This window comes from Ipomoea nil, unplaced genomic scaffold (genome assembly GCF_001879475.1).
Source record: "Ipomoea nil cultivar Tokyo-kokei standard unplaced genomic scaffold, Asagao_1.1 scaffold0177, whole genome shotgun sequence".
In the NCBI taxonomy this organism is placed as follows: domain Eukaryota; kingdom Viridiplantae; phylum Streptophyta; class Magnoliopsida; order Solanales; family Convolvulaceae; genus Ipomoea; species Ipomoea nil.
Window position 1 is genome coordinate 109,734 of NW_017616605.1, and position 72,089 is coordinate 181,822.

The 72,089-nt window shown below is 37.7% G+C and overlaps 3 protein-coding genes and 1 long non-coding RNA gene across 6 annotated transcripts; 2 read left to right on the forward strand and 2 right to left on the reverse strand.

Annotated features, from left to right (window-relative positions):
* Positions 1-12,647: 12,647 nt before the first annotated feature.
* Positions 12,648-32,271, reverse strand: LOC109178388. Its single transcript, XR_002053702.1, has 3 exons — positions 32,260-32,271; positions 26,529-26,531; positions 12,648-12,723 (listed from the first exon to the last, which is right to left on the reverse strand). It is a non-coding gene; the product is annotated as an uncharacterized LOC109178388 (long non-coding RNA).
* Positions 27,789-30,528, forward strand: LOC109178351 (vinorine synthase-like). 2 transcript variants are annotated; one of them, XM_019328003.1, is made up of 2 exons: positions 27,789-28,361; positions 29,633-30,528. In XM_019328003.1, exons 1-2 carry the CDS (start codon positions 27,831-27,833, stop codon positions 30,473-30,475), a joined length of 1,374 nt encoding a protein of 457 aa, XP_019183548.1. In that variant the 5' UTR covers positions 27,789-27,830; the 3' UTR covers positions 30,476-30,528. The 2 variants fall into 2 exon arrangements, with proteins under 2 accessions (XP_019183548.1, XP_019183557.1); XM_019328012.1 differs by having other exon boundaries at positions 29,639-30,528.
* Positions 32,272-32,903: 632 nt separating the features above from the next.
* Positions 32,904-37,374, forward strand: LOC109178343 (pollen receptor-like kinase 2). Of its 2 annotated transcripts, XR_002053699.1 has the most exons (4): positions 32,904-33,700; positions 34,716-35,390; positions 36,197-36,942; positions 37,085-37,374. XR_002053699.1 is itself a non-coding variant. In XM_019327986.1 (3 exons), the coding sequence occupies exons 1-3, from the start codon at positions 33,031-33,033 to the stop codon at positions 36,838-36,840; spliced, it is 1,989 nt and encodes a 662-aa protein (XP_019183531.1). In that variant the 5' UTR covers positions 32,904-33,030; the 3' UTR covers positions 36,841-37,374. The 2 variants fall into 2 exon arrangements, 1 of the variants encoding a protein (XP_019183531.1); XM_019327986.1 differs by having other exon boundaries at positions 36,197-37,374.
* Positions 37,375-39,486: 2,112 nt separating this feature from the next.
* Positions 39,487-41,301, reverse strand: LOC109178469 (nuclear transcription factor Y subunit B-10-like). Its single transcript, XM_019328104.1, has 2 exons — positions 41,058-41,301; positions 39,487-39,989 (listed from the first exon to the last, which is right to left on the reverse strand). The coding sequence occupies exons 1-2, from the start codon at positions 41,299-41,301 to the stop codon at positions 39,487-39,489; spliced, it is 747 nt and encodes a 248-aa protein (XP_019183649.1).
* Positions 41,302-72,089: the final 30,788 nt, after the last annotated feature.

Sequence of the window (72,089 nt, forward strand, 5' to 3'; positions counted from 1 at the left end):
CTCTCCTTAATCAATATTTCTCTCTCTCTTAGTGATTCTCTTTGGAATTTTACGGCGGTGTGTGCGTGGGTGTGGAATGGTGTGTGCGTTTTACTGTAACAGGGCTCGTACACCATGGCGTGCTGGTTTTTTTTTCATAAAATTATGCGTTTTGGTATGTGTGTTTCGTGATACAGGCATGTACATTTTGGTTTGTGTTGTGTGAAACGTATCCAAAAGAAAATAAAAATATACGAATCTAATTTGGGTATCAGCGTTTTGTATTTCGAGTAGATAATTAATGCGTAATAGATATAGTATTGGGCTTGTTGTGTTTGTTTGTTTGTTTTTTTTTTTTTAATTGTGGGAATTTTACGATGGTGTGTGCGCGTGTGTGGAATAGCGTGTGCGGTTTTCTGTAACAGGAGGTGTACACCATGGCAAACTATAAAACACACACACCATTCCACACCCACGCACACACCGCCGTAAAATTATCCATAATTTAAAATTTCAGATGTACAAAATATAATTAATTATTACCACTGATAGGGTCCCTAATAATTTAAAATATCAATTTCTATTCATAATCTCCCTAATATAATGCTTAAGATTCCAATTGAATTATATCCATAATTAAACATATATCTACAATTACTATTTAATCCTTTTGATTTAAATATATCTTTAATTACTTTCACAATCTCTTATAATCTCAACCATTTATGAAAAATGAATCAATGGATATAATGAGATCTCATGATCTCATCTAGTATAGGGGTTGCACTAGATTCGAAGCCTATATATATATATATATATATATATATATATATATATATATATATATATATATATATATATATGGTTCAGGTCGGGTGATGCTTCCCGTGCGATTGAACGCACCTTAAACATTAACATGGCGTACCTTTAATATACAAATTATCACGCACCTTAAGCACACAAATAAAGCACCTTAAAAACACAAATCACTCACACTACTCAGATTTAACAACTACTCAGATTAAGCACAAAACTCACGCACCTTAAGCACAAACTCACGCACATTAAGCACAAAATCCACGCACCTTAAGAACAAATCTCACGCACCTTAAGCACAAAACTTACGCACCTTAAATTTGATTTAGATGCAAAAATTACCAAATTGCCACCGCATTTTTTTTTTTAAATTTTGATAATCCTGGACCTTGATATAAGGAAGATCAATAGTTCAGATTAAACCCCACACCCACACCTGAAGCGCCCACCCACACAAGAACCGACTTATATATATATACATATATATATATATATATATATATATATATATATATATACTAACAAGGTACGCGCATTGTGCGTTTTCTGATGCCTAATAAAGATGGATAATTGGAGTTGCACTCTTGCATTGAATAGTTATTGTTATAGATCTTATACAATTATGCAACTGTTAGCGAAAACAACGCTTTGTTTAAAGATTTGACTAATTTAGGAATATAGGAAAAAAACATTTATGTATATACTCCATATTAAATAAGAAAAGTTAACATACAATTAATCACGAAGTTTGACTTATAGTCGATATGTATTTGCGGGAGACAAGCTGATAGACAACAAATATTGCACCTATGTAGTCTCATTTTTATTCAATCGAATAGATTAAATTTTTAGACGGACTTGGTTGAAGAAAATAAGCTATATATCAATAGGTTGTAGATTCTGGATTAAATTTTGGACAGTGTGATTTGGAAGCACGTGTGGTAAATTTTGTAAAAAAAAAAAAAAAAACGGATTTGTTTTGTGTACATTTGGTGATGTAGCGAAGTATTTCATCCGGGAATATATCACGTTGTCATGGGACGGGCATGAAAGGAAAATGCTACATGTCTGCATAAAAAGGTAGACATTTGTTTTTTAGCTGTTAAAATGTCAACTGATTACATGAGTTGCATGATAATCTCTTAGATTAGAACACAATTGAGAGAGGTGATAGCCTATTTTTGGGAGTGGAGCAGAGAAAAAATATTTGAATATTTTGATAAATATGAATGACAAAATATTGAGGACAAAATTGTGGTGACAAATGAATGAGCAAAGCATCGACAAAATTACGTTTCGATTACAAATGTTGCGATTATGGTATTTTTTTTTTAAATTTTATTTTCCATTGTGGATAACACATTTAACGAAAAAAGTACAGATTATAAGAAAAGTTAAAGAACAAATATTAAAGAGATTTTTTTTTTTAATAAAATACGAATACAAACAAACGTGACATTTAGAATACATGAGAGTGTCGAAGTATGGAGTGCATTTAATACACATATATCAATAGTCACATTGAACTGCAAAGAATTGACTGTTTCCCTTAAAAAGACCTTTTGATCATTTCATTGGTTATCCTAAATGCTCAGCTTTCGGGGAAAAAAAAAGACAGTTTATCTTCTTCGTTCAGTGAGTGCATAGTCTGTTTATCAAAGTAATGGCAAATCTAAAATTGAAGGTACTTCTTGGTAAGTTAGTGGACTTCATCGCATACGAGAATCAGGTAGAGAAACCGAAAATCATCAAGGAAGTGATCGAGTGTTTGCAGGCTTCAGGGCTTTACGTTTATCTTAGCAAATCATTAGACAGGTTTTCATAGTCACCGGTGAGATAGTTTTACGAAACAGCGTGCGGCTAGAGATAAGAATAGAGTGGTTGTGAATGGGACTATGGTGACTGTGACACCGGCAAACCTATGTCGGATCGGTTTGCCCTGCAAAGGATACACGGATTTGGATATTCATCCGGTTGATGGTAGTTGGCTGTGGTAAAAATAGCTCGACCAGGTTATCCATACGACCTACAAGCTAAGCAAAGAAAAAAATTTTGAAGTTAGACATGCAGGGTTTATTTGAGATAGCAAGAGCCATGGAAGTTATTCTGAGAAAAAAAAAAAGCAAATTGGGCTCGACATATTTTTAATAGGATGTTCGAACTATTCGGAATGTTCAAGGACGAAAGCGTGCAAAAGTATACAGTTTTGGGATTATGATTTCTTATATGCTAGAGTGTCAGAATATTGACATTGGTGATAAAGATTTCAAATTGAGCAAATCTTAATTCCTTTTTATGGCAGAAAAGCAAAGGACATCAGTTATTCAAAAGAGACGGCGTACTTGCAATGCTTTAAGACTATTGGAAAGGCTCAAGCAAAAGGATGTTGTCTGAAAGCGTTGAACGACACTGTGTTGATAACGAAAACCGGAAGATGCACACAGTATTAGATGTTGGTACCGTTGGTAGGAAAAAAAATAATAATCAAATAAAATTGACTATTATTTTCTGGAAAGAAGGGAAGAAAAGATGAAGAAAAGTGGCTAGTGTTTGGTGTTGGGTTTTGCAAGAGTCGAGTGAGCACTCTTTCCTTAAAACCTTATTTGCCACATCCCAAAGATGCTAGGAGCGTTGTGGCCTAGGCTTCCCAGGATAAAACTTGCTATGATTCAGTGTTTGAGCATTCAAACAAAGAATCCGGCGAGCAAGACGTGGTTATGAACACAGTAGGCAAGGAAAGGGAGTAGAAGCAGAATTTTGAGGCTGGAAAACAATGTTTCGTGTACAGTGATAGTGCTGTAGTGTCGTAAAAATCTGCTTCTCACTACCTCTCTTATATAGGGGTGAAGGAGCCAATAGCTTTTAATGAGGCACTTTAAGGCACCCCCCACTACACCTTGTAACAGCAACATTTACCATGGGTTTCAATTCAAAAATAAAGATTGGAATTAATTCAAGAATTAATTCCGTAACAGTAAGAATTGAACCCAACGATCACAAAAAGCAGTACAGGTTCGTGTAGGCCGAAACTTCCAGTTTCGACCATCAGGCCGAAACTGGAAGTTTCGGCCTTGGTGCCTTGTTTCGTCTCGGCCTCCTTTGGCCGAGACCACAGTTTCGGCCCATGGCTAAAACTTCAAGTTTCGGCCCATGCCGAAACTACAAGTTTCGGCCCATGGCCGAAACTCCAGTTTCGGCCAACCTAGTGGCATTGTGTTGGAAAATTGTTCCGGAGTTTGGCATAACTTAGTCCGCAAGGCCAGCCAATTTCCGGACGACATTCGTGCCCGCAGGTGCCGGCGCACACGAGCTCGGGCTTATGTCAAGCCTTTTTCAATCCCCAGGTGCCGGAGTTTGGACCCCACTGATAATTGTACCACAAAATAGCCACTTAACATGCCATTTTATGCCATTTTTAGCTATTTTTTCCAACAATCCCCCACATGAATGAAAAATTGATTTTCGGGGTATTTTGAAATCGGAAACAACTGTGTTCAAACGGTCGATCCCTGCATAGGATAGGTAGGGAGTTACTATACCCTTTGAACCTTCCCTCGTAAAGACATGTTTACTCTACTGGCTGTACGGTAGAACGCGATGTCTTTGAACCGACTGCCGTTTGTGTAGACGATGACATATCTCACACAGGAATCTCCCAACCATGCTCTTGCTCTCATGAGTGTGCCCGTTTTGGTCGTGGGTCACCGTTCCTGGTTCTGCGAGAGTTTCTAAAGAATTGTGCCCAACAATTCTCCTTTGAAGCCCTCACTTCTCTCTAACATAGGTGATTCTTTCTCAAGTATCCCGCATACTCAAGAATCATTAAGGCATTAACATGCTAGCCTCTTGCGGGAGTCACTGTTTTAACGAGGAGTGGTAGGGAGTCCGAGACCCCCACAGTGATGCGCTCCGTTCCATAATTTAGTTGTCCCATTGAACCTAGGTGCCAGCTAGGTTGGGTATCCACTATAGAACTTTTTTAGTCCAAGGGCAGTAGACCCATTCCTCGTGTCAACTTCTCCACAACTTCTCTTCCTAACCCTTTGGTCAGCGGATCCGCTATATTGTCTTTTGACTTTACGTAGTCAATCGAGACAACTCCAGTTGTGAGTAGTTGTCTAATGGTATTATGTCTACGACGCACATGTCTAGACTTACCATTATACATATGACTCTGTACTCTCCCGATTGTGGCTTGACTATCGCAATGCACACATATTGGAGGTACCGGTCTTTCCCAATTAGGAATATCCTCTATAAAATGGCGTAGCCATTCAGCCTCTTCACAACCTTTGTCCAAGGCTATCAGCTCAGATTCCATCGTGGATCTAGCTATCACAGTTTGCTTAGAGGATTTCCACGCAACGGCTGCACCGGCTAGTGTAAACACATAGCCACTCGTGGACTTAGAGTCCTTAATATCAGATATCCAATTTGCATCGCTATACCCTTCAAGTACAGCGGGATATCTCCCGTAGTGCAGTCCAAGATCACGAGTATACCTCAAGTATCTCATAACCTTTACTATTGCCTTCCAGTGCATAGCACCGGGGTTACTCGTATATCTACTGAGTTTACTAACCGCATAGGCAATATCCGGCCTAGTACAACTCATAAGATACATCAAACTACCAATAACCCGAGCATATTCCACTTGTGAAATACCTTCTCCGTGGTTCTTGGTTAGATGAATATTTGTATCAAATGGTGTCTTAGCCACTTGACTATCATCCTTGTTAAATTTCTCAAGGATTTTGTCAATATAATGTGATTGGCTCAACACGAGACCATCAGGTCTTCTAATGATTCTAATCCCGAGGATCAAATCAGCCAAACCCATATCCTTCATGTCAAATCTCGCATTTAACATGTTTTTGGTAGACTTGATCATCCGATCATTACTACCAACGATGAGAATATCATCGACATATAAACAAAGAATGACGTAGCCGTCTATCGTTTCCTTAACGTAGACACATTTGTCACTTTCGTTTATTTTAAACCCGTTAGTTAACATCGCATGGTCAAACTTCTCGTGCCACTGCTTAGGCGCTTGTTTTAAACCATAGAGCGATTTAACTAACTTACACACTTTCCTTTCTTGGCCCGGAACCACGAACCCTTCGGGTTGTTCCATATAGATCTCCTCATCTAATTCGCCATTTAGGAAAGCGGTTTTCACATCCATTTGATGAACTTCCAAGTTCCGCAACGCGGCAATGGCAAGTATCATTCTAATGGAGTTTATTCTCATCACGGGAGAATACGTGTCGAAGTAATCGAGGCCCTCGCGTTGCCTGTAACCCTTGATTACAAGCCTAGCCTTATACTTCTCGATGGAACTGTCCGGTTTCATCTTCCTTTTAAAGATCCACTTGGATCCTAAGGGTTTACTACCCGGAGGAAGATCAACCAGTTCCCAAGTGTGATTCTGTAGAATAGAATCCACTTCACTTTTTATAGCCTCTTTCCACATTGGTCCTTCCGTAGAAGTCACGGCTTCTACATACGTTCGAGGCTCGTTCTCTATCAAACAAGATAGAAAATCGGGTTCATTTTCTAATAAACAAGTTAGAGTACCCGAATCGTACTCTAACAAGTAAGTTAGAAAATCAGGACCGAATGATTTTCCAACTCTCGCCCGCTTACTGCATCTCGGCTCGAGCTCGGGTTCTCTCTCGGATTCCCCACTATCATTATCCATAGTTTCGTCAAACGTTCGTTTTGACGTACTTGGTCCCTCGTTGGACCTACAAGGAAATATATTTTCGAAAAAATATGCATTCCTTGATTCTATTATCGTGTTCTCGTGTACATCCGGATTATTGGACTCGTGTACTAAGAACCGATAAGCACTACTATTATGTGCATAGCCAATAAAGATACAGTCCACCGTCTTAGGACCTATCTTTACTTTCTTAGGTGTTGGTACCAAAACTTTGGCAAGACACCCCCACACTTTCAGGTACTGGTAGGAAGGTTTCCTACCGTTCCACAGCTCATAAGGAGTCTTATCGAGCTTCTTTCGGGGTACCTTATTCAAAAGGTAGTTACTTGTCAAAATCGCCTCACCCCAAGCATCTTGAGGTAGGCCCGAACTTATAAGCATCGCATTCATCATATCTTTCAATGTACGATTCTTTCGTTCTGCAACACCGTTCGATTGAGGTGAGTAAAGTGCAGTACGCTCGTGTATTATCCCTACACTCGCACAGAAGTCACCAATAGGTGCTTCGTACTCACCACCTCGATCGCTTCTGACCTTCTTAATTCTACGATTAAGTTGGTTTTCCACTTCATTCTTATAAAGAACGAATTTATCAACGGCTTCGTCTTTGCTCTTAAGCAAATACACATAGCAGTATCGTGTGCTATCGTCGATAAATGTGATAAAATACTTATTACCACCTCTCGTTTGTATCGATCTAAAATCGCACAAATCACTATGGATTAATTCTAGTGGTTCAGTTTCTCTTTCAACCGATTTGAAAGGTACTTTCGTTAGTTTTGCCTCAACACAAATTTCACACTTGTTATTTGTGTCAATTTGAAAGTTAGGAATATGGTCCATGCTAATTAATCTACGCATAGAATTAAAATTAACATGACCTAGTCTACCATGCCATAAATTGGAAGACTCAAGCAAGTAAACAGAATTAACTTTGCTTTTATTGATAACAGGAATTACACTGAGCTTAAACAGCCCATCAGTTACATATCATTTACCAACAAACATCCCTAACTTGGACAAAACTACTTTGTCTGACTCGAACACCATGCGAAAGCCATGCTTGTTCAACAGAGAGCAAGACACAAGATTCTTCCTCAGCTCAGGAACATACAGCACGTTGTTCAACGTCAGTTCCTTCCCGGAAGTCATCTTCAGAACCACCTTGCCCATGCCTTCCACAGCAGACTGAGCAGAGTTTCCCATCCACACCTTTCCACCATCAACGGTCTCAAAGGTGTTGAACATCTCTCGGTTGCAACACAAGTGTCTAGTTGCACCGGTATCAATGAACCACTCACGAGGGTTTGAACCCACGAGGTTCACTTCGGTCACCATAGCCGAAAAGCTAATCTCGACCTCCTTCTGACTGCTATCTCCAACAACATTGGCTTCAGAACTCTTGTTCTTCTTCCTTGGAGCCTTGCATTCAGATGCTCTGTGGCCATGCTTGCCACAATTGTAGCATTCACCAGGAAACTTGTTCTTGGTAACGCCACCTTTCGGACCTAGCTTTCGCTTGTCCTTCTTGTTCCTCTTGGAGCTCTTACCGTGCTCCACAACGTTGGCCTTAGCGCCAACAACGATAGGAGCCTTCATATCATTCGTCCTGTTCCCTTCCTCAATCCTGAGTCGCTGGATCAGGTCCTCCAGATTCATCTCCTTTCGCTTATGCTTAAGGTAGTTCTTGAAGTCCTTCCAACCTGGAGGCAACAAATGGATCACAGATCCCACTTGGAAGGCTTCACTTAGCACCATGCCCTCGTCACGGATCTCATCAAAGATTAATTGCAAATCTTCTACCTGACTTAGCACGGTCTTTGAATCAACCATTTTGAAGTCGAGGAATCGGCCAACTACAAATTTCTTTGAGCCGGCATCCTCACTTCGGTATTTATGATCCAAAGCTTCCCACAACGCTTTTGATGTGCTTATCTTTCGATATACATCATATAGCGTGTCACACAATCCATTCAGGATGTAGTTTCGGCAAAGGAAGTCCGAATCCTTCCAATAGCCAACCGCCATCACGGATTGTGCATCTTGTTCCTTCAACTCGGGAACACTCTCGGACAAGAACCTTGCCAGGCCGAGAGTTTCTAGGTAGAACAACATCTTCTGTTGCCACCTCTTGAAGTTCGAACCAACACCGGTGAACTTCTCCGGCTTTTCAGCCGAACCACTCGGTACCGAAGGTACCCGAGACATGGGAATATATCCCTCAGTGCTGCCACCATCTTGTGAACCAACGTTCACTGGTGTAGCTTGGGAATTAGCAACATTGTTGCCATTCCCTCCACTGTTATCCGCAACAACATTATTGTTGCCGTTTCTTCCATTGTTGTCCGCAACAACATTATCCTCCCCATCAATTGGCAGTACGGGATGCTCCATTTTCTTCAAGGAAATTCGGAGAAGACCACCAACGGGAAAACAAATAAAATAAGGTTTTAAGACTGTTGGTACCGTTGGTAGGAAAACAAATAATAATCAAATAAAATTGACTATTATTTTCTGGAAAGAAGGGAAGAAAAGATGAAGAAAAGTGGCTAGTGTTTGGTGTTGGGTTTTGCAAGAGTCGAGTGAGCACTCTTTCCTTAAAACCTTATTTGCCACATCCCAAAGATGCTAGGAGCGTTGTGGCCTAGGCTTCCCAGGATAAAACTTGCTATGATTCAGTGTTTGAGCATTCAAACAAAGAATCCGGCGAGCAAGACGTGGTTATGAACACAGTAGGCAAGGAAAGGGAGTAGAAGCAGAATTTTGAGGCTGGAAAACAATGTTTCGTGTACAGTGATAGTGCTGTAGTGTCGTAAAAATCTGCTTCTCACTACCTCTCTTATATAGGGGTGAAGGAGCCAATAGCTTTTAATGAGGCACTTTAAGGCACCCCCCCCCCCACTACACCTTGTAACAGCAACATTTACCATGGGTTTCAATTCAAAAATAAAGATTGGAATTAATTCAAGAATTAATTCCGTAACAGTAAGAATTGAACCCAACGGTCACAGAAAGCAGTACAGGTTCGTGTAGGCCGAAACTTCCAGTTTCGACCATCAGGCCGAAACTGGAAGTTTCGGCCTTGGTGCCTTGTTTCGTCTCGGCCTCCTTTGGCCGAGACCACAGTTTCGGCCCATGGCTGAAACTTCAAGTTTCGGCCCATGCCGAAACTACAAGTTTCAGCCATGGGCCGAAACTTGGATGGCAGTTTGGCCGAAACTGCTCCAGTTTCGGCCAACCTAGTGGCATTGTGTTGGAAAATTGTTCCGGAGTTTGGCAGAACTTAGTCCGCAAGGCCAGTCAATTTCCGGACGACATTCGTGCCCGCAGGTGCCGACGCACACGAGCTCGGGCTTGTGTCAAGCCTTTTTCAATCTCTGCTAGTTGAAATTTGATTTGCACATAATTACATATTCAAAAGTTTTTGCTTCTGCAGATCTGCTTCCTCACTTTCTTTGTCTTCTTGAGCTTTCTGGTCCTTGAGCATTTTCTGGATATCCAGGTCATTGTTGATTAAGCTTCTGAAGGTTCGGACGGGATTGGATCGAGCCAATTATGTATATTTTTCTATCAGGTTATAGCTTATGTAGTTGTTGTAGGCCTCGAGTATGTTTTGTCCAGGAACGATGTTGAAATTCCACCATGACACGAGCTCAATTGAGTTCATTCCTTCCACATAACTCTTGCATGATTATTCATGTATTTTGAACACGACATTGTACTTTGTGCCTAGATCAGCATCTTTTCGGGCTGTTGAGACATCCCTTATTCTTTCTTGTATCTCTTGAAAGTGGATGAGATCTTGTTCTTTATCTTTCTTGGCTTCTTCTTGTTCAAGACGAAGTTTTTCATTTGCTTGCTTAACTTCTGCATTTCTCTTTCTTTGATAATCTTGTCTTGTCTGATTATCTTTCTTCTTCAGCCAGAGATGCATATTGTATCCTTCGAATCTTTTTCCACTTCCTTCTTCGAATTCCTTGTATTTAAGGAAGTTTCCTACAACATCCAATGTCACTGATTTGTCACACATTAGTTTTTGTCGAAATTTTTTCTTTTCCCTCTGACTGAGTCCCTGAAATAGGTAATCAGATTTGGAGCCATAAGGTTGACGAGGTCTTAAGGAATGGTGGTGAGATTTCGAGGAAGGTGGATGATGTGGTTTAGAGGGCGAAGGCGCGGGAGGTGTATTCCCATGTGTTCTTTCATCATTTCAGTCTCCCATTTCGCCTTGTCTATTTTCAAAACCTTCTCTTATTCTTTTGTCCTCATCATTATCATCTTTCTTATTACTCTTTTCCCCCTTTTTGGCATCATCGGAGGCTGCGCCGGAGGACTTCAAGAGCTTGTTGACTGCAAGAGTTAGCTCCCTGGCATATTTTAAGATCTGGAGTTGATAATCATCCATTATGAATATGTTATCACTGGTGGTGTCAATTTTAGAACATGAGAGATCAACTCTCTCCTTGAGACTAAAGGTTGAGTGCTTGAGAGAATGCTGTTCTTTGACAATCTTTTCTAGCATATGATTTTGTTGACTTAAATCAAGACTCTTTTGACTTGTTTGCATAGAAGACAGTTTCTCCAAAACAAGAGACATATTTACATACAAGTCATTTAGCTTCTAAGAGTCATGTTTTCGTTTGACTTTTATCCTTTGGCATCGTAGCCTATGTTTTTCGTCCATCTGCTTTAGAAGTGCCAGGATGGTCTTTTCTTCAGATTGTTCGACCTTGATAGTGTTTGAAGTTTGAACACCTATCTCCTTTCGACTAGAGTCGTCATGTCTCGCACTGAGTGATGCTTCCACTTTGCCATCACTAGCTGATCTCGGACTCGAGCCGTTCTTTTCATTTGAGGAATTGTCCTGAGCATAGTGAGAAGTTTCGTGGTGATCATTGTGCGGCTCAGGATCTCTGTCAGATTCCGAGACAGTGGTTTGGGCAATAGCGGTGGCGCCATTTGGAGGATCATCTTTGTCATCATTGTCGTTATTACTATCTCATTTATTGTCATCTTTTTCATCACTGTCTCCTTCATCATTATTTTGTTCAGCATTATCCTCTTCTTTGTTTTCTGCAGCTTGTTCATGATCTCCTTCATTATCATTTGCCTTGTCATCATGCAAGATCTGCATCATCTTTTCTTTCTTCTTCATCAGTGAGTTCAACACTGATCCCATCGTTGGTCTTCTTCTTCTTGCTCGTGCTGTATTCGGGGTCCTTTAATGCAGCTTTTCGAGCTCAGTCTTGATCTTAGACAACCGCATCGCTTCTCTGAGTTCCTTCATTTCGGCTTCAAACGCCGAATCAAGTGGTGGCTTTCTGATGTCAAAAATAATCGGGGCTTTTCCTTTCGCAATACTACGGTTTGTCAATTTGTACGAGTAAACCTGATTAATGGTTTCAAGTCTAGTGGCATCATAGACGTTCTGCGTACCAAGCCACTCAAGAGAAAACTTCTCTTCACTCCTCATTGTATCAAACCTTTCGAGAAATGAGTCGAGAGATGATGTTCGCCATTGTTGCCATTGCAACACTCGTTGAAAGGCAGCCGTTATAGCCTGTTGAAGAATTTGATCTTGTGAAGGTGGAGGATTGTCATTCGGCTCATTGATCACTTCTCTCGTCTATGCTGGCAAGCCAGGTTCTTGTGGGAGACTTAAGTGATCATTGGAAGGTAGAGGCAATCTTTCGTCCTTCTTTACTTCAGCAGGTTCTTGTGTCAGAGTAGTTTCGACCTACTCTGCTTCAGTAGGTTCTTGTGTAAGGATCCCTTCGACCTTCTTTACCTCAGCAGATTGTTGTGTAGAAAATGTCTTGCGCTGTCTTACTAGGGCAAGTGCCTGTTTAAGAACCGAAGGTTGCTTGACTTCTGGTGGACAACTGATGGACAATTTTTAAATGTCCTCGCAAGTGCACGAGTCAATTATTAGTAATAGTGTGCTTTAGCAAGGGTCGATCCCACAGGGAATTAAAACAATGCAACTACAGATTGAAAACGATCAAATTAACAAATTAAAGTTCTAGAAACAAGAACCAAAAATTAAGACTAGCTTAAATTAAGTAAACGAATAAATTACCAAAAAACATATTATCAACTTAAACTTCAGATTAGAAAAAAAAAACCTGGGAACATGAATCAATTACTATTACTAATTCTGCATTTTAAGTCTAATGTTGCCAACCAATTACGAGTTCGTTCTTTTCTAAAATATGATAACTTCGTATGACGTCCAAAGTAATCATGTGTTTTAACCATTCATGTACTTAAGATACTTATTCAAATAGTTAAAACCCATTAAGTCCTAAAAGAACTACGGAATACCCGGGTTATGAACCAAATAAATAAGCCAACAAGACAACCAAATTATTTATCCTTTTATCCTACAGAGCTTAGAATTAACAGGTATGGTATGTACACAATTAATTCCATCAAACGACTAATTAACGTTAGAATTGGCCAGATTCAACACAATTAATCATCACATGAAAGCGTAAGATAAAACATAATTTAATTGAAAGCATTAAAACTCATATTAGTGCAGAATTTTCATAGTTATTGTTTCATGAACCCAGATTAAAGAATTAGCCACTCAACATTTTGATTGTATAACTAATATATGAATGCTACTGCAAAGATACAACAACCTCACGTATCCCAAAATTGCAATCTTGATTTTATATAAACTAATAGATACCATGCACTACTAAATTGCAAATTAATTCTAGAACCTGGAGTGTGCAAATTGCCAAAATCAATTGTCCCCACTGCCGAATTGAACCTAGAATTTACTGCTATAATTAATCTGCTGGGACTGAGATGCGAAGCGCCTTCACCGTCGTACGCCGCCGAAATCACTCTCCTTCTCTTTTCTTTTCGCAGCAAATACTTTGGGTGTGAGAATTGAAGGCTGAATTTGTGAGATTGGTCATGAAAAAAATCGATGAACACTGGCCTCTTTTTATAGTGCTTAGTTCAACCGCTTCACTGAGATCCCGCTGATCAACCGGAGATTCTATAGCTCAACGTCTCAATCGGATCTTCCAAAGGACTAGGCAGCGCTGGGAGAAAATCCTTTTGGATCGCGCTTGAATCGGCCAAACTGATGCGTCATATCCTTTTGTTTTGCTACGTCAATTCTTTGCACAATGATAAAGGACTTTATCAAATGGACTACAAATATTGGGCTCAACTAAATAATCATACTAATTGGGTTTAGAAAAACATAATACTAAAAGTAATAATAAAACAACTTATTATTTAATTATTTTAAGAAAAACTAAAAAACATAATGAAATATAAAAATATGTATAATAACTAATTAAAAATTACTTATTAATTAGAAACAATAAACTAAATTAACACTAAAAATATTGTTCATCTACAACTTGTGTTTCCTTCCCCCCTAAGCAGTATGCTCGGGAGAGTTCGTCCATGTCCCTGAAGGAGAAGTATCGATCTGAAGTGGAACTGGTACCGAGACTTCCGATGGAGTGGGTTTAATCCTTTTTGCCTTACTTTGTTTCGGCTTCTTTGTTTCAGTGTCAGGAGCCTTCCGTCTTTTTTATTTCCTTTCGGGTTGAGCAGTTGGAACGACTGCTAGAACTCCCATCTCTATAGCCTTCTGTTTATCATAGCCGGGAGGCTTTGATTTCATGTGACAAACTTTTGGTCCAAGAGGAGTCCCTTCACGGAGAACTACTTATGGTTTAGAAGATGAACAACAATGAACCCGAATCCAATCTTTCGTCGAATGTCTCTATCTTCTGATTTTCCAGAGGTCACATTTAATCGAAGGTAGTCGAAGAACACTTCTGACCAATCGACCTTGAAGCCATTAAGAAATGCATGAAGCATTTTCAGCTTATCCTTCGAGACATCATCAGTTCCTGATGTCTTATGCTCGACAATCTTGTTGAAGATATCAACTGTAAACTCATAATCCAGCTTGAATGACTTTTTCTTTAGAGGCCACGCTATCTCTTCCGAGGATTGGTTATTCTGTATGCTCTAATAGAATGCCTATTGATCAAATGTGTGTTGAGAGAAGTTTGAGTGGTATGATTCATCTCTTTCTGGGAATTTGAATGCCTCTTGAATGTCCTTGCTTGTCACAGAGATTTCTTTTCCATTTACCACAGAGGTAATGGTAACAGCATCTGGGGAAGCTTTTGCGTTGAGGTAGAATTCTGTGACATCGTATGCGAAGAAGGATTTGTAAACATGTGTAACAAAATTATAAAGGCCACTTTCTTTGAGAAAGTTTATGACATCTTCACCATACTCCTTGTCAAGAACATTTTGGCAGAACCCATGAGCATCCCACATGTAACTACAGAGCACAAGATGTTCACTTGATCGAATAAACCATTCATCTGAGATAGGGTAGGAAGGTATAACTTCCTTTCCACTGGTCTCCGGTTCTGGATTGGAAGATTTGGATCTTGTGTTCTTCGCCATTTGAGTGGAGACGGAGAGGTTTTAGGTTTCAGGAGGATGAAGATGATCATGGAGGTTTTCTTGGAGAAGATGAAAAGTGTATGATTTGCTGAGAAGCGTATGGAGGAAGGAAAGGTTAGTGGGTAAAGGGTCTTAGTTTAAATAGGGTATGGGTAAAGGTTCTGGGCCGGGTCTTCAAGACGGGTTACCCGGATTTTGAATTAAAATTCCTTTAGAATTTTGACCACTTTGTACTCCTTTAGGCAAAAACCCTGTGCAAATTATTATGATAAGTCCAATATCAAATCAAGATTCATCATATCTCATTTAATGAGGAAAGAGAATCCACTCAAGTATGAGACAAGGGCAATAAATGCCCATCCTTTCAACTATCAGCGCATGCACCATCATGGGTTAGTGGACCGCTTTCTTTGGCCACATGATCTTCTCCCTTTAACTGCATCGGACGGTTAGGGATAAAATATTAAATAAGGAGAATATCCTTGACCAAATTATCAGGATATAATGAATCATTTAAAGGTTCATGAAATCTCCACGAAACAAATAAAGTTTCGTGAAGTTGTGACACCATCGTGTATGTCAGGCATGAGAGATAGATAAAGTTTCGATAATAAATCAAATGAATCTCAAAACGAAACATTACGGATTATTTTATTGAACAGACAGACACATAGTCATGTTGAACAACACCCATTACAACACGAAAGTTCAGAAGGCCTTTCTTCATCCCATCATTCGACCACTTCATTCGTCCTCTACTTCTTGCCTTTTCCTTTCGGATCTTTGATGGACTCTCCTTTGCTCAATGATTTTCTGTAGAGTTTGAAAGCTATATGGTCAGATAGAGCCGAGGGCGTAGTTTCGCCTGAAGTAGTGGAAGTTTCGGAGCCATCTTTTTCAGAATCAGATTCAGCTTCACGAAGAAACATCATGTAGTCTCTATCATAGAGGGGGGGTTTTTCATGTCATCTTCAGATGGAAACATCCTCGATGATCCTTTCTTCTTGGTGACGGGTGGTGGTCCTTCGTGCTGATCTGCAACAGGTGTTGAGTTATCTGAGTCATCTGCTAAAAAGCCTTCTTTGTGATGATATAGCTCTTTGTCAGATAAGATCTCCGAGGGGGCTCTAAGACTGTTTCCAGGGTATAGCTCACTCTGTTCCTCTCTCATTTTCCTTGACATTTCTTGCTGACGTCTAGTTGCATCCCTCGTAAAGGATTTTCGTGGAGGCATGGAGCTCTTTCTATTGTCTATTTCCTTGGTGTGAGGAAGAGTGATCTTTTCTTTGGAGATAGCCTCCCCTTTTATAGCTTAAGAAGGATCACGGGTGGTCTTGTTTACAAGGATTGAATGACCATTCAATGCTGCATCAATTAACCAAGAATTTCGTATTGCATTGATTGCTATTGTTGACTGAATTCATAACAGACATTCCCAATGTCATATCAGTGCACACATGGCAGGAGTTCTTTCGTCCATGTGTGAGTCCCTTGTGAATTCATCAAACACTTCATGAAAGATTCTTTTTGAAATATTCTATGGCTTATCTATGATTTATGTCTGAATAACTGTTAGTGCAATAATGAGACTGTCTTCTCTCAGTAAAATGAATCAAATAAAGACTCATTTGTTAGACGAGTATTACGAGTGATGAATTGAATCATTATGAAACAAATAAAGTTTCGTGATGATGATTAAGAATAATGATAACATACTCATATTATTTCTTCACCAGAAGATGGACAATTATTACAAGAAGATTTCACATAAGAAATATATGTTCATTGGGATCACAGATTCAAGAGAGATTCACTTCTTCTCCTTCCCTTTCCCTGTGGGTTCATTGACCACTTCTGGTTCCACATCCTCAGTTATTTCATCCTTCATCCATCTGCTAGCTTCTTCTTTCTAGGTTCCAAATGACACCAGAGATTCTGCATCACTTCCACACCCATCTGTGTCTGAGATATACTCGTCTGGAAAGTTTTGGACAAACTCCATGAATTCTTCATCAACATTTGGATTGGCAAGGTCTTCTCTTGTTAATCGTGTGGTTGTCTTGCGGGTGTTGCCTTTGGAATTCTTGGCAGCCTTTTTTTTTAGAGCTATTTTCACCAATGACTCTTTTGGGAGAGGATGAACCTTTTCCCTTTTTGTTATCCATCTTTACTTGTGAGTGAGATATTCTTGAGATGTTCATTCCTCTTAAATAGATGAATAAAAAGATCACGTGCCATGGATTTTAGTGATCATAAATGACCAGTCAGTTATGATGACTTTTATGACCATGTGTTTCTTCACCACATTCAATTCTAGTGATGAATTAATGCACAATGGACCAAATCAATGCTTGATTAATATCCACATGTCATCTTACCATTTGACCAACCTCTTATCAAGATTATTTGAAAATCTTTTGTTAGTCAAAGATATAATTATGGCAGCATTGTGTGTGTACCCGTGAGTGTAAATAGAATACCAAAAGTAAAACCGATAGATATATCATTTAATTGAAGAGACCAGAAGATAAGGTAGTACAAGAAATACACTAGCCAAAATCATGAAGAGTGTAATGAAATCAGTCTATTTTCTTCTTGCTGCTGGCGATGGATTTCAAGTTGGCAGTCAGTCCGGAGGGTGTGCCAGGAGGTGAATAGTCGAAACTATCACAACTTTCATATGTGGATTTTCTACTTTCGTACTCATTCAATTCATTGATAGTTAGAGGAGGAACACGGGACTCATTTCCCAGGCTTGGCATCACATGAGTAAATTCCTCAGGCAGTGGAACATATCTGAAGATAGGGATTGTTGAAGGCCTCTCATTGGACTGGGATTCAGCTTTTTTGAAGTATTTCTCGTAAATTGGAATATAACAAAAGGTAGGCTCAGTTGAGAGTCTCCCATCGGATGGTGTGCTCACGAGTTCCACTTTGTTGGATTATTCTCTTATCTTCATGACTCTTTCGTTAGCTAATTTCCTTGCTTCTTTCAGATAGTATTCTTTTCGGGCTTGTCTCTCGACGAGTTCGTCCACATTTTCTTTTCCCTTACTTTTGTGATCTGTCATACCTGCAAACAAAACAACTAAAAGAACCTGTGAGTAAGAAGATTAGTGTGAGCTTGAACTCAAGAGAGCGCTGCTTCTTATACAAGTTAGCCAAATCTTTTGCCGTGTGAGATCTTCCAAAATATTTCTGCTTTTCTCTCAATCTTTGCTTTTTGGGAATCGTTCGGGAATCTGGCAGTTCACATGCATGCAGCAGGTGTGACTGATTCGGCCTTTCGGCTAGGTCATTTCAATTATCCCAAGTTCATGTCGGAGAGATGAGAATCTATTTTCACTCAATGATTTTGTGAGAATATCGGCCAGCTGATCATCAGTGTTGATATATTCAAGTGATATATCTTTCTTCTCAACATGATCTCGGATAAAATGATATTTGATGTCAATATGCTTAATCCAAGAGTGGAGCATTGGATTATGAGTAATAGCGATAGAACTTGTATTATCACAATCGATACACACTTCTCGTGCTATCACACCATAATCTTTAAGTTGTTGCATCATCCATAGTATTTGTGCACAACAACTGCCTGCAGCAATATATTCAGCCTTAGTTGTGCTAGTTGCAACTGAATTTTGTTTCTTGCTAAACCAAGATACAAGTCTCGCCCCTAGGAACTGGCAAGTTCCATAGGTGCTTTTTCGGTCAATTCGACATCCAGCAAAGTCAGCATCTGAGTAGCCAATTAGGTTGAAAGATCCTTCTTTCGGGTACCAAAGTCCAACACTTTGGGTTCCCTTGAGGTATCTTAAAATCTTTTTGGCTGCACTTAAATGACTCTCATTGGGTTTAGATTGAACATGTGCACATACCCCAACAGCGAAAGAAATGTCAGGTCTACTCTCTGTTAGGTATAAGAGAGATCCAATAATCCCTCGGTATTTCGTTTGATCTACATCCTTTCCCTCATTATCAATTTCCATTCTCAAGGATGTATTCATGGGAATTTTGACGGATGTTTTTCCATCAATTCCAAACTTTCGGATAAAATCTTTAGTATACTTCGCTTGGTTGATAAAGATTCCATCAGAACATTGTTTTACTTGTAATTCAAGGAAGTAATTTAGTTCTCCCATCATGCTCATTTCAAATTTTCCTCGCATGAGTTTGGAAAATTTTTCGCACATCTTAAGATTTGTGCAACCAAAGATGATATCATCCACATAGATTTGCACTAGAAGAATGTGATCACCATCTTTGATACGAAAGAGAGTTTTATCAACTACTCCTTTCGTGAAACCACAATTGATAAGGAAGTATGAAAGCGTATCATACCAGGCTCTTGGAGCTTGTTTTAAACCATATACGACCTTCTTTAGGTGATAAACTTATCACCTTCATGGTCTGCAACAAAACCTGGAGGTTGTTCCACATACACTTCTTCTTCAAGAAGTCCATTTAGGAATGCACTTTTCACATCCATTTGGAACACTTTAAAGTTCTTGTGAGCCGCATAGGCTAGGAAGATCAGTATAGCTTCCAGTCTTGCAACTGGAGAAAATGTCTCATCAAAATCTATTCCTTCTTCTTGACAATAGCCCTTAGCTACTAGGCGAGCCTTGTTCCTAACAATGACTCCATCTTCACTCATTTTGTTTCGAAAAACTCATTTGGTTCCTATAACATTTTGATGGGTGGGTCTGGAAACAAGTTCTCATACTTTATTTCTTTCAAACTGGTGAAGCTCTTCTTGTATGGTAGTGACCCAATTAGGATCACTTAGGGCATCTTCAATAGATTTTGGCTCTATTTGAGATACGAAGCATGCCATCATGCTTTCGTGCATACAGGCACGAGTTCTTACCCCTTCTTGAATGTTTCCTAACTTGACTAGGTGGATGATCTCTCAACCATCTTAAGTCTGGTTCAGAAGATGTTAGTTGTGCTTGTACATTCATTTCAGGAATATAGGGCAACTCAACATAGATCATTGGTTCTGACTGAGCTTGAGGTGACGGAGGAACTTCTTCAACAGTTGGTTCGTGCTGAGTCCTAGTTTCTGGTTCAGTTGATCTTGGTTGACATCTTTGGTGAGATGATAGGAAATCTTCATGATTTGAACTATCTTCTTCCACGTGACTGGGCTCAGCTTGCATACTTAGGTTTCTTACGTCAATTGTTTCATCATTTTGTGGAGTCTTTTCGGCACGTTCATCAAATTTGACATAGATGGATTCCTCAATGACCATAGTTCTTTTATTCAGAACCCTGAAGGCTTTACTTACTGAGGAGTATCCCATAAATAGTCCTTCGTCGACTCTTTCATCAAAAGCTCTTAGATGGCTCTTCCCATTGTTGTGAATGAAACACCTACAACCAAAGATATTAAAGTAACTAACAACAGGTTTCTTACCTTTCCATAGTTCATATGGAGTTCGTCCATGAGCTTTGTTGATGAGTGACCAATTTTGAGTGTAACATGCAGTATTAATGGCTTCGGCCCAGAAACGCTTTGGTAGACCTGAGTGCGCTATCATAGTTCGTGCAGCTTCCTTTAAGGTTTTGTTCCTTCTTTCGGCTACTCCATTTTGTTGTGGTGTTCGTGCTGCCAAAAGTTGATGGAAAATGCCATTCTGTCCACAGAATTCCTTGATAACCTTGTTCACGAACTCTGTTCCCTAATCTAATCTTATTCTTATTATGCTGACTTCCTTTTCAGTCTGTAATTGCCTTAGAAGTTCTGGCAGCACTTTCCTATACTCATTCTTCTTTTTCAGAAACATCGTCTAGGTGTATCTCGTGTAGTCATCTACTACAACAAGAGAATACTTTCGTCCACTCAAGCTAGCAGGATCAATTGGTCCAAATAAATCCATATGTAGGAGACTTAAAGGTCGAGAGTTTGTATCTATAGATTTGGACTTGAATGATGCTTTGATCTGTTTTCCTTTCTGGCAAGCATCACAAACTCTATCCTTGACATAAGTTACATCCGGTAATCCTTCCACAAGATCTCGTTTCGCCAATTTGCTGATGGTTTTGAGATTTAGATGATTCATCTTGTTATGCCATTCCCAGCTCAATTTTGCATTGCTTCTGGCCAGAAGACAAACATTGGCTTTTGATGATTCCCATGCAACCACATACATATTCTTCTTTCGATTTGCAGATAGCACCATGTTTCCATTTTCAGTACTAATGACTTTGCATTTGTCTCTTGAAAATTCTACTTTGTATCCTTTATCACAAAATTGACTCGTACTCAAGAGATTGAACTTCAATCCTTCTACATATGAGACATCTCGAATGATTAACCCATTTATGATGATATCCCCCATTCCTTTCGTCTTTCCACTAGATTCTCCTCCAAAAATGACTTTCGGGCCATCAACTTCCTTGTAATTGCTCAAGTTTGATTTATTACCGGTCATGTGTCTTGAGCATCCACTGTCAACGTACCAGATGACACTATTGTCCTGAAATAAAAAATTATACATTTTTAGGTACCCCTTCGTTTCGGGTCCTTGAGGTTAGTGGATAGTTTCGGGATCCAGACGAACCTAGAGTTGGTGTTTCTCATCCTTGGTCCCCTGTATCCATTAAACACACGATAAGCATAATGGATTTTTGCAAAAGTTTTGGCTTTGTATCGTCTTTGAAAATAGGCATCGGGTGGATTGCGATACTGCTTAGAATAGTTAGTCTGTTTGTATAGATGAATCTTTTTGAATTTTGCTTTCGATAAAGGTTCAAGATATACAAGTCAGTCTTCCTCGGAAGGTCCACTCCGTCTGTTGCCCATCGTCGGTCTTCTAAGTGACCTCTTAGGCTTAACATACCTGCTTCGTTCATTTTTCCGACCTTCATGTGAACAACCTTTGCGTTGGTTCACAGAACGAATTTGCCTCTGATTAACATTCGGGTTTACCCTCAAACGATTGTTTCTCGTAGGCTGACCTTTGTTGTAATATAGACTTGGTCTATTTACTTTTGATCCATTCCTTTTGACAATGCTGCCATGTCTAGGATTGCCTTTCGAGAGATTTCCATTTGTTGGCTCCACAACACATTAGACAGTCTTTCCTTTCGGATGGCTTGTTATTTGTGGTATATTCCCATTGTCAATCTGATTCATGGGCTCGGGCATCTGGGTTGGTCCTTGAACGAACATATTAAACCTCCACTAGAAGAAGGGTCTATGCATTTGTTCAAAAGGATTTGTGATGGGGAGCTTGGGTCATAGCCACTTCCGGCTTTTTCCCTTGGCGGTCTTGATGCATTCACCATTTTATCTATCATTTTAGATGAATTAGTAAATGATGCAATGACCTCGCGCAGATTTTGCTCCCGTAACTCTCTTTCTGTACACTACTCCTTAAGAAGAAGAACCTGCTTCTTGAGCTGATCATTGGCGATGGCTAGCTTAATGTTATTGATTCTAACGCGTCTTAGCTCATCATAGCTGATCAATAGTCGAGAGTTCTCTTCTTTTAATATGGAGTATGTGCTTTTAATTACCTCGAAATCCATCATCATCTCAAAAATTGTTTCATTTGGATTTCCTTCACTATCCGAGCTGATTTCTATTTGAGTAGAAGAAGAGGCTCGAGAGTTTACCTCATCATCGTTGGCCATTAAGCATAGATCACTTTCATCTTTCTCTCGACTAAAGAGACACAGAAGTCCCTTCTCATCTCCCGAACTTTCACTTTCTGAGCTTGAACTTGAAGCAATGGTTTCGAGTTGGGCCTCTTCAGTTGGTTCATTCGCAACCATTGCTTTCCTTCTCCTTTCGTATCGTGAATTACTTGAATCTTGTTTTCCACCCCTCTTGCTGGATTCAGCAGCATCTTTCGGTGAGCTTGTGCTAGGTTCCTGGTCCTGGTACTTGCGGACCATAGGGTGAGGACAGTTTGCTTTGTAGTGTCCTGGCTTCCGACAGTTGTAGCATAGCACTTGTGCATCCACCGTTTCTTGCTTTGAAGACTGAGGTGTTCTTTCGGTGTTCCTTCGGTAGGAAGACCTTGGAAAGGTTTGAAGTTCTTGAAAGTTGTTCTTCCTTATAAACCTTTTAAACTTACGCACAAACAAGGCAAACTGTTCGTCAGATAAAAAATCAGAAGGGTTAGAGTTTGACCTGCTTGAGATTGAAGGTTGTTGATTTGCAACTAAAGCAATATTTCTGGTTTTTTATTCCTCAGTTTCTTTGGGTTCATGCTCGAACTCATTGGCCTTGAGGTCACTGAAGATTTTAGTCATCTGAGTGGTCTTCAAGTCTCGGTGATCTCTCATAGATGTCACCTTCATATCCCAAGACTTTGGAAGTCCTCGAAGTATCTTCAGATTTTTCTCTTTCTGAGTTAGCTCCTTTCCTAAGTCTGAGATATCTCCAATAAGTTTCGTGAGTCGAAGCTCCATTTCAATGATTGTTTCGTTTGGAAGCATCTTGAAGTCTTCGAATTTCTTCATGGCCATTATGAGCTTTTTGTCCTTCTCCTGCTCATTTCCCTCTCCTATACTCATGAGAGTGTCCCAAATTTCCTTCGCGGTTTTGCATTTGCGCACTCTTGGAAACATTGTCGAGGTTTTCTCTCGTCCTCTCTTCTGGTACGAGTTGAGACTTAGGTTTTGGGATCACTACTTCAGGATCTGCTCCTTGAGCGCTTGCTTGTGTGTTCACAGCAATTATCACAATGGGTCCGTCCTCTATAACATCCCACATTTCATCGTGGATAGCCGAGAGGTATGCCTGCATCCTGACTTTCCAGTCATCAAACTTCGAGAGATTAAAGGCAAGAGGCCTAGAAAAATTAGCATGATCCTTTTCCATTTTTCTTTCAAAAAAGGTTGTGCAAAGTGGAAAAATGATGATTTTCTATAGCGATTTAAACAAAAAGGGATCTACCAGGCAGTAAAGGCAAACCGTTTACCGTTCAAGGTAACCGCTCTGATACCACTTGTTGGTCCCGGTAGGGTCGAAAGTGAGTCTAGAGGGGGGGGGGGGGGGTGAATAGACTCTAATCAATTTTTCAGATTAACTCCTTTTGGGGTTATGCACATCGGAAATTGTATCAACGTTTTAAGATGAACTTTACACGATTTCGTTATGAAAGTTTAAGGTATGATCAATATGCATGCAATGCCAGATAGATAGTTATACAAAAGTAAAGAGAGATTTTTATAGTAGGTCGGCTATCAACAAAGCCTACTCCACTCCTCTTTCACAACTTGTGAAAGAGTTTGCACTATCACTCCTACTACAAACTACTCAAGCTAGCTTCCTTGATCACTAAGCCGGACAGCTACTTGAAATATTTTTCAACTCCTAGAGTTTACTCCGCCTCTATCAACTTCTTCTTGTGAGTTGAGTGTTGGATGGAATTGATGTGTTTCTCCAAAAAGCTTGAAGTCTTGACTTGATATCGGATGAATCTTCTTATAAAGATGTAAGACTTCTTTGAGGATTGTGAAGACTAAATCTGGATGGGCTTCTTTGAAAACTTCACAATCACACACACTGGTTTTTGAAAAGCTTTAGGATGAACAAGTTTGAAGAGCTTTTCTTAGATAAAATCAGTTGAACAACCAGCACCTTCTTCCATGGTGAAGAGAGGTATTTATAGGTGAGGAGAAATTCATCCGTTGGAGGGAGATGAAATTTCAAACCTATTAACCAGCGTGTATAAACCACTGGGCATTGAGCATTTATTGCGGTTGTACTGTGTAGCCGTTGGTGTCAAAAAGCAACATGACTTTTTGTCCTTTTTCACTGACATGAAGTACCAATCATTTAATGCTCCTTGGTTTTTGTATACATCATTCCTAGGATTCCTTTTGTCTAGGATGATTGCCCAGCTGCGAGACACAGACAACATTCTTCTTGTTTTCACTTGATAAGAGTTGTCTTTATAAGTCTGACTTAGACTTAATAGTCTCGGAATTGTCAAGCGAAAGCTTCTCTTTAGCTTTCGTTATCTCTATTGATCAAATGATTTTCCTTATCATTTGATATTTAAAACGAGAGCTAGACCCTTCTATCTTTCGGTCTATGTTGTTATCTCGATCTTCTCTTCTTCTTTATTTCTTCTCGTAGACCTATTTTACTAAATACAACTCAGATTCGTGTAGATGGTTTGCACATTACGAATCACATGGTGAGTTGCTACTTCTTTCGTTTAACACGAAAGATCCAAGATAAAGAAAATAAAAAGAGGAGTCTACGATCTTAGCAAGATTGGTCTCATCAAAATCTAAGTACACTTGTCCCTAACAATATATATAGGGTCGCGTTCATGTGCGAATAGGTGCCCACGAGAAAAATGCGAACCAATCAGCGCGCGCACGTGTCAGTATTCATTGATCAGGTGCACGTACTTTCACCTACAAGTGCACCTACTTTCTCCTGCAAGTACATGTAGTTTTTGCCTGTATTCATTGATCGGGTGCACCTACTTTCACCTACAAGTGCACCTACTTTCGCATGCAAGTGCATGTAATTTTGCCTTTTTAACATTCATTGAATTGAGTTCGTTCTATTTGGCATCATTTTTGTTCTTGCGGGGAGTTTAGCGGGTAGTAGTACTCATGAAAACCACTCGCAAACATTCATGCACCTAGGTGCAACTACTTATAACTATAGGTCCAACTACTTATAACTATAGAGAAAATTACACTTTTGGTCCTATGACTATAGGGGGCGTGTTAATTTTAGTACGTGAGTTTTAAAACTAACAATTTAGTCCTTTAACTATGCTTTTTTTAACGGATTTGGTCCTCTCGGCCAAATCACCCGCCAAATGTTGCCGAAAAAACATAAAGCATTTTTAATTATTTATTCATGGGGGCAAAACGGTCACTTCACGTATTTTTTAAGGGATAATCATTTGATCAATTCATTGATTCGGGTGTCGCTTCGTCCACCATCTTTAGCCGGATTAATTTTTGTTTTTTGCCGGCATAACTCCGGACGTGGAGGACCAAGAAGGCAAGCCGATTATGGACAAGAAATCCTACAACGTCTCCACCGTTTAAGACATGGGAGCCAGACACGTAAGGCCGGAAAAGGTCGTCCACCCAGGACTAGTTTACGATATTACCCCCAACGATTACCTCAACTTTCTCTACTCCTCCAATTATACTGCCCAAGATTTGCGACATATTGCTCAAAAGGCGGTTAGATGTCACGAAGAACACCAGAAACCGCCCTAGGATCTCAACTATCCGGCGGTTCAGTAGTGATCGATGCTTCATCGCCGACATTGACGGTGGTTAGGGCTACGAGGATGATGAGCTATGTCGGTGAAGGCGCATCAACGTACAACGTGGCGGTGACGAACCCAAATGGTGCAATGGCGAAGATAACTCCGACCTAACTTGATTTCACGGTAAAGGGTCAGAAACAGGAGTTCGTTGTTGAGATTAGGGCGGAGGTATTGGCGGTGACGCCAGGGAAGTCTATCACTAAGTTGGGAAAGCTCATATGGTTTGACGGGAAACGCCATGTGGTTTCGCCTCTGCTTGTAGTCTGGAAAAAAACCTACTGATATATGGGATTTGATCTGAAATTATCCATTACTTCTAAATGAATATCAAGTATTACTAGTTTTATGGATAGCTATAGATACATTATATATATTAATATATGGCCTGCATATTTGCCGTGTTCATTTTTCTTCATTTTTTACGATTCATAATCGTCAATCGCAACTGATCGAGAATCAATCACTATTTTATTGTTAATCTGCTTCTTCATTCCCGTCATCGGAGGGAACGATGTGTTCTGGCAACAGTTCTTGACAGAGGAAGTTGAGTCTGAGAGAAGAGAGATTGGGATCAGAAATGGTAGAAAATGTATGATTATTTTTGTGGAACAGATGGGGTATTTCACTCCGGCAACTGGAAACTAATCAAAAGATGAATACTCTTTTGATGGTTTTGACTTCTGAGAGTAGAAATATAATGGACGCCTACAGATCGAGAGCGGCGGAGAGGGCAAGGAAAGGGAAGGCGAGGCGGAAGAATCAACTCTGCAAATGCGACAAACTCCAGCCAGCAGGTGAATGAAGAAGAAGAGACTTGGAATGACCAATTTAGCCCCATGAATAAATAATTTAAAATGCTTTACGTTTTTCCGGCAACATTTGGCCGGGAGAACCAAATCTACTAAAAAAAACATAGTTAAAGGACTAAATTATTAGTTTTAAAAGTCACGTACCAAAATTAACACGCCCCCAATAGTCATAGGACCAAAAGTGTAATTTTCGCTATAACTATAGGTGCACTTAGTATCGATGCTCAGTGTAAATTTTACTTGCACCTATAATACATTTTACATGCACTTGTAATATATTTTACTTACAATTCGATGTTCAATTATTTACAAAAATGTCACCGTGTTTTTTTTTAAATCAGTGTTTCTCATCCATTAGATTTGAACACGTGGACGGATATCAGGCATTCGCATATTCGCACGTGGGCGCTACATTCACACCAGAGTGCAATTATATATATATATATATATATATATATATATATATATATATATATATATATATATATATATATATATATATATATATATATATATATATATATTGTTGGTTGTCAAGAAAGAGGAGATATACAATTAAAACTCTCCAAACTCCACTAATAGAGTACGTACTTTAATATAGTATGGTGTTTTTTCAAAAAAAAAAAAATAATAATAATAATAATATAGTAAGGTGGTATGCTTTCTTAAACAATGTAATATAATTGAGCTATATAAATATGCACGAAACCTGTGTTGGACTGTATGTATCTAGGGAATTGAATGGTTTGTGAATATTGAGATTGATAAATGGCGGCAGGCGACATTAAATATGTTTTTCGTTGCACAGAAAGAATCCGACCATCTTCTCCGACACCTCAAAATCTCCGAAGCCACAAGCTGTCTCTCCTTGACCAGCTAATCAATTGCCTTTATGCCCCCCTCCTCTCCTTCTACAACTCCTCCTCCGGCGATCATGATCAGCTCAAGAAATCATTATCCAGGGCGTTATCCTACATGTACCCTTTGGCCGGGAGGTTAAAAGACGGGAAGACAATCGATTGCAACGACGAGGGTGCGGACTTCGTATTAGCCGAAGTGGAAAACAAAATGTCGGAGGTGATGCAGTATCCTAGGATGGATCGTCTTAGGAAGTTGTTCCCATGTAATCCATACCCCGAAGTTGTGGATTCAACCATTCCCCTTTGTGCTGTCCAAGTTACGCGATTCTCCTGCGGTGGCTCGGCGGTGGCGATTTGCATTTGGCACGGCCTGGTCGACGCCCCCGGAGTCTATGGCTTCCTCCGAACTTGGGCTGCTATTAACCGGGGACAGGAACAAGTAAGGGTTGTTAACGAACCAAAAATGAACCAACAGAGATTGTTCGTATTTGTTTGTTAAGATTTTTGGAGTGTTTGTGTTCGTGTTCGTATTAGTGTTTATTTGTTAAGGTTTTTAAAAATTCCCTTTGTTTGTTAATTTTTCATTAATGTCTTGTTAACGTTGGGAACAAATTTAGGAACATGTTCATTAATGTTTGCAAACACTTGTGAACATTTAATAAACAAATACTGGCTCATATTCTTGATCACAATTCGTGAATAAAAAATAATGGAATAAGGGTCAAATAGGCCACTGAACTGCACACCAAACTATAATTAGACCATCAAACTCAAAAAAATGCAATTAGGTCCTTGAACTACACAAATTTATGCAATTAGGTCTAAAATGACCTGTTTACCTGCTATGTAGGTTGAGATTTTTAAAAATAATTTTTAAAATAATTTTAAACAAAAAATTAATTAAAAATTAAAAAAAAAAAAAAAAAAAAAAAAAACGGCCGGAGACGATTTCGTCTCCGGCCGTTCCGTTTTTTTTTTTTTTTTTTTTTTTTTATTTTTAATTAATTTTTTGTTTAAAATTATTTTAAAAATAATTTTAAAAATCTGCAACCTCCACGTCAGCAAAGTATTAGGTAAACAGGTTATTTTAGACTTAATTGCATGAATTTGTGTAGTTCAGGGACCTAATTGTACTTTTTTTGAGTTCGATGGCCTAATTACAACTTGGTGTACAGTTCAGTGGCCTATTTGACCCTTATTCCAAAAATAATTTATGTTCACAAACAACACAACTATATATATATATATATATATATATATATATATATATATATATATATATATATATATATATATATGTGTGTGTGTGTGTGTGTGTGTGTGTGTGTGTGTGTGTGTGTGTGTGTGTGTGTGTGTGTGTGTGTGCGTGTGTGTGTGTGTGTTTAACTACTTGTTCATGAACATGTTCGTAAATATATATATATATATATATATATATATATATATATATGTGTGTGTGTGTGTGTGTGTGTGTGTGTGTGTGTGTGTGTATGTTTAACTACTTGTTCATGAACATGTTCGTAAACATTATTATATAAACACAAATGAGTTTGCTCACGAACTCTTCAGGTTTAATTCTCTATCCCTAGTTCTCATTTGAATTGAGCTCTAAAATTTGTTCATTTATGTTTGTTTATCTTAATAAATGAACATAAAGGAATCACAAACACACAAGTAGTTTGTCAAAAATTTGTTTGCTAACAGCCTTAGGAACAGGATTACAAGAATGCCGGCGGTTTGGTTGTGGACAGCAGCACAACGTTTGTACCAAGTGATTTATTGTTATCTCTCACCGCGCTCACGGATAGGAATCACATTATGGTTGCAGAAAAATATGTAGCCAAAAGGTTTATGTTTCGAGGATCAACGGTTAACGCGATCAGAGATAGATACACTCAGCCGGAGATTCGTCCGTCGCGGGTGGAGGCGCTGGCGGCATTTCTATGGGCGGCCGTTATAAGAGCCACAGGGGAGGTGGACCAAGATTTCAAGACTCACACGTTGACCATGTCCGTGGATTTAAGAAAAAAGTTTAACCCACCATTTCCTATGTACTGTCTGGGGAGCATCAATCAAGTGGTGGGGGCGCGGTGGGAGCGCGGCGGCGACGGAAAAGAATCATCATCACCGTCGGCGGTTGACGGCGGATTCCTACTGGGAAAAGTCCGAGAAGCCATTAGGAAGATTGACGATAACTACATCAAGAAAATGCACGTTGAGGGAGGTTATCTCAACCAACTTATAGCTATATCCAATAATTTGACAGTGGATAAAAAACATAACAAGGGTTTAAACATCAGCAGTTGGTGCAAAATACCAATTTACGAGGTTGATTTTGGGTGGGGGAATCCGAGGTGGATATCCACTGTTCTTGTTCTAAAGGATTTGGCCATTTTTGTGGACATGGATGATGGAGGGGTGGAAGTGTGGTTAGGGCTACCTCAAGGTATCATGAGCAATTTAGAGATGGACAAACAATTTCTAGCTCATTTATCTTATAGCCAAACTGTGTGGGATTATACTCTACACAGTGTCATGAAAAGTAGGATGTAATTTGATTATGATCGAATTACATAAATAAATGATAAATAAATTTGGATTTTAAATTTAGCGTATGTAACTAAATTGGTACGTGGTGTTGAATTCCCTTCTGTTGATGGTTCGCCGGTTCGTCTTTTAATAATAAACAAAAGATTATTGATAAATGGAACATGGAGTACAGTCTCAAACACATTACAAAAGATATATCGATGTAGTCGAGCTATACTAGTCGGTGATGTGTGTCATTTAATTTCTTATTACTTTTATGTGCATATTCGACATTAAATTCATGATTTTTTGTTAATTGGAAGCTAAATACATAATAATCCGCATGTAATTGAGGGAATAGTAATGATTTTAAGCAAGACAAATACAATGAATGTTTTCATCAAAGACTTGAAAATGACCCGTTTTATAATTCTTATCATCCTAATTGAGAAACTCATCTTAAACTTTTTTAGGGTAATAATAATAGTCAAAATATTTATTGACCAATTGTTCCTCCCCAACCTAAAAAATCATCATTAGAGGCTATCTTACATAATTTCATGCAGGTTTGCACTAGTCCACCCCAACCTAAAAAAGAATCTTTGGAGGATACCATGCAAAATTTTATACAGGTTTGTACTAGTTAACAAGAAGCAAGTGATCAGTGCCTTCAACAAATAGAGGCATCACTTGCAAGATATGCGACATCACTTGAGCTTTACCCTTGTGGATCTTTTAAATAGCTTGTAATAAATATAATGCAAGTTTTTGTGATCTCTTAGTGTGTATATTGCATGTGACTAATTGTTATTGTTATTCTCAATTTATTTTATTTCTTTGAATAACTTTGTTTAAAATCACAATACCCTTATATGTTATATACAATTTCTTTGATAGTTTTCATGTTGGTTTCACTTTATATACGTTTTTCAAGTTTAATTTGTAAACAAACTTGAGTGCTATAAATTGTGGTGTAAGTGTGTTGGCTTCGTGATCACTTTTTTTTTTTTTTTTTTTTTTTTTTTTTGAGACAAGTGAAGTGAAAAAAAAAAATGATTAAAAAATGAGAGTTTTTGTTTATTTATTTTATTTGCAATAAATTCATAGATTCTATTCCGTTTAATTAGTCACCTACACATGTACCATAAATAAATAAATAAGTGTTGTGGTATGGTTTATGAGTATATACACATAATTGAAAACCTAAACATGCATGACATAAAAATGTGATGTTTTTTGGGAAAGTTCAATTCTCTTTGGAAAAAGTCATAAATAGAAAAAAAAATGAGTGAACTTTGGAAGAGATGAGCATTTATTGCATTTTTTTTTTTTACAATGAGCATTTGCATTTTAATTTTTAATAAATGCATTGATCCTTGTTTCTTTCAAGTTTTGCACCTGCCCTATAATAGAATGTTTCCGAATTTGACTTATGTTGTATTTTGTGAAATTTTCATATTTATTTTATTGAATTTTTGTGTAATTCATATAAGGGATATCAACACACGAGCAGGAGTTCTTTATTTATTTTGTGTTGAAGTTATTTACTTTATAATCAAGTTTTTTATGCATTCTTTAAGTTGACATTGATGAGGCAATAATTTTAAAGGCTATTTGGGTAAAATTCAATTTAATACTTGGTTTTATTTTTGATTTCTTTTGTTTCTTTTTAATAATACCTTTGACAAGCAAATAAATAAATGCGGAGAATTTTGATGATTGAAATTTTTACTTAGTTTTATAATGTTTGATTTAATAGTTCTAATTATTTAGTAATGTTTTTCTACTTAATCTTATTAAATTATTACACTTTTATCTAATATTTATAAATAGTAGTAATAATAGTTAATACTTTATAATAATAAAAATAAAATAAAAATAGTGTATTCGGTACATTAATAAATTAATTCTAGAGTAAATACCCAAAATGGTCCCTTGACTATAGCTAAATTCACAAATTGGTCCTTGACTTTTAATTTTAACCAATTAAGTCCTTAACTTTGCAATTTTAACACGATTTGGTCCTCCGTCTATTTGACCGTTTGTTGACTGTGATATTTGAGGATATATATACCATCACAATTAAGCTATGTTTGACATCACTCACATTTTCAACCTTGCACTAACCAAATTATGCAAGCATATATATAAAGTTGTTTATAGTTAATTGTTATGAAAGACTTTTGGAAAAAGAAAAAGACAATTTAAAAAAAAATGCAATGGCTAATCGCAAATGTCTGATGCAAGAGTATAAGATTGAGTGGGGAGGTAATTAAGAGGACCCTGTAAATTTGACTTACTTTCAAGCCATTTGTCCACTTTTGCAAGCCTATTGCCAACACCTTTCAATTAGCCTCTTTCTTCTCTCTGTCTCTCTCTCTCTCTCTCTCTCTCTCACTCACTATGTTGTCTGTTACAATTTCCATGCTCACAAAATCTCATTCCATTTCTAAGCCATCTTTTCCCTCAAAACATTCCACATTTTCATTTGTAGGAGCAGCCCCTGCAAAGGGCGCGCACTTGCCTCAAGTGCGCGCACTGCCACCGCCGCTACCGCTCCGCCACCCCCACCGCCGTCCATGGCGCTCTCTCCTTCCTCTCCTTCCATCGCCGCCGTCGTCCTTGCCTTTGTCTTCCTCCGCCTCGCCGCCCCCTCCTCCAGCAAGACCGAGGCCGATACCCTCCTCAAGTTCAAGGAGTCGTTGAAGAATGCCACCGCCTTGGCCAGCTGGAACACCGCCAAGGCCCGCGCCCCCTGCGCCGCCGGCCGCACTACCTGGCCGGGCGTCTTGTGCGACGGCGACAAAGTCCTCGGGCTCAGCTTGAACGGCATGGGACTTAGCGGGAGCATCGACGTTGATTCCCTCCTGGAGCTCCCGTCTTTCTTGGTTTTCGGCGCCATGGATAACAATTTCCATGGCCCTTTGCCGGCGTTTAAGAAACTCAGCGCCCTGAAATTCCTGTACCTATCCCGTAACAAATTCTCCGGCGTTATCCCGGACGACGCTTTCGTCGGAATGGAATCGTTGAAGAAAGTTCACTTGGCATTTAACGAATTCTCCGGCGCCATTCCTACTTCCCTGGCAAGCTCCAGGACCCTCATCGAGTTGATGCTTGAAGACAATATGTTCTATGGTAAATTACCAGATTTCTCGCAAGAACGATTGAGCGTGGCAAATTTCTCTGACAATAATCTTGAAGGTGAAATCCCTCCAATTCTTTCTACTCTCGGCGCCTCCTCATTCGCAGGTATATATGATGCCCTTATTCATACCGGAATATATATATAATCATACATACATAAATTCTATAGAGTTACTGCCAGATTTGGTCCCCGACTATTAGAATTTTAAGTTAGTGACTTTTAAACTTGCTCAATTTTATTTGTAATTATACAATTGTTAACTAAAATGGTCCTAATTAGGGCTATTTTGATTTAGGCTAAGGATTATTTTAAGTAAAAGTTATATAATTGGGTATGAAATTGAGCAAATTTAGGAGTTAGAATCAAAGTGATGAAATCTTAATAGTCGAGCAACCAAATCGGGTATTAACTCAATTGTATATATATGTATGAATTATGATCTGACCTCCAACTATAGTTATAATATAACCTATATGCATTAGGGTTCAGCGTTTTTGGAAGAATATAACCTATATGCATGTCAAGTTGGTCAAACTATTGATTTGAAAGTTAATACCCAATTTAATCCTCGGCTAGTGATTTTTTCTCGATTTAGTTCTAAACGACTTTTTGTGCTTAATTAGTTTTTCGACTTGGATGATTTTACTCAATTGAGTCATCTGTTAAGATAACTTGGTAATTTCGCCCCTATTAAAACTCAATTCAGTCCTGGATTATAGTAGTTTTATCTAAATTAGTCTTCGACTATAATAGTTTTATCCAATTTCGTCCTCAATTATAGTGATATTTCTTATTTTAATTCTTAATTCTACTCAATTGGGTAAAACCATCAAAGTGTAGGACCTAATTAAGTATAAAAAGTCCATTAAAGACAAAATCAAGAAAAACCATTATAATCGAGCTGAGGACTAAATTGGGTATTAAATTTGATAACTACAAGATTACAAGTTTAATTTGAACTCGAATAATCTAAGCTAGTTTACCTTTTTGTGGTCCCCATTGTGGGTTACCTTCTTACCCAACAATGCACCATAATTAGCATGTTTTGAATATGAAAAATGTCATTACAATCAAAATTTATGTCATTTCTTTCTTTAATTCCTTTGAAATATATTTTAGGGAATTCGGGTCTTTGCGGGAAGCCATTGGCGGCATGCCATGCTGGGCAGGATGATACCGTTGATTCCAACAATTCCAACTCAATGATCGTCAGCCTCATAGCGGCGGTGTTAGTTTTGGCGGTCGCCATTGCCATCATCTTCATCGTATGCAAGAAAAAACCCAAAGATGATGCACCGGACGGGTCAACTCGAGCGCAAGTGGGCACCCAAACCGCCGCCGCCTCAGCAGTCGCCGCCACAACCCAGCAGATGGACAGAATGGAGCGAGGATCGCAGGCTGCGCGTCCACCGGAGCGTGCTACGGCGGCCGGCGGCAAGAAACCGGCGGAGCAGCATCAGCATCAGGCCGCCGCCGTTAAGCTTTCGTTCTTGAGAGAGAACGTGGCGAAGTTCGACTTGCCGGACCTGCTTAAGGCCTCGGCGGAGATTCTGGGCAACGGCGTGTTCGGAGCGACTTATAAAGCCGCCCTTAACTCCGCCCAGGTGGTGGTTGTCAAGCGGTTCAAACACATGAACAAGGTCGGAAAAGAAGATTTTGTGGAGCATATGAGAAGGCTTGGAAGGTTGGATCACAAGAATTTGCTTCCTATTCTGGCTTTCTACTATAGGAAAGAGGAAAAGCTCCTTGTCTTTAACCATGTCCAGAAATCCAGCTTGGCTTCTCATCTCCATGGTATGTTCACTCATCCCTTTTCAAACCTGCAATTACTGCTTAAAAATGTGCACTGAATAAAATATATGGCCCTGCTTGGTAAATGGTTGTTAGTTGTTTGTTGATTGGGTTAATTAGAAGGTATAACTAGTTGATAATATTAGCTAATTATAGAAAGGTGTTTGACAAATTAGCTGTTCGGTATAATTTCTTTTCTCAAAAGCTAATTGAAAACGTTCTTTGAGTAACTTTTTGAATTTTAGCATTTTGGAGTACAAAAAGCTAATTAACCAAACACTTATATTGATTTTTAAACCAAATCAAATAACTAATAATGATTAAATAAGTCAAAATTGACCTATAGGCTAATAACTATTTTAATTTACCAAACAGGGCCTATGTGTTTTTCATTTATGTCACTCACTTTTGGAAAATAAAAGCAACAAAGTAGGTAAAACTCATAAGGGTAAATTGAGAAAAGTAAAATGGTGGTGATGTTCAATTTTGAAAAGAAAACAATGTTTTGAAACAAACAACTAAAAACAAAAGTAAGACTAGTAAAATATGATGAAGGGAGTAGTACTTTTTACACTAGTATAGTGATGTATGCTATATATCGAGATGAATTGATTAGTGTGAATTCGTTTTTCTTGCACTATCTGATACAAATTAACACAAAAGCATATATATGTGATTATACTAATTTTGTGTGAAACTCAATTGTGCGGGCCAATAATCATCTGGACTTTTTGTAAACATATATATATATATATATATGTTTATGTTTATGATTATTATTATTTCCTGGATGGATATGATCGGATCAGGTAAGAAACATAGATCTCGTACCGGGAAGGATCTAGACTGGGCAATACGGTTGAAAATTGTGAAGGGAGTAGCGAGGAGCATGTTATATCTTTACAATGAGCTTCCCAGCGTGAACGTACCAAACGGCCACCTTAAATCCTCCAACGTTCTCCTGGATTCCTCGTACGAGCCGTTAATCAGCGACTACGGGTTGCTGCCAATCGTGAACCAAGAGCACGCGGAGGAGCACATGACCGCGTACAAGTCGCCGGATTTCAAGCAGGGCGGTCGGGTGAGCAAGAAGACGGACGTGTGGGCGCTGGGGGTGATGATTCTGGAGATCTTGACCGGAAAACACCCGCCGGACGTGGACACGGCGGCGTGGGTGCAGTCCATCGAGCCCACGCCGGAGGCTTTGGACCCGGAGATGAGAGGGGTGACTAAGAACGCGGAGGGGGAAGTGGTGAAGCTGTTGAGCATTGGGCTGAGCTGCTGCGAGGTGAATGTGGAGAAGAGGTCGGAGATGAAGGAGACGGTGGAGAGGATTGAACAAGTCAGAGAAAAGGACGCCGGCGACGATGACTTTTACTCTTCATATACCAGCGATGATCGCTCGTCCCGAGGTTTTTCCGAGGATTTCGGTCATGCCTCATTCAATGCCTGACGTCGATCATATATCTCCTCGTTCATCCCATCCGTCCATCCATCTGCTTCATTTCACATAATTCTTCAACAAAATTGGATGCATGGCTTTGATATGATGAAGGTTAGTTCAATTATTGCCCAACAAATTTCAATTCAATTCAAGATATTTGGATTGCATTGCATGCTGGGAAAATGCCAATTTTTTAAATACTTTTTTTTTTTTTTTTTTTTTTAACTTTTTTACTTTTCTTTTTCGATGATAGTGTCGACGGGGGAATTCTACCATGCTGTGCGGCGTGACATTGTGTTACCAAAAATGAAAATAATAGGATAAATAATATGAAACAATGATATTTAATTTGTTCTTTATTATCTCAACTTATCAAGTTGAACTAATAGCTTTGTTGCCTTAATATTTTTAGATCTAGAGCAGCACGTCATACAGTATGGTAGAAATTTGATCCCGCAGAAAAAAATGATGTAATTTATTGTTAGTAACTACACCTTAAATTTTGTATAATGTTAGATATAAATTGAGTGAATTGAAATTGCAGTTTTAATTTGCTATTCATATGTAGACCATCTTTGTTTGTTTTAATTTTGTTCACATGCAACGATGAAAAATTTGTTCCGCAATGATTTGAAGAGTATATATATAATTATAAAAAAAAAAAAAAAGTTAGTTCTTTAATTTGGTACTAATTATAATTTTTGTCAAATTAAAGTGATGTGATAAATTAGAAGCTAGCTTGATCTGACAAAAGTGTTTTATAAGCAACAACCATTCCATATATAGATTAGAGATCTAAGCATTATATAATATTGGGGACATAGCAACAAATGTCTAGATTTTACATGAATGAGATAAAAATGTGTTGATTCAAAACCCTAGACAAAAATGTGTAAAGTACTAATGTCATTACTTTCTTTTCAAAATCCTATTTGAAAAGAAGGTAATTGGACTATCTTCTTCTTCTTCTTTTTTTTTTTTTTTTGCTTTGGCCGAAAATGCCACAAGCTTTTCACATTCTTTTTTTAGAAGTTTTTTTTTACTATTTTGCCATTGCTTCTTTTTATAATTCCAAATGTATCATTTATTTGTTTTGTATGTAATTTTTTATTTTGTTAAATACTTATATTTAAAGTTTGTATTATTAAATATAAATTATACCATATTAAATATCTCATTGAGACGATCGAAAAAAACTAATATTGAATATATATTAATTAAAATTTCAAATACATCAAACATAACTAGAACATAATAAAAATTAAAATACATACTACGTAGTCTTGATATTAGAAAATACAACACAATTTTCAAAAATATTGTGAAATTCATTTTAAAAAATAATTAATGTTATAAATAATTAATTAATGTTAATAAAAATTACTCCCGCCGTCAAAATTTGTTTTGTTTTCGATTAATTATTGGTTACTCAGTATTAGTTTTAATTCATAAATTTGCGGTCAAAATTTTTTCGTAATTTGATAAACTAATTATGAACGTTCAAAATTTCATCGATGAAATGATTTTAAATGGGTTATGAAAGCTAGATTGGTGGTGAGCATTCTTATCGAAAAAAAAAAAGACGAAATCGATAACCGATATCAAATGGATCGAATTTTTTTTTTTTTGTTTTCGATCAATTATCGTTACTCCGTATTAGTTTTAATTGATAAATTTTCGGTAAAAAATAAATAAATAAAATTACCAAAAAAAATTTGTTAAAAATAAATAAATAAATAAATAAATAAGCCTTCGTCCGAAAGAAAGCTTTTGTCTCCTGCTGCCGGGACAACCCTGTAAAGCAAAGAGACTTCGACTTGGCAATGAACAATATACAAGAGTTGTTTCTATAATATAAATAATATAAATTTTAAATATAATTATTTAACAAAATAAAAAAAAGATTACATATAATTGAGGTGAGAGAAGAAGGTATTCTTAATACCTTCTTCTCTTCCTTTTACGCTGGTCAGTTTTTCTAATTTTTTTTTTATTTTTTTTTTTTTTATTTTTTTTTTTTGGTTAAAGAAGGTAACCTGATTACCTTCTTCTCCTAAACCCTAATAAGAAGAAGGTAATCGGATTAGTACTTTACATATTTTAGTCCACCTTTTTCTTTCTACCTATTTTTGTCTCTTCCTTGTCAAATCTGCACAAAAAAGTCAACAACCCATATTGGATTGGAAGAAGAAAAACAAAAACACAAATCACAACATTACAAACAAACAACCAAATACTGAAATATATACTTTCAAAAAAAAAAAAATACTGAAATATATAATACTCCCTCCGTCCCATTTTATCTGTCTTACTTTCCTTTTTAGTTTGTCCCAAAATATTGTCATCTTTCCAAAATTGAACATAACTATCACTCTACATTTCTCAATTTACCCTTTTGACTTTTCAAATTTCTAGAGGTAAGTACAATTGTACTTTGTACAAATAACACCTACTTTTGAGGGACAAAATTAGAAATTAAAGTTAATAACATTTATTATGTTGTATTAAAAACCGTGCAAAAAGCAAATGAGACAATCAATTAGGGAAGGAGGGAGTAGTATATTCATCATCATCGTCATCATCATCACCAAGCAATGCATGCATGGATCATGGATGGAAATGGTATCTTAACCGTCGAAGTTGGTGGGATATGAGCTAGGAATCAATAAAATAGCCACTGCCGTAGGGTGAAGAGGAGGAAGCGGATCCACCGGTGTTGTTCATTGGTCCGGGAGAAAACTCCGGCACCGAAAAACCCTGCTGCACCGCGTAGCTGTTAAACGGTACGTGGTGGATGGGCGGCGGTAGGGGGTGGGTGGCTGCGCGGTCGTACTCCTGCTGCTCACAGTAGCTTATTATGAAGTCGGTGAGCACCTCGGCATAGTTTCGCAGGCCGGGGGCATTCATCGCCCAGAGGAGATCGTCGGCGATGACCGTCTTGCGTTGCTCCTGCCGGGAACGCTCGTTGGCCTTGGCGGTGACGTAGTGGATAAACTCCGTCACGCATTTTTGGACCGTCTCCTTGGCATCGTCGGCGATCCGCATGTTTCCATGGATGGCCCTGCCCATGATTTTGAGGATGATCGACAAAGGGATGTCGTTTTGCGGCGCACGCCTCCGTTGCTGAGTGAGCGCCACCGTGTTGGCATTGGTTTCACCTGCGGGCATTATTTTCAATAACATTAAATTTAACAAACTAAAAATTATAAACTATATATGTTGAATAATTATATATATTGCATGACGAAATGAAAAAATCATACTGGAGTTGCTCATTCTAGCTTCTAAGGAGATGTATGCTAATTAGTAAAGAATTGAAACTTAGTGACATCCATACATATATATATATATATATATATATATATATATATATATATATATATATATATATATATATATATATATATCACTACAAAAAAACGCTGAAATAGCGACGGATCTAGCGACGGACGCATTCCGTAGCTAATTTAACGACGAAATAGCGACTATTTAGTGACCGAATTTAGTTTTCTTGTTAAATAGGATATTAGCGACGGATTAGCGACGGAATAGCGACGGCTATTACGACGGATCAGTGTTGTCGTTAAATTCGTAGCTATTATTAGCGGGAATTTTTGGCGCAAAACTTAGTGACGGATTAGCGACGGATTTTTCGCAGGTTAATTTCGAAATTGTTCTAGCTACATACTAGCGACCGACTTAAACATCTGTCGCTATTCTTTAAGGTTCATGTATTCGTGATTCAAGTCTAGCGACGGATATGAGTATCCGTCGCTAGAATTAGTACGGGCTTTAGACTACATAGCGACGGAAATATGGATCCGTAGCTATCTAACGACGGACGGTGAAATCCGTCGCCACGATGACTAAAAGGCTTCGTTCGTATAGGTTCAATAGCGACGGATTTATCAGTCCGTCGCTAAGTTGTCCACAAGGTGATTTCTTATAAGTTCAATAGCGACGAACTATTATATCCGTCGTTAATGTTAGTAACAAAACTTTCTATTAAATGTTTCATAGCGACGGAATCGCTATCCGTCGCTAGGAACAAGAATGCTAAATTAATTAATATCGCAGCTCTTACTTTTAATAAAATATAACGACGGAATTTTAATCTGTAGCTAGAGTTCATAAAGCACAACTAATTAATTACTCAGCCCTAAGTCCTAAGGGTTTTGGAATAGTGCAGCCTTATTCTTCTCTCTCTCATATCGCATCCCTCTGACCAGCCATAGCCCACGGCGTCTCTGCTCTCCGACGAAGGCTCCACGGCATCTCTGCTCTCCGACGAAGGCTCCACGGCATCTCTGCTCTCCGACGAATGCTCCACGGCGAATCTGCGAAGGCTTCTCTCTCCGGCTCCACGGCGTCTCTGCTCTCCGATGAAGGCTCCACGACGTCTCTGCTCTCCGACGAAGGCTCCACGGCGAATCTGCGAAGGCTCTCGAACTGCAAAGGTAATTTATACATTTATACATCTCTCCACGGCGTTATTGATTACTTCTCCAATTCCTCGTCTGCTCTCCAAACACAGTGTTTGATTAATTCTGGAGTCATTGCCCTTCTTTACATAAATAGATACATAAATGGAGTATCACATTCTCACACTGCCATTCAGGTTTCTGCAATGTAGTGTTTGTCAAAGTTTTATGCAAATATTTAATACTTGTTTGTCAAAGTTTAGTGTTAAAATTAAACTCTAGGCAGTGTAGTATATAAATTAAACTCTAGGCAGTGTCCTATTTAATACACGTGAGCTTTTTCCTTTGTTTTGGAAAATAAATAAACTCTAGGCAGTGACTAAGAGCTTTTTGTTACAAATTGGTGTAATTTGATCAGTTGGTGTAATTTACTAATCAGAGTGCCAAATTGGTGTAATTTGATTTACTAATATTTACTAATCACACATGATTATATGGAGGAGGGGAATAAGTTTATGTTTTCCAGTTGCATAAATCAAGAAAGACAACATAAGATGAATGACTGTGTGTTGGGAATTTAGAATGGTCAAAGGTCAAAGTTCAAATGGTTGGGAGAAGAAGTACTGTACAGATATAAGAGATGAATAGGTTCTTGCTAGTACTCATGACAGTACAGAACTTGTGTTCTTGCTCCTCTTTTTTAACTTCAAATTCAAAATTTGAAGTCTTGCTGTTTTGCTTGCAACACTCCATTGTTTTGTTTTGTTTTTTTTTTCTTTGGGTGTGAAAATGTAATATTTGGTGTGCATACATTTTATGACAACCTAGTGTGTTAATGTTGTATTATTTGATTAATTCTTTAAGCCTAGTCTTATAAATCAAACAATAATTTATAAGGCATGAGATGGATTGAACTGATGGGTTTTATTATGGAGAAGTGTTCTGCATATAATAAAATATGGTAATGTATGGTAGTCATGCTTGGGAGAACTGCTGCTGCATTTTTATTAAAACTAATGAATATAGTTTTATTAAAACTAATGACTTAATTAATATATCAAACAACTTAGCTTGTTATTAATGAATTGAAGAATTTGCCTCTCATCACACCAAGTTTTTTAACAGTTGGGAAAAATTAGTTGACTCATTTCCATAGACTTTAATATGTTTTGATCTATAAATAATCTATTGTAAACGTGTTGCCTACTAGGTATTGCGAGCGTGACAAATTTGAACTTACAAGGTCTTCAAGTTTTTCTTGGGTTGCTAAGGTTTGTTTTGAACTTAAAATTTTTTCTTTTGTTGTTTATTTGCCGGCTAAACCGCCTGTGGGTACCGGCACTTATGTTTTCTCCGGCTAAACCGTCTGTGGGTACCGGAGGCTTATGAAAATATGCATGATTGTTTATTTCAATCTCTTTATTTGCCGGCTAAACCGCCTGTGGGTATTGGCACTTGTGTTTTCTCCGGCTAAACCGCCTGTGGGTACCGGCACTTGTGCTTTGAGCATATGCACAAAAAGAAGGATGGTACATTCGTTGATGAGAGGTCAAAGAAAATTGCTGTAAGTATAACCTAATAACCGTATATTGTTAAATAGACACAAGTCTTATATGCCTTTATATAGTTCTCTTATTTGGGATATGTTTTTAATTGTAGGACGAAATACAAGCACGGCGTGATGCTGCAATCCTAGAGGCGGAAGGGTCAAATGAGCCACCAGTTATAAACATGTCACAGCTGTATGTGGATGTTGTTGGTGGGGTAAAAAAACAGCGTATTTATGGCTTAGGGACTAAGTCATCTGCATTTGCATTTATCACTGAGAATAACTGTAGTTCATCATCTGCTACTTCACAACTTCAACAATAGGCAATGAAGGAGATGGTGAATCAACAGTTAGAGACCACGCGAGTTGAGATGGAAGCTAAACTACAAGCTGAAAGAACTCAAATGCAAGCTCAGATTGCAAGTTTGATGGATAGTTGCGTCGCAACGGCATGCTATCCACTCCAAGTACTCAACCTCAACGTTCAGCTAATTCAAATGATGAAAACTTAGGAGATGATTAGATTATATGTTTATTATAATATTTGGTATTGGTTCTAATGATGTCACATTAGTACATTATATATTGCTATACTTATGTTATTGTTATTATATAATACGTTTTATAATTACATTATTCAAGTACTATATTATAGGTTTAATGCAAGTTTTTTATATTAATTAGCAGGTACATGAGTTTTATTAATTTTTAGAATTTAGCGACGGACAAATATGGTAGAAAGGTAACGAAATAGTGACTGAAATAATAAATTGTAGCTAAATGACATTCAATTCAAAATAATAATAATAAAAATAGCGATGATACGACGAAAGCTAGCGACGGACATTTCCGTCGCTATATTTAGCGACGGAACAATCTGTAGCTAGGTCGTGGAAAATCTCGTCGCAAATAGACATTAACGATGGATAATTAATAGTTTTAGCTACGGAAATGCCGTCGCAAATTCTAGCGACAGACTAGTCCGTCGTTATTTGGTCGCAAATTTTGACTCCGAATTCGTCGCCTGAAGAACTTTAGCGACGGAATATTTCCGCGTTGCGACGGACATTTCCGTCGCTAGTTATAGCGACGGAATAAATTTTGGTCGCTAAATTCTAGCGACGGGGTTTTTTGTGTCGGACGAATTCCGTCGCTAACCACTTTAGCGACGGATTTTCACTATTTAGCGACGGAATTTGTCTGTCGCTATTTCGGTGTTTTTTTGTAGTATATATATATATATATATATATATATATATATATATATATATATATATATATATATATATATATATATATATTAAGGATCAAATGAGTACTCATCCTTAGGTGAGGACGTGAGGATTAATCTTAGCCATGAACTTTGTTTAGATGTGTGGATGTGATTTTATTTTTTTTTCTTTCCTTTTTGCATGGTAGGGATTTTTTAGTAAATGAGTTTATTTATCTTTCTTAGTTTTAATTAGATTAGTTTTATTATGCATGTTTTTAGGATGAATAATTAAGGTAATGTAGGATTCCTTTCATCATTTCCTTTCACAGTCTTTATCGTCTGGCGTCATTTTTCTTCTGAAGTTTCCCAAGCTTACCTTCATTCTTCGGTATTTTGTGGAGATTGGTTGTTGCTATGGAGTCAACATGTATGTCATTGTGTCTATCGTTATTCATTGTTTATATAATCAGTGTCGTGGTGTACTGTATTTGTGCTTTCCCGGCTCGTATGCAATTTTCATTTGTTTTCATCTTTTTTTTTTTAGCGTGTTAGCAAGTCTAGGTACTGTATAGTTTGTTTTTTTTTTATTTTTTTATTTTACTGGGTTGCTGTGTTGTTGTGTGGGCCGTTGTTGACTGTATTTGTGCATTTATGGAGTCTAGCTGAGTTTATTCGGCTCGTTTGCAGTTGTGATTTATTTTTTCCTTTTTTTTTTTTTTTTATTTATCATGTTACCAATTTTTGTAGTTGGTCGTGGGGTTGTGTGCGATCGGTGGTAGAAATACGTAAGATGGGTGTGTAGTTCACCTAAATTTAATGTGTTTTGAGGAACAAGTTATGCTCGTCTATGCAATGCAGTGGCAGTTTCGTGTGCATTTTAACTGGATAGGAATATCAAGTGACGTGAATTAATATGGAGTGATAACCCTACCCAAATTATATTCCACTCTAACACACTATATTCTAGCACTCAATTTCACAAACATGCAATACAATTTTGCACACATTCTATCAGAATAAATTCATAATCACAAAGAAATTAAACGTTGATGCTTACGAAGTCTACTTGTTGCCTCAATCGATGCACGCCGGTGACTTCTTCTTGGAGTTCCGTCCGCTATAGCTTCGTGCTTGCTAACCGGTGACTTCTTCTCCGATCGTCGCACTGTTCTCTTCTCTTTCTCTGTCGTGGATGTTGTTCCCGCTATGTTTATTGTGCATTGTTCTTCTCCGGTGTGTTTATTTTTATTTTTTAATATTTTTCGTCGCTTAATATCGCACCGACACAATGATAATTCACAACGTTGCACAAACCACTCCTAGAAACTTGTCCATACTTGCACATTGTACTACTTCACCGATGCACAAGTACTGAACCGTGAAAAACCATGAAGCAAAACTTTAATATTAATTAACAAGTGTTCGATGTTGTTAAAAATTAACGCATTCCCTTAAATTCGTACTTCCAATATACAATCCTCTCTAATGCACAATCCATCACACGTGTAATATGAAAAATAATAATCTTAATACATTCATTGCTTTTGCATTTTTGCACTTTGGTTAAACTCGCGGATGCACAACCTCTGTTTTGCATGTGGGAACGTACTTCTTATATTTTCACAGTTATTACACTTACAAATAAATAAACTCATTTAATATTCAAACAGAGATTACAACTTTAAGTTAATTTATCGTTTCAAACGTTGCGAATTCGTATTCGGAAGCATCGTTTGTTTGTGTGTTTTCTGCTCGTGTAGTTCGTACTAGCGGACTTATAAAATCATCATCTAGGCTCGAATTAATGGCATTCGATGCTGAATGTTGTGTTCTTTTTGCATTCTTGCCTGCAAAATGGAGTTAACTTCAATTACCCAAACCACTGCATGTTGGTTAAGACCACATATGCACATAAATGAGATGTACCATAGAAACTAGATGTATTCATTAATCTCCCTATTAAACTGCTACTGGACAGTATCTAATTTATGCTAAAACATCATCCTAAACCAACCAACTTCATTCCTCACCTCATTTTTCTCATTCCTTCATCACACATATTCAATTATGTAATCACTATTGATTATATGCATCGTATCTACTCTCTAACATATTCCCATTAAATCATCACCCAAACAAAAGATTCTGCACACAAACTGATCAAGGGAATGCGCATAGGTATCTGAATACATGCACTTGCACAAATACTACCTCTAGCCAACAAACCTTATTACTGCATACCATTCACCCTTCTAAACTCATCAAATGCACATTAAGTATTCCACATATTCCTTAAATTACTACGCAGTGTAATAAAATGCACCAAGTACAAGTATTGTCATGCACTCTAACCGTACCACACATGCATAATTCAATTGCACAAATACTACCTCCAGTCATGAAACCTTATTACTAAATACATGCACCCCTCTTAAATCAACAAATGCACATTACATATTCCCAACCAGTTTAAAATTGTCTTTTGCTTTTAGTATTCCCCTCCCTTTTTTTGTTCAATTGATTACTATGTCAACTTTGACGTACACTGCACATTCAAACAAAAATAATAGGTTTCTATGCTTCAATGGACAATGTCTAGCGGTGTTTACACTCTAACTAACCTACGTTTAAAATATGCACCTATGTCTCTATACTATCGCACACAAATGCACTTCTCTGCCATTCCTGTCTCACCGCACCCCCACGCCCTCACATACACACCCCTGAACCAATCCCCCACTAGCGGCGTGTTTGAGTCAAATTCCCAAAAAAATAAAAATCAACTACGTTTTGAAACCCCACCACCGTCTCCATAATGTCGCACCCGTCGTCACAGTTCCGGCATCCCAGACCCACTACCACTCCCACGGCTGAATCCACCCCCATTACCAGCGTTTTTAGTAAAAAACACAACAAAAATAAAATAACAAGAACAGAAATCACACAATCTGTCTATGACAGTGGTTTGTACTCAAAAAAAAAAAAAAAAAAAAAAAAAAAAAAACAATAACACACCCAAGCACAAAAAACCATACAATTCAAAGCTTCTTCATTCGCATAACACAGAGAGCAGAGCCATAAAAATTTTTTATACACAAATAATAATAATAACCCAAAAATTGCACAGAAACAAACCATTCGAACATGGAATTTCACAAAAATTCTTTCCAATTTTACATGTAAGTTAGCGACAAAAAAAATCCAAAAACATATACAAGGTTTCGCTTACGGAATTTGCTCGTTGCCTCAACAGATGCACGCCGTTGACTTCTTCTCGAGGTTCCGTCCGCCATAGCTCCTGATTGTGTACTATCTCCCACCGCTTCAACTAGTCGTCGCTTGAGCTCTCGGTTTCGTCTATGGTGAATGTGCAATCCCGACAGCTTCCCAGAACTTCTGCCGTTTTAACCCTACGCGTTCCTCCCCAACGTTTTGATCTTTCCTTTATTTAATTGCACAATCAATTTTGGTTTTACCCTTTTACCCCTTCTATTAATTACTAGTAAACTTAGTTACCAAAATTCCACTACGCGTCAATTGACTCCTTGTGCAATCGGGGCCGTTAATTGGCCTGATCTGATGGCTGCAATTTGACCACAATCCTCACCTAATACCCTGGCCTCACTTGAATCTCACCCTATATGGGGAGGATCACGCAGCTCTCACGGAGTTAACTCAATGATTCAGAAGACAATATTTAAAAGAATAAGAGTGCAAAATCACATTTTTCTTTACACTCAATCACATGGAAATCATTTGCTTACACATGGGTTCGTTACTTATATACTTAGCATTATATTATTCAAAATCAAGGAGTTGAAAAATAAATATGTGATGATAGGAAGTGGTATTAACAAGATAAATAATCCTCAGCAACATTATTCAGAATCTTCTAACTGCATGTGCGAAAGAGGCAAATACGTTCGTTTCTTGGAGTCTCTCCCCAGTGGTCCGTGAGCAGAATTGCCTTGCCGATTCCCTAGCAAAAAGAGCCAAACACCTCTCCAAGGGCATGCATATCCTGTACAATCTCCCGGATGAGGTCCTAGATAATTCTCCATGCTGATTTAGATGGTATATTCCGCTATGGCGCCTTTGTACGGATAGTTAGCCACTGTTTCCCCTGGGTTCGCCCTCCCATTAGATTTTTTTTTTTTTTTTTTTTTAAAACAAGATAAATAATCCTTTATTTTTATGAAAAATTGGATAAAGAAAAATAAAGAATATATATTTACTTATGCAATGGCATATGAGATATGAGTATTTAGAAAACAAAGAATGAATAATCAAAAAATGAAAACTTAAAATAAACGTGATTAAAAAGGTAAATGAATATATGTCAAACAGCACTAATGGGATCCAAAATAGGCCAACACAAAATGCAACTAGCAAAAGTTTGCCAAAAAAAAAAAAACCAAAGCGGTAAAAAAGGTGTTCATACATAATTTATTATATTGGCACTAACCAATTCAACTCGCACAAGTATTTATAGTTATACAATCTAAAGTAAGAGTGACATCACTTGATCACAATATATGGCAAAAAACACCAATGAGGTCCTAACATAGGCCTAGACAAAATATAATGTTGCTAGCAAAAGTGTTAAAAAAAAAAAAAAAAAAAAACAGCAAGAAAGTTCATGCATAGTTTATTAGCACCATAGAACTCATTCAAGTATTTGCTCTTATATACAACCTAAAGTTAAAGGTGGCATTCATCATTGTTAATTTTATAATACCAATAAATGTGATGCGGTTTGTATTTCGGATTTACTTTTATTTTTTTATTTTTTTTTTTGATGTAAACCACAATGTGGTTCGGATCTTGCTCTGTCCGTTTTACGATCCAGGTCCAATTCGCTCCGAGAGACACTGAAGCTGGCCCAGAGGGAATCGTCACTTGTAGGAATTGAACACGAGTTATCCCGAAATTCTCACCCATAAAGAGAGCTCATTTGCCACTTGAGCAACCCTGTTGGGTTGGATTTACTTTAATTTGATTTCTATCTTTTGTAAAAAAAAAAAAAAAAAAAAAAAAAAAAAGTGATGCGGCTGTATATATATACACACACAAGTTTTTTTTTTTGAATGCTACTAGCTCTATTACAATGTAGTATCTGCTCATATACTTTCTCAACCTACTGAAACACAAAGAGCTAATAACGCCTCTACTGAGGCTTGAACTCACAATCTTCCTAATGGAAGTCCAACCCGGGTACCATTGGACCACATAGTCCTGGTATACACACACAAGTTAATATAAGCAAATTGAGACAATCTCATATATATGAAGTGAAAATTAAATTTAATGTATATAATTTACTGACTTAAATTTCAAATTTCAATCAAACTAAACTAGTGTGAAAGTTCCAATATAGTAAAGTAAATTTTACCATTAATCTACTATACTAATAAGAGCCCAAGAGAGTTAGGCCTATAATGGGTAGAAAAAATGGCGGTCACAGATTTTAATCAAATGAATGGCTCAGATTGATTGAAAGATTGATCAGATTTAAATTTTACACTAAAATTTCTTAAAATACCCACACACCGTTACTAATTCCGTTAAAATTTTAAGAATTGCCGTTAGTTCACCGTTAACTTACTCATTGATTTCAATAGAAAAAGGTCTTAGGTTTGAATCTCATCCCAATCAAAGTTGGCATTATTAGTACTCTATTTTACTCTAATTAAATTATATAAATAATAATTTAGTAGTTACAACAAAAAATAATACATATGCATTTCTTTAATTTATAATTATGTGTCCACAATGCCTTTATTCAAAAAAAAATTATTCATTATCAATAAATTAACTAAGAAATAATTTTATTAGTTATATTGTCTTTATTTTTCTTCAATATAAAAATTTTTTATATTCAAATTTATTAATTGATTATATTCGCTACATTATCCTTACAATGTCTTTATTCAGTGAAAAAAAAAATTATTAATTATCAATAAATTAATTAAAAGAAATATTTTCATTAGTTATATTGTCTTTATTTTTCTAAAATGTAAAAATTTTTACATTCAAATTCATCAATTGATTATATTCACTACATTATCTATTATCTTTTTTTTGTGCACTATTTTTCTAATTAAATATCAAAGTTATAATACAAAATAATGCTATATATTTATTTACCAAGTATTTTATTAATACCATGAAAAAATTAAAAAAATATATAATTAATAAAGCCAACCATATTAACTACTTGAGAGATTTTGTGACAAAGAGAGTATTCAAATCACACAACAAATTGAAGTGAGAACTACCTCGCAATGTCCTTGTTTGACAATCAGCAGTTAGGGGTTAGTGTTAGCGGATTATACTAGCGGATTTGACCAGCGAATTTATTTAATTATTAACATTGAGTAGAAAAAATGACCGTCAAATTATTAAATCAAATGAATGGTTCATATTGTTCAGGTTTTAACTTTTTTCTTTTAAGATTTTCTAATTTATCCTTAATTATATGATTATCCATTTAATTTTTCTGTTAATTCACCGTTAGTCTAATTCTAATATTAAAGTCTAATATAGAATTATAACTACACCATTAATCTAATTCTAATATTAAAGTCTTAATAGAACTTAACCACAAATCCTAATGTCGGAATCTCCTCAAACAATATTAGTATATACTTAATATTTTATGCCCTAATTTTTATTTGTTCTCCCTTATGTTCCGTATGTTGGTCCCGATAGAGTGAGATGAGAGTCTAGAGGGGGGGGGGGGGGGGGGTGAATAGACTCTTTTCGTTAGAAGCCCTAAATGTCACATTTCGGTGTCTTGGCGCAGCGGATAAGATAGATTAGTTTTAGATACTTTGCACGAGTTTGCGTAATTTAGACAAATCTTCGGTCACGATAATAAAAGGGATGATATGAGAGCAAAAAGAAAAGCGTAAGTAAAGAAATAGATAGGACACGAGATTTTATAGTGGTTCGGCCAATGTTGCCTACTCCACTCTTCTTCCACAACTGTTGGAAGGATTGCACTATCACTCTTAGTACAAATACACAAAGACTTCCTTGATCACTAAGCCGGACAGCCTTCGTAGGTTTTTCAACTCCTCGAGTTTACTCCGCCTCTATCAACTTCTTCTCCTGAGTTGAGATTGGTAGAAAATGATTTCTTGAATTTTCCAATGATCAGGTCTTGACTCTGAGATATGATTGCTTCAAACAATTGCCAAGACTTCCTTGAGGTGTAAGACAAAAGATGCTTCAAGTAGCTTAACACCTCAAGACTGGTTCACAAAAGCTTTTTAGTAAATTGTAGACTTTTCAAGAGCTTTTGTAAGTGAGTAAGTTGAGTGATAATGAACCGGCACCTTCTTAGTTGATGAAGGTGAGTTTATATAGGTGATGAAAATCCATCCGTTGGAGGAAGATGAGATTTTCGAACCTTTTAACCAATGGACAAGGACCGGGGAGCTTCATGCATTAAATGCTCCATTAATGAGGTTGTACCATGTAGCCGTTGAGGGTATGGAAGGCACTAGGGTTTTGTCCTTTAGCTCCAAAAGATGGTACATCTTCATTTAATGCTTCTTGAAAAGTGTGTCCTATGAGATGAAGTCCTTATTGTCCTAGGATGTTGTCAAATCAGATTGGTGAAACATTCTTCTCGTTGTTGAAGAGAAGTAATGCTTGATAAAGATTGTCTTTTACCAACACTGTCCTTTCGTGCTTGTTGACAACTCCTGTTTGATTCTCGTTGCTGTTCTCGTGTCTTCTTTCGCCTTGGAGACCCTAACATCTAGTCATAACTCATTTTCGTGTGTTTGTCTATCTTAACACGAATTACAGGGGAGTTATGGCAACTTTCGTCTAGGACGAAGGCAGTGATTAAAAAAGCTAATGGTTAGGGGTTTACTTTTCTACATTACATTGGTATCATCAAAATCCTAATACAATGTTCCTAACAATTTCCCCCTTTTTGATGATGCCAAAACCTATACTCTTCTTATAAGGCTGATGAAAGTTCCATAAGGATTTTAGCATCCTATTGAAGTCAATTTTCTCATTGATTTTTGCTCTGAAAACTTTAATAGGATTAGTCCTGACAAGCTCTTCATGTTCTCCTTTGATGTTCAGACCAGTGTAATTGTTGTAGGCTTCTCGAATGTTGCTTCCTTCAACAATACCATATTTCCACCACGAGATCAATTCAAACGAATTCATGCCTTCTTGGTAGCTCTTTCCTGATTCCTTGTGCACTTTGAAAGCTGCATTATGCATGACATTTTGTGGGGAGTCTTTGGTTACATTAGAGAGGTCTTCAATGAGGTTCCTGATCCTTTCTCTTTCCATTGCTTCATCTTCTTTTCTCTTTCTTTCTTCATCGTGCTTCCTCCACAGTTCTTTGTTTGCTCTTTTGATTCTCTCATTTTGAGTGCTCATGTGATTTTGTCTTGTATAATTGTCTTTTGTTTTCAACCAAATGGGATTATTGCAACCCTCGAATCGTTTGCCACTGCCTTCTTCATATGGGACAAAGTCCACAAAGTTTCCTATGCCATCCATAGTTACTTTGTTGTCTCTCATAAGTTTCTGCCTTAAATTCGTCTGTTCTCTCTTTGACAGCCCTGTGAATATGTATTTGGCTTCAGAACCATATGATTGTCTCGGCTTGATTTGTTTGGAGGATTGGTATCGACCATGATATCTTGACTTTGAGGAATGGTAACCACGAGATTTGGAAGGTGGATGAGATGGATTCGTGTTCCTTTGGTTATAGTCTCTTGGTGTCCGAGAGGGAGAGTGTCGTGCTTCACGAGCTTGATCTTTCGTGCTATCTCTCGGCTGATCATCATCCTTATCTTTGTCATCATTTCTCTTTTCCCCCTTTTTGGCATCATCAGCACAGGTGGTAGGAGGAATGGAGGAGACCTTGTTGATTGCAAGCAAGATATCCTGAGCATACCCGAGAATTTGAAGTGCATATTCGCCCAGTTGGTACGAATTGTCCTGATATGTGTCAATCTTTGTACAGGCCAAATCCATACGTTCTTTGAGTCCAAAATGAGTATGTTTGAGTTCGTGCTGTTGTCGCGCAACTTTGTTCAGAGAAGCTTCGAGATCATGAAGTTTCTTTGTCATTCGCTCAAGGAGCTTGTGATCTGATTGGCTTTGTTGCTGCGGTTGAGGCTGTGCTGGAGGTGGAGATCGAGGTTTAGATTGTGCTGCTATCAGAAAATCGACCTTCTTGCATAGATCATCCATAACTTTCGTGTCCTTTTCTCGCAAGGCAAGATATTGTCTATGGATGGTCTCGGCTGCATGAACAGTTCCTCTCATGAGGTTCATGATAGTCCGTGGGGACTCTGCAGGGGATTCTTCCTCAATGTTTGTTGGTGATGTGTCCATGTGATCATCTTGAGGTGGTGCTTCCCGTTTTCCACCACTAGCAGAGCTAAGAAGAATTGGTGAAGCTTCCAGTTTGTCTTCACGCATACTTTCGTTTCCGTGCTTGATTGGAGTCTCGTCTATGGGTTGGATATGCGGAACAATAGCGCGAGATAGATCTTCGGGATGAGTAGTTGAAGCTTCTTTCGAGTCTTCACTGTCTTTGGGGTCGGTTTCTTGAGCACCTTCATTACCCAACTGATCATCATTGTCATCATCATCATCATCATCATTCTCATCATCGGCATCATCAACATCATCATCATTGACATCTTCATCTTCATCTTCATTACTCTCGTCTTCTTCAATCTCTCGTCCATGCTCATCTTTTGTGCCACTGACATTACAATTTGGATCATTTTGGTGTTCCTTCTCTAAGGAGGTCTTGATCTTTGATAGCAACATGGCATATCGAAGTTGCTTCATTTCTTCTTCATAAACTGGATCCAAGTGTGGCTTGTTGAGCTCGATGCAGACTGGAGCTTTATCTCTCCCGAGAGTGCGATTTGTCAATTTGTAAGAGAGAGCGCGATTGATTTCTTCAATCCGAAGAGCTTTTGAAACATCCTCAGTGCCAATCCATGCAAGTGCAAAGTCTTCTTCATCCTGCATTGCTTCAAAAGTTTCAAGAAAGGTCCGTAGGGGAGCAGTGCGCCACTTTTGCCACTGCAGAACTCGCGTGTAATCCCTTTCAATGGATTCTCTAAGCAACTGATCTAGTGAACGGCGAGAAACCTTTACTTCAGGGGCTGGAGCTGAAGGTTTCGGTATATTCGGAGAAGCTACTTGCACAACGGCCGCCTCGTCTACCAACACAGGTTCTTGTGTCAGAGTTACCTGCTCTGTATTGGTAGGTTCTTGTGGCAAACAAGGCACAGATAACAGAGCATCAGTCGCCTCTTTCGTCTTTTCTGGAGACTCAGGTTCTTGTGGAAGACTTAAGCGACTGGCCTCCATGTCTACATTAGCAGGTTCTTGTGTCAGCTCTCGAAGGAGTTGATATGCCAAAGTAGGTTCTTGTGGATGGTGGTCTTGAGTAGAACCGAGAACAGACTGGGGTTCTTGATCATCAGGAATTTTTTCAGGAAGAACATCTTTCGGTTGAGCTTCCCCCTCAGAAAGTGCTTCATTTATGATTATTTCCCCCTGTGGGGATGCACCTTTCGTGTCTTCTTCTTTCGGTGTAGGAGGTTCCTTCGGGAAAGATTTCGCCTTGACGGGAGACCGAAAGTGACTCTTTTTGATAACTCTGGAGAGAATCAGATTATCATCGTCTTCGGATGAGTCTTTGACAACGATTGCTTCTGGTAGATGGGAGGATGGAATAGGATCTTTCTTCTCTCGTGGAGATTTTGAAGGGATAGGAACAACTGAAGTTTCTTCTGCCTTTTTCGCCTTACTCCGAGAGGAGTGCTTTTCTCGTTTTTGTCGTTTCGGCTTGGGTTGATCATCTTCTGAAACCCTAGGTGTTCTTGATTTCCTCTTGGCTTTGACTTGCTCAATAGGGATTCCCAACTCCAACGCCTTCTGCTTGTCATACCCTGACGGTTTTTGTTTCATGTGACATGCTTTCAGTCCAGGCCGAATTCCTGGGCGCAGAATGACTCCTTTCGTTGCCAGAAGATGGCTTATCACAAAACCATATCCTAACTTCTTCGCAATGTCTCCTGGACTTTTTCGATGAAAGGTGATGGTGTGAACAATATTGTTGAATATGATTTTCGACCAATCGACTTTAAAACCATTCAAGAAAGCATGCAGCATTTTCAACTTCTCCTTCATCACATCATCAGTGCCTGAGGTCTTGTGATCGACAAGTTTATTGAAGATATCAACAGTGAACTCATAATCCAGCCGGAACCATTTCTTCTTCAACGGCCAAGTGATTTCTGCCTTGGATGGTGCGTGATTGTTCTTGATGGATTCGTAGAAGTCCTCAGGGTCGAGATGATAGTAGATAATATCTGTCTTGTAAGACTCATCTCTGTGTGGAAACCCGTATGTTGATCGAATGTCCTCCGAGGTAAGGACTACATGATGATTATTGACTCTGGAAGTGATAGTCAAATAATCAGAAGATATTGAAGCATTCATGTAAAACTGGGTTACATCAATCGGGTGCCAAACAGTATAGAGGTGTGTGATGAAGCTATATAATCCTGTTTCTGTGAGGAGATGTATGATGTGTTCACCAAATTTTCTATCCAGGATGTACTCAAGGAATCCATGTGCGTCCCACATATTTCCCCCTACGATGAAGGGTACTCTGGATTCAATGAATCTCAGGTCCTCAGTGGGAAAGCTTGGGACTTCCAAGTTGGAAAGAGTTTCTGGTTCGGGATTAGATGGTGATGCTTGTGGATGTTCTGCCATAGTTGAGGATTTGAGAGAGACAGAGGATTAGAGAGAATGAAGGGGAGAGAGGTAGGGTAAATAGATCCAAAAAAAGATTCAATAGGGTTTTATAGAATTCCGGGTATCCGGGTATGGATGATCCATTTTAAAATTCAAAACTCTCCCGGTTTTTCTTCTCCAAAATGTAACTGATCATCATGGGGGAGTGATAAGATCGTGTGTAGATCAAAAAAACGATCATTCCCTCATTTAATGAGGTGAGAGAAAACACTCGAGTGCCTATTAGTGCATTAAATGCACGTCACATCATGCATCAGACAGAGTGGGGGAGTGGACCACTTTTTTCGGTCACATGATCCCACTAGGATTCATCTGAACGGTTGGAAATAAGAGCTAAAAGCATTAAGCATTTTTAGTCATGATTCCAAACCCGAGAGAAGATGAAATTTTCAAAACATTGGACTTGTGAGACAAACAAAGTCAAACATGTCCCCTCCCAAGAGAATTGTTACAACAACAAATGCCTCTCCCGAGAGAATTGTTACATAGAACAATGCGCAATATAAACAATTACAATCTCTCGTGCATTTGAAGGCAGACTTCCCTTCTACATATTGCAACCCTTCTTCTTTCATTCGTACTCAAGGTATTCCTTCTTTCGGATCTCATGAGCAAGGATCTCAGCGATGAGAGTCTCATGATCTGCTCCCAAGATTTCTCTAGAGAGACCTCGTCTTTCGTGTCATTTAGTCCAGCCATTACCTTGGCCTTAACAAAAGAGTACAGTGCACGATACTTCTCTTTGTGCTTTAGAAGAGGGGTAAGTACTATAAGAGTGTAGAACTTCTGAATTTTCGGGTTCTTTCTCAGATGATGAACCTTTCTCAACCGAGTTCCCGAAATTGCGGTGAGACATTTTTCTAGTCTCAGATAAGCTCTTGGATGAGAGTGTCTTTTCTTTCCTTTTATCCATGAGTTGAAGAAGGAGATAGTAGATTGAGAGAGTCCATTAGATAGATAGACCGAACCTCTCAAAAGGTGTATCCAACTGTCTTATCCAAGACACTGTTTAGGGAACATATTCTTTTTCAAGAATTTTGTCCTGAATCGAGATTATTAGGTAGATGATAGATTAGGCATATAACATCTCGATTAAAGGAAACCAGAGCTAGTTAAAATTTATTCATCATAGACCCGAGAGAGGAAAGTACATAGGATAAAATACAACACACAAAAGATCAAATTTTCTTCCTCCCATTCTTCTTGACTCCAGATGGTTCACCTTTGCCCTTTTTCAAATCTCCCAGCATTTGCTTGAACCATTTCCCGGTTCGTGGGTAGTTTGAGCCAGAAGAGGATTCAGGTTCTTCCTCCTGATCATATTTCTCCATTAAGTCCTCTTGTGCAAGAAAGGCCATATAGTCTGGATCTGGAATCTTGGTAAGATCTTTCAGAGTCTTCTCTTCACTTTCAACAATGAAACCCGCCATATCATCATACTTAAGAGACGAGTCGGAGTCAGAAGGAATTTCCACCGGTGCTTGTGGATTATTGCCAGGGTAGAGGTCACCCTGTTCCTCCCTGAGACGTCTGACATTTTCTTTCAGCTTATGGGAATCACCTCGGGTGAAAGGTTTCTTTGGAGCCATGGTAAAGAAGAGAAGGATGAGTGTAATGTGAAGAATTCACCTCCTTTTATAGCAAGAAATCCGCATAGCTCATGTGTCTGTTACACATTAATTTCAACGTTACAATTAATGCTCATAACTGTAGTCAAGAGGTCATTAATTCCAAGCAAGACTTTGACTGTTAACTTGTTTCTTTATGAAACTCCAACTTCAATGATTCCCTTTTTCTTTTTTTTTTTTAAAAAAAAAATTGTAACTCATAAAGTTATGGCACTTTTGATTGGAAAACGTATGAGTGATGAGCTTTCCTGTGATATGGACAAGTAACATATAAAGTTAGGCAGAGATAAGATAATCAGACATTCTAAGTACGAAAGGATAACATTTTTATTAGATCACGAGGATTCCAGGTCACGAGAGTACATCATGCAAAGGCTTAGAGAAAACGATAAGGCACGTGAAGTTCCAGACGAGTCATCTCTTCGGTCACATCAGTCAGATTTGCCATCTTTGCGAATTCATCCAACTCCTCAAGTGAGAGAGTGGGTTCGGGTGACTGAATTAAGGACCGAGAGAGAACCATAGTGACATCTTCAGAAGATTGTTCACTAGGTTGAGGAACTTCATAAGATGTTTGCTCATTAGAATTTTTCATCATCAGAATTCTCTCTTTAGCAAGCCGAGTGGCCTGTTCCATGCAGTAAGCCTTCTTAGCCCTGGACTCGCTGACCAATTTGTCATGAGTTTCCTTGTCCTTTGGTGCTGTGTTGGGCATGGAGTAGGTTACGATGACTCTTTCCCCATCTTCTTCAAGCCTTAAGATGGTAGCATTCGGAAGCTTGTTGGCTTCTTGCATATGATGTTTTAGACGTTTGGCCCTTTTTTCCACTTCGTTGCTCTTTTCCTTCCCCTTATCCATTCCTGCAATCCTTCTATCATATTTGCATGATAGAGTCATAAGCTAAAAAGATCATAAACAAGATAACATCACAATTTGTCACCGTGGCCTAACAAGATTATTCAAGCTTTCTTTTTTTCTGGCTACTTGCGGTGGACTTGAGAGGAGATGCTATCTTGGTGGGGGTTCCTGAGGGTGAGTAGTCAAAACTATCGTTTAGTTCCAGCACACTGTTTTCTTTGACATATCCAATGGGGTTTCCAACAGAGTGAAAGGATTCTCGTGACTCTTTATCGGACGTGTCACGAAGAAGGTTTCGTATGTGTTGAGCGTGTTCAAGGAACTGATTAAGCTGTTGCTCAGTTACTAGTGGCTCACTGAGAACTTCACTCTTTCCTTCTCGTGCCTCCGTAATGGTTCTTTCGCTTCCAGTACTCATTCCTGCACATGCAAAAACAAACACTAGAATTTTTGTTAGATGAGAAATTTATTCTCATAAAGTACTTCATTTATAAAGATTCTTGCGTGTGAGGATGAATCAAATATTTTGATTTTCGAGAGCAAGAATCTTTACAGATCTGATTCTCTTAGCTTTATGTTATTTCAATCATTCCGAGTTCATGCCTTAAAGAAGAGAATCTTGCTTCACTTAAGGGTTTCGTGAGTATATCTGCAAGTTGATCATCAGTATTGACATACTCAAGAGATATGTCCTTTTTCTCGACATGATCACGAATGAAGTGATACTTGATATCAATATGCTTGGTCCGAGAGTGCAGCACGGGATTATTCGTAATGGCGATAGCACTCGTGTTATCGCATTTTATGCTCACTTCTCGTGCATTTATGCCATAATCTTTCAATTGGTGTCTCATCCATAGGATTTGAGCACAGCAGCTTCCAGCTGCTATGTATTCGGCTTCAGCCGTACTTGTGGCAATAGAGTTTTGCTTTTTACTAAACCAAGACACAATTCGTCATCCTAGGAACTGACAGGTTCCTAAGGTACTCTTTCGATCAATTCGACATCCAGCGAAATCAGCGTCTGAGTATCCCACTAAATCAAATGATCCATCTTTTGGATACCAGAGACCGACACTTTGCGTTCCCTTAAGATATCTTAATATCTTTTTAGTTGCGCTTAGGTGACTTTCTTTCGGCTTAGCTTGAAATCGTGCACATACACCAACAGCAAACGAAATGTCAGGTCTGCTTGCTGTTAGGTATAGGAGAGAACCAATAATACCTCGAAAGTTTGTTTGATCAACATCCTTTCCTTCATTATCAATGTCCATTCTAAGAGATGTGCTTATTGGAATTTTAGCTGAACTTTTTCCATCAATGCCAAATTTTCGGATTAAATCCTTGGTATATTTGGCTTGATTTATGAATATTCCATCTGGGCATTGTTTGACTTGCAAACCCAGAAAATAGTTCAGTTCACCCATCATACTCATCTCAAATTTGCCTTTCATAAGTTTGGAGAACTTTTCACACAAAGTTGGATTCGTGCTTCTGAAGATAATGTCATCAACGTAGATTTGTACCAAAAGAATATGGTTATTATCTTTTATACGAAAGAGTGTTTTATCAACCACTCCTTTCGTGAAGCCACAATTGATAAGAAAGTGTGAGAGAGTATCATACCAGGCTCGTGGAGCTTGCTTTAAGCCATAAAGAGCCTTTTTGAGATGATATACCTTTTCAAGCTCATTATTGATTGCAAAGCCAGGTGGTTGTTCAACATACACCTCTTCTTTAAGAAGTCCATTTAGGAAAGCACTCTTGACATCCATTTGATAGACTTTGAAGTTTTTATATGCTGCAAAGGCTAGAAATATGCGAATAGCTTCCAATCTAGCTACAGGAGCGAAGGTTTCATCAAAATCAATACCTTCTTCTTGACAATACCCCTTAGCCACAAGACGAGCTTTGTTCCTAACAATGAGCCCATCTTCACTCATTTTGTTTCTAAACACCCATTTAGTTCCAATGACATTTTGATGAGATGGTCTCGGGACAAGTTCCCACACTTTATTTCGTTCAAATTGGTGGAGCTCTTCTTGCATGGCTATTACCCAATCTGGGTCTTTTAGAGCTTCTTCTATGGTTTTTGGTTCCATTTGTGACAGAAAACATGCCATCATACTTTCGTGCAAAGAGGCTCTTGTTCTTACACCTTCTTGAATATTTCCAATAACTTGATCTGATGGATGATCTTTTAACCATCGAAGGTCTGGTTCAAAAGCATCTTGTTGATTCTGAGCGTCCATTTCAGGAATATAAGGTAGATCAATGTAAATCATTGGTTCAGATGTTGTGATAGATGAAGGATCATTCTGTTGAATTCCAACCTTTTCTTGAGACACAGGTTCGGATTCATGAACTTTTAGTTGATATTTCGTGTATGACGAGAGTATGTCTTCTTCATCTGAGGTATTTTCGTCAACAGGTTGCTGAGGATTTTGATTCGATCCTGATGGGTTCATCTCAGATTGTTCATCAAACTTGACATGGATGGATTCCTCAATTACCATTGTTCGTTTGTTTAGAACTCTGAATGCTTTGCTTACTGAGGAGTATCCCATGAATAACCCTTCATCAGCTCTTTCGTCAAACGCTCTTAGATGATTCTTTCCGTTGTTATGTATGAAGCACCTGCAACCAAAGACATGAAAATAGACGATACTAGGTGTTTTACCTTTCCATAACTCATATGGTGTCTTGTTGTGAGATTTGTTGATCAAGGATCTATTTTGTGTATAGCATGCCGTGTTTATGGCTTCAGCCCAAAATCTCTTAGGTAGTCCTGAGTGAGAGATCATCGTTCGTGCAGCTTCTTTCAAGGTTATGTTTCTTCTTTCGGCTACTCCGTTTTGCTGAGGAGTTCGTGCTGCCGAAAGTTGGTGGAAAATTCCATTTTGCGCACAAAATTCCTTTATGACTTTGTTGACAAATTCCGTTCCCTGATCTGATCTTATTCGTATTATTTTGAGCTCCTTTTCTGTTTGAAGTTGTCTCAAAAGATTTGGAAGAGCTGTTTCTGTTACATTCTTCTTTTTCAAGAAGAGCACCCATGTATATCTTGAGTAGTCATCTACTATAACAAGAGTATACTTTCTTCCACTTAAACTTGCTGGATCAACTGGTCCAAAGAGGTCCATATGTAGTAAGCTTAGAGATCGAGACTTTGTATCTTCATCTTTTGACTTGAAGGAAGACTTGAATTGTTTTCCTTTTTGACATGCCTCACATATTTTATCTTTCTTGTAAGATGCTTCGGGTAGCCCTCTTACGAGATTTCTCTTGGCAAGCTTGCTTATCGTCTTCAAGTTCAAATGACTTAGTTTGTTGTGCCATTCTTGATTGAGATTTGCATTACTTTTGGCTACAAGGCAAACGTTAGCATTAGAAGAATTTAAAGATAATACATACATATTCTTCTTTCGTTGACCCGTTAAAGCTGTCTTGTTATCTTTCGTGTTCACGATTTTGCATTCTTCTTTGAGAAATTCTACTTTGTATCCTTTGTCACAAAATTGACTTGTGCTTAGAAGATTGAACTTCAGTCCTTCAACATAAGAGACATCTTGAATTGTTATTCCCTTGTTGATGATGTCCCCTTTTCCACGAGTTTTGCCGCTATTTTCACCTCCAAAGATAACTTTGGGTCCATCAAATTCCTTAAAGTTGCTCAACATTGTTTTGTCACCAGTCATATGTCTTGAGCATCCACTATCAATATACCATATGACCTGTTTTTCCTGCATCAAAGATTATGTGTTTTTAGGTACCCATTTAGTTTCGGGTCCTTGGGGGTTAGCAGTTAACTTTGGAACCCATATTAACCTAGAGTATCCACGACTCATCCTCGGTCCTTTGTATCCATTTGAAGTGCGATAATCATAATGGATGCTGGCAAAGACTTTAGCATTATATTTCTTACGTTGATCTTCCTGAGGAGGATTTTCATAATGCTTGAGATGATTGGTTTGTTTACGCAGATGAATCATTTCAAATACTGCTCTTGGAAGAGGTTCTGGGTAATCAAACCAATCTTCTTCTGATGGCCCAGTCCATCCATTGCCATACCCAGATCTTTTGAAGGATCTTTCGGGTTGTCTGATTTGTCCACTTCTTGAGATTCCTTGTGCAGGATTCTTTCGTGTGAATTTCGGACGATATTGCCTCTGGTTAACATTCGTCTTTTTAGTGGATTGAGTGTTCCAGTTAGGCTGACCCTTTTTATGGCGTGAATTCTGTTTATTGCCATTTGGTCCATTCCTTTTGACATAGATTTGTCTAGGATTGCCATTACTAGATTTCTTCTTTCCAGATTCCACAATTCGTTGTGCAGCCGTACCTTTTGGTTGGCTTGTTGATTGTGGCGTTTCGACATTGTTAACTACCATCATAGGCTTAGACAACTGGGTGGGTCCTTGAACAAATGCGGCCTCGAAGCTTTTGTGTGAATATGTATTCGTGGATTTGTTCAATTTGACTTGTGAAGAAGAGCTGGGATTAAAACCAATTCCAGTTCTTTCCCCGGGCAGTCTGGATTCATTCATCATTCTATCCATTAGGTTGGATGAATTATTGAATTTGTCCAAAACTTCAAGCAATTCTTGCTCTCTCTTCTCTTTTGCTGTGCACAGCTCCTTTAGAGCGAGAACATCTTTCTCAAGCTGCTCCTTAGAAATGACTAGCACATTGTTCTCAGTACGAGCTTGCTTTAGTTCATTATAGCTAAGCATGAGCCGAGAGTTCTCCTCCTTGAGTTTGGAGTAAGTGCTATTTATCACATTGAACCTCCTTATAATTTTGGTGACAGATTCATTGGAGGTGAGACTTCTCACAGAGCTCGACTCAGCTGAATAACAAGAGGATGAATGACTATTTACCTCGTCTTCATCTGCCATGAGACATAGTTCATCTGACTCTTGACTGAATAGGCACAGCAGTCCTTTCTCCTCATCAGTGCTTTCGTCTTCTGAACTAGAGCTTGAGGAGCTACTTTCGGTTGCAACTGTGTTAGAAGTTTCATTTACTACCATTGCCTTCCTTCTTCCTTCCTTTCTGGAGTTTGATGATTCAGGTTTGTCACTTCTTTTATATCTTTCTCCAGTCTCTTTTGAGGGACTTGTGGTAGCATTGTTATCTTGATGTTTGCTTACTATAGGATGCAGACAGTTCGCCTTGAAGTGTCCTGGCTTTTGGCAATTATAGCACAATAGCTGAGAGTCCATGATTTCAGATTTTGAGGTTTGAGGGTAGTTCTCATGCTTCTTTCGGTGGCTCGAATGTTGTGGATCTTGAAAGTTGTTCTTTCTCATGAATCTTTTCATTTTCCTGACAAATAGTGCAAATTGTTCATCAGATAAAAAATCACAAGAGTTAGGTTTCGTCCTGTTGGATGTTGATGCTGATTGATTTGCCATGAGAGCAATGTTTCTTGTTTCTGAATCTTCGACATCTTTTGGTTCATGTTCGAACTCATAAGCTTTGAGATCACTGAAAATTTTGGCAGTGCTTGTTGTTTTCATATCTCGACTGTCCCTCATTGCAATAACCTTCATTTCCCATGATTTAGGTAGACCACGAAGGATCTTCAGATTCATTTCCTTCTCAGTGAGTTCTTTTCCAAGATCTGATAAATCGCCCATCAGGCTGGTGAATCTAAGTTCCATATCCATGATTGATTCATTTGGCAGCATTTTGAAATCTTTGAATTTTTTCACGGCCATTGTCAGCTTGTTGTCCTTTTCTTGCTCGTCTCCTTCTCCCAAACTCATTAGAACATTCCACACTTCCATAGCATTCTTGCATTTTCGGATTCTGGGAAACAGGGAATCATCCAGAGAGTTGTAGAGAATATTTCTTGCTACATTGTCCAGATTTGCTCTTGTCCTTTCTTCTGAGGAGTACTGGTCTTTTGGTTTTGGTATCATTTGTGGAGCTCTTGCTCCCTGTGCGGCTGCTTGAGCATTCGCCATCATGATTGTGATTGGTCCGGTGGTTATGACGTCCCACATTTCGTCATGAATGGAGCATAGGAGAGCCTGCATTCTTAACTTCCAGTCATCAAATTTAGCAAGACTAAAAGCAAGTTGTTTGGATCGATGAGCATGTTCCTTTTCCATTTAAAAAAAAAACGTGCAAAGAAAATATGCAAGATTTTCAAGAGATTTTTGAATAGGGATCTACCAGGCAGTAAATGCAAAGCCTTTACCGATCAAGGTATCGGCTCTGATACCACTTGTTGGTCCCGATAGAGTGAGATGAGAGTCTAGAGGGGGGGGGGAATAGACTCTTTTCGTTAGAAGCCCTAAATGTCACATTTCGGTGTCTTGGCGCAGCGGATAAGATAGATTAGTTTTAGATACTTTGCACGAGTTTGCGTAATTTAGACAAATCTTCGGTAACGATAATAAAAGGGATGATATGAGAGCAAAAAGAAAAGCGTAAGTAAAGAAATAGATAGGACACGAGATTTTATAGTGGTTCGGCTAATGTTGCCTACTCCACTCTTCTTCCACAACTGTTGGAAGGATTGCACTATCACTCTTAGTACAAATACACAAAGACTTCCTTGATCACTAAGCCGGACAGCCTTCGTAGGTTTTTCAACTCCTCGAGTTTACTCCGCCTCTATCAACTTATTCTCCTGAGTTGAGATTGGTAGAAAATGATTTCTTGAATTTTCCAACGATCAGGTCTTGACTCTGAGATATGATTGCTTCAAACAATTGCCAAGACTTCCTTGAGGTGTAAGACAAAAGATTCTTCAAGTAGCTTAACACCTCAAGACTGGTTCACAAAAGCTTTTTAGTAAATTGTAGACTTTTCAAGAGCTTTTGTAAGTGAGTAAGTTGAGTGATAATGAACCAGCACCTTCTTAGTTGATGAAGGTGAGTTTATATAGGTGATGAAAATCCATCCGTTGGAGGAAGATGAGATTTTCGAACCTTTTAACCAGTGGACAAGGACCGGGGAGCTTCATGCATTAAATGCTCCATTAATGAGGTTGTACCATGTAGCCGTTGAGAGTATGGAAGGCACTAGGGTTTTGTCCTTTAGCTCCAAAAGATGGTACATCTTCATTTAATGCTTCTTGAAAAGTGTGTCCTATGAGATGAAGTCCTTATTGTCCTAGGATGTTGTCAAATCAGATTGGTGAAACATTCTTCTCGTTGTTGAAGAGAAGTAATGCTTGATAAAGATTGTCTTTTACCAACACTGTCCTTTCGTGCTTGTTGACAACTCCTGTTTGATTCTCGTTGCTGTTCTCGTGTCTTCTTTCGCCTTGGAGACCCTAACATCTAGTCATAACTCATTTTCGTGTGTTTGTCTATCTTAACACGAATTACAGGGGAGTTATGGCAACTTTCGTCTAGGACGAAGGCAGCGATTAAAAAAGCTAATGGTTAGGGGTTTACTTTTCTACATTACATTGGTATCATCAAAATCCTAATACAATGTTCCTAACACCGTATTTGGTTTCAATCATACCTAGAAAATAATTATAATGCACTGGAAATCAAAATTAGAATGACTGTAAAGCACATTAAATTTATAGAAAAACATGAAAGTAAGGAAAATACTGAATATTGTAAATATAACTCAAGTTAGATATAATTGTGAGGTAAAGAACAATTGCGACAAACAACAAAAGTGCAATGTAGAAAACAAGCTATAAATAAATCAAATAAAAAATTTAAGGTTCGATACCAGTAAGAATTAGAACTGAACGGCCGCAAATTATGCCCTGGAAACGTGTTCACCATGAATGGTGAACACGGGTCCAAACGGCGCCGTTTTTACGAAAAAAAAAAAATTAGCTAATGTGGTGTTAACGGCGCGCGTTTGGTTAGATTATGAATTTTCTGTTATGAGATTATGAATGTATTGTAAATTCATAATCTCATAACAGAAAATTCATAATCTCATAACATAAAATTCATAATCTCATAACAGAAAATTCATAATCTCATAACATAAAATTCATAATCTCATAACAGAAAATTCATAATCTCATAACAGAAAATTCATAATCTCATAACTGCACATTCATAATTTCATAAGTACACATTCATAAATTCATGTAATTATGAATGTGCAGGCATGGATTTATGAATGTGCAGTTATGAAATTATGAATTTTATTTTTATGAGGTTATGTTGAAGAAGCTTGCACGAAGAGGGAGTGAAACCGCAAAATGTGAAAATGAAGAAGAAAAGTCGCGCGATTAATTAAGGAAAAAAAAAAAAAAGAAGATAACGGTGCACTGTTACCGTTGGGACCGTGTTCACCATGGATGGTGAACACGGTTCCATGGCATAACGATTGCTAAATGGCGGAGCAAGCATCAAGGAACTTGGATTTACTTATTATTATTATTATTATTATTATTATTATTATTATTATTATTATTATTATTATTATTATTATTAATATTATTATTATTATTATTATTAATTTATTATTATTATTATTATTATTATTATTTATTAAAAAAATTATATAGCATTCGGTTCGGTTCGGTTTTTGCCAAACCGTTCGGTTTCGGTTCAGTTTGGTACTAAACCGTTTGGATTACAAAATTCCGAACCGTTCGAGTTTCTATTACTAGTTTGATTCGGTTCGGTTCGGTTCGATTCGGATCGATTCGGTTCGGCTCGAATAAACCGAACTGAAGTGTCCACCCCTATACAAAACTCACGCACACTACTCACTGCACAACCGCACGAGAACTTAATTATTTATATATATCATTAAACTCTAATTGAAATATTTTAAATAATTCAACTCGTCAAGACCTTGTGGTTCAATTCAATGGCACCAAGTTTATTCCCTTAAGTAGGAGGTTGTGGGAGTTTATATATAAATGAATTAATTTATTGGATCTTTTAAAAAGTTACAATTTCATTAAAATGGAAGCAATATATACCAAGATCCCACAATAATCTATTTATCTTGACAAGTCATGTACAAATTTTATGGGCGAATGCAAAAATGCAAAATTCAACTAAAACAGACAATAAAACCCTAAATCCCTATTCCTAATTCCTAATTCCTAATTCCTAAATGTAGCGACCAGCATTCCAGATTCCAGAATCAAGCAGAACACTCCCTCCCTCCCCTGCGAATCTGCGAATTTGGGTAAGTCTTCTTCTTCTTCGTTGAAATTTATGGAACGCTCCCTCCCTCCCTCAATCCATCGTCGATTTTCTTTCTCTGTACGGCGTACGCAGAACTGCAGAAGAGAAGCCATTTTCTTTCTCCGTTTATTCCCAATCCTTAAGTTTCCTTTTTTAATTTTATCTTTTAATTTACTGCTAAGTGATGTGGCGTAGTGTAGGAATGTTGAAGTTGCATCTTTCAATAATTTGAGTTTGGGTGCAATCACAGATTGTATTAGCTAGTAGTTGGATCTAAGTGTTCTCTGCTTTATAAATTATATTTTGCAGATTAAATTAGTGGTTATAGGCCTACAAAATTTGAATGCCAAAAATAGGTTTGTTTTGAATTCATATTATAGAACTATGTTCTAATTTCTTCGTTTTCCAATATTTGTTTGTCACAGTTATATGAATTATGGCAGAAAGTGACAGAATTAGTGAACTCCCGGCTGATATACTTGACAATATTTTGGGATTTTTGTCGATTCAAGAAGCTGCTAGAACTACAATTTTATCTTCCATTTGGAAGGATATATGGTTTAGTCTGACAAAGCTTAGCTTTGACCCTGATTTCTTTGATTACATATGTCTTAAATATCCCTATGCTGGAGGTGGGAGGTTGGAATCTCCTATTTTTGAAGTAATCAACAAAATTCTCATTCAACACAATGGACCTATTCAGAAAATTATCTTCTGCTTTTGCGGAGATGTATCTGTATCCCATTTCCTTGAAGACTTTGATTATGAGTATATAGCTAATTTGATGTCGGACAATTTGAATCAGTGGTTTCTGTTGAAAACTAAAGAGTTAGATTTATCTATAGGGTTGTGTCTGTTTATGAATAGATGTCAGTTATGGGTAGTTACTTACAGTTATGTATTTGTGTATATATATGTACTGTGTTTCTGTATTAGAAACAGCGAGAATACCAATATAATTTCACTTTTATACACATTTCCTATTCCTAGATTCTTCATATTGCTTCCGCCTAACTGGCGGGTGGTGTTATTCTCCACCCGCCAGGCCATTCCATCTTCCAAATTCAACATGGTATCAGAGCCTACTTTCCTAGGGTATTTCAAACATCAAAATTGTATTTTTCCTTGTGATGTATTCTCCGGTGAAAATTCCAGATTGTTGTTTTGCCCTTGGACCTTTTGGTGAAGTTTGAAGGCTTTTTGGGTTGGTTGCCAAACCTCTTTCCGGGGTGTTTTTGGTATAACCGTATTTGTTTCTTTATATTCGGTATACCATACTTAGTCCCTAGGGTTTTCATGTTTGGCACCTTGTTTATTTCCGGAAGCTTCTTTTGTTATTCACTTATCCTATAAGAGGTATAAACAACAATCATGTGGTTTTCTCGGTATTCATACAACAATCTATGGGCTCTACTACATCCCCTTTGCTGCTCATGATTTGGTTGCTCTGCCGTTCATGATGGAGATTGTTGATTGGCAAATCCTAGAATGCTTATGTTGCTGTGAGGGTGTTCGTGTTAATCTTCGCCCTTGGTGACTTCATTCCCAAGGTTGTTTGTGACAAGCTTTGCCCTGGTGCCTTCATTCCCAAGGATTGTTTATAGCATTGTTCCTCCGAAGCCATCCAACACTGTTATTCTCTAACTGCTTTTAATCTTCATTTGTAATGTAGAGTGTATGTTTTAATCCAAGCTTGAAACTTCTAGATGTTCCAGCTTGAGGGGGAGTGTTGAAAACTAAAGAGTTAGATTTATCTATAGGGTTGTGTCTGTTTATGAATAGATGTCAGTTATGGGTAGTTATGGGTAGTTACTTACAGTTATGTATTTGTGTATATATATGTACTGTGTTTCTGTATTAGAAACAGAGAATATACTAATATAATTTCAGTTTTATACACATTTCCTATTCCTAGATTCTTCATATTGCTTCCGCCTAACTGGCGTGTGGTGTTATTCTCCACCCGCCAGGCCATTCCATCTTCCAAATTCAACAGTTTCTTCTTCTCACCCAGAATGGTGTTGAAGAAATTGACATTTCTTGTAGTATAGATATAGAAACAAGATGGAGGGTGCCGAATTGCATATATTTTCTTGCCCAACGCTGAAGAGATTGAAACTTTTTAATGTCTCTGTTGAACTAATGAATGCCATGTGTGTACTTCCGAATGTTACATCACTTTGTCTTGACCATGTTAACTTTAAGCCTAGAAATTTTTCGGATTATGTTGTTTATCTTCCTATGCTTGAGGATCTCTCATTTGTCGAATGCAGTAACATATTTTATTTTAACATTGTTGCACCAAAACTTGGTAGTTTGGATATCATCCTGCACAAGATTTTATGTTATTGTTACATGGGATTTGGTGTTCTGCCACCTAACTTGGACTTGAGATCTATATAAAGTCTTAATTTGGATTGTTCCACTTGTTGCTTTGAGGTAAATTGGCCTGACTCTTTTTTTGTTTAATTCTGTTTTTATAAAATGTTTTTTAAGAACTGATCTAATTGTCTTTCTCTTGATTTCCAAGATGTTTATTGAAAAACGTACAAGAGTGGGAAATGCACCTGCACTAAACATTGAACTCCTCAAGCTACATATATCAAGTTATAGCTTTCCGTCAAAAAATATAAATAATTCTGCATTCATACATTTGCTGCAAGCATGCCCAAAATTATGCGAACTTGATATATGGGGTCTACAGGTAATCTTCATTTTTATATGTATGGATACGTTCCATAAAATTCTGGTTGATTCCATTATTGTTGCATTTCTTAATGCAAATTTGTTATGTATTATGAACTAATTGCTTATTTATGTTTATGTTCCGTTATTAGTATTTGAAGTTAAATCCAGAGGATTTTGTGCTTATGGAGGAACTCAGCAGTGTGGATCGAACACTGAAAATGCATCGCACTTTGAAGTTTAGCCGTTTTAATGGGTGGAGGCCTGAAATGCAGTCTATTAAAGTGTTACTTGCTTGCTTTCTAGGAATTAAGAAGGTTGTCATTGTTCGAGGTTGGATTCGCTCTGATGAAGAATTTAAAATTTTGCAGGAACTTCTAGGTATGGTTGAAACCAAATACGGTGTTAGGAACATTGTATTAGGATTTTGATGATACCAATGTAATGTAGAAAAGTAAACCCCTAACCATTAGCTTTTTTAATCGCTGCCTTCGTCCTAGACGAAAGTTGCCATAACTCCCCTGTAATTCGTGTTAAGATAGACAAACACACGAAAATGAGTTATTAGATCTGAACACGTATCGCGCGCTAATTCGTTCGCATATTCCTTCCTGGGTACTTATTCGCACCTGAGTGCATCCCTATATATATATATATATATATATATATATATATATATATATATATATATATATATATATATATATATATATCTACTATACTAATAAGAGCCCAAGAGAGTTAGGCCTATAATGGGTAGAAAAAATGGCGGTCACAGATTTTAATCAAATGAATGACTCAGATTGATTGAAAGATTGATCAGATTTAAATTTTACACTAAAATTTTCTAAAATACCCACACACCGTTACTAATTCCGTTAAAATTTTAAAAATTGTCGTTAGTTCATCGTTAACTTACTCATTGACTTCAATAGAAAAAAGGTCTTAGGTTCGAACCTCATTCCAATCAAAGTTGGCATAATTAGTACTTTATTTTACTCTTATTAAATTATATAAATAATAATTTAGTAGTTACAACACAAAATAATACATATGCATTTCTTTAATTTATAATTATGTGTCCACAATGCCTTTATTCAAAAAAAAAAAAATTATTCATTATCAATAAATTAAATAAGAGAAATAATTTTATTAGATAAAAATTCTTTATATTCAAATTTATTAATTGATTATATTCGCTACATTATCCTTACAATGTCTTTATTCAGTGAAAAAAAATTAAAAAATATTAATTATCAATAAATTAATTAAAATAAATATTTTCATTAGTTATATTGTCTTTATTTTTCTCAATTGTAAAGTTTTTACATTCAAATTCATCAATTGATTATATTCACTACATTATCTATTATCTTTTTTGTGCACTGTTTTTCTAATTAAATATCAAAGTTATAATACAAAATAATGCTATATATATATTTATTTACCAAGTATTTTATTAATACCATGAAAAAATTAAAAAAATATAATTAATAAATCCAACCATATTAACTACTTGAGAGATATTGTGACAAAGAGAGTATTCAAATCACACAACAAATTGAAGTGAGAACTATCCCGCAATGTCCTTGTTTGACAATCAGCAGTTAGCGGTTAGCGTTAGTGGATTTGACCAGCGAATTTATTTAATTATTAACATTGGATAGAAAAAATGACCACCAAATTATTAAATCAAATGAATGGTTCATATTGTTTAGGTTTTTTTTTTCTTTTTAGATTTTCTAATTTATCCTTAATTATATGATTATCCTTAATTTTTCCGTTAATTCACCCTTAGTCTAATTCTAATATTAAAGTCTAATATAGAATTATAACTACACCATTAAGCTAATTCTAATATTAAAGTCTGAATAGAACTTAACCACAAATCCTAATGTCGGAATCTTCTTAAACAATATTAGTATATATTTAAT

Excerpts from the sequence above, each read along its gene's own strand:
- LOC109178351 (XM_019328003.1), top strand. The coding sequence starts at position 27,831 with ATGGCGGCAGGCGACATTAAATATGTTTTTCGTTGCACAGAAAGAATC. Across the intron at positions 28,362-29,632 it reads TTAACCGGGGACAGGAACAA|GAACAGGATTACAAGAATGC; the intron begins GTAAGGGTTGTT and ends TAACAGCCTTAG.
- LOC109178343 (XM_019327986.1), top strand. The coding sequence starts at position 33,031 with ATGGCGCTCTCTCCTTCCTCTCCTTCCATCGCCGCCGTCGTCCTTGCC. Across the intron at positions 33,701-34,715 it reads CGGCGCCTCCTCATTCGCAG|GGAATTCGGGTCTTTGCGGG; the intron begins GTATATATGATG and ends AATATATTTTAG. Across the intron at positions 35,391-36,196 it reads CTTGGCTTCTCATCTCCATG|GTAAGAAACATAGATCTCGT; the intron begins GTATGTTCACTC and ends TGATCGGATCAG.
- LOC109178469 (XM_019328104.1), bottom strand. The coding sequence starts at position 41,301 with ATGTATAAATTACCTTTGCAGTTCGAGAGCCTTCGCAGATTCGCCGTG. Across the intron at positions 39,990-41,057 it reads GACGCCGTGGGCTATGGCTG|GTGAAACCAATGCCAACACG; the intron begins GTCAGAGGGATG and ends TAATGCCCGCAG.